This window comes from Grammomys surdaster, unplaced genomic scaffold, assembly GCF_004785775.1.
Source record: "Grammomys surdaster isolate TR1022 unplaced genomic scaffold, NIH_TR_1.0 229, whole genome shotgun sequence".
Classification (NCBI taxonomy): Eukaryota; Metazoa; Chordata; class Mammalia; order Rodentia; family Muridae; genus Grammomys; species Grammomys surdaster.
Window position 1 is genome coordinate 4,230,639 of NW_021604674.1, and position 59,639 is coordinate 4,290,277.

Here is a 59,639-nt window from a genome sequence, read left to right on the forward strand (position 1 = left end):
GGTGACTTGTGGACATTTTTTTTTTTTTTTTTTTTTGGGAACCCGAAGAAGGACATGGGCAGAGTCCATCAGTATGGTCAGGATTTAGTTAAAGCTTGCTTCAGTGTTGGCCCAAAGATTGTGGTGGTGGTCTTATTGTCGACCAGTGGGCTGAGCACTTTGTGTGCTGTGGATGGCAGAGCGGGAGAGGTGGGGCTGCCTACGTCCTTTGAAGCTTAGCAATTACCTTGAGTTAGTCGCAGATGTTGGGCATTGGTCTATAGGATTTGGTTTTACACGCCTGTGGTTGGGTTTGTTTTGATGTGATTATTCCTTATGATGTCCTGATTCTTTCTTTTTGTGATAATACATTTATAGCTATGGTTCAGCTACTTTTCCATAGATCCCAGGTTCGATTCCTAGCACCCATATGGTGGCTCACAATCATCTGTAATTCCGTTCCCAAGAGACACCCTCTTCTGGCCTGTGAGGGCACTGTATAACACTCATACACTTATATAAAAAGAAATAAAAGACAGAAAAATTATAACTTATTGTGTGTCTTGATATTGTTTTATTTTTGAAACAGGGTCTTATGTAGTCCTGGCTGGCCTGGAACTCATAGATCTGCCACTTCTGCTTCCTGATTGCTGGGATTAAAGGTGCGTGACTATGGGACTTTTAATGTTGGATTATGTTTTATTTTTTTTTATATTAACCTCAGGCTTTGGGAGCAAGGATGAGATTTACAGATTAAAGTGATGTGTTTTTTTCAGATTTAGGTTGTGTTTTTGGGATTAGCTCACTCAAGTCAGTTTTTCTCACTATATCTCCTGCATATTTATAGAAAAGTAAGGGGATTCAGAACACTGGATGGTCACTCCTTACTTATGTATTCTCTTATGAGCCAGTAGTGTTCCTTCCAATATAGGAATGCGATGTATTGTTTTGGTCTTTCCTTGGTCACTGTTGTACATTCTAGGAGTTTGTGTGACATCTCCACTCTATTGAGTTGTGGGGAACAAGTGCCTCTTGTCTGTTTGACACTCAGTCAGTCTCTCTCTCTCTCTCTCTCTCTCTCTCTCTCTCTCTCTCTCAGTCTCATGTAGCTGAGGCCTGAGTACTTGAAGATCTTGAACCTTGTAATCCACCTGTCTTCCAGGTGCTGGAGTCAGGGGCACGTGATAACACACTTTGGTTTTAGATGCTTCCAGAATTTCCATTTAAAAGGGCCAGAATTACAGAAGTGAGCAGATAGGAAAAACACATTAGCCATTGGAGAAAAGGCTAAATGCTAACAGAAGTTCTCAAGTGCTTTTATACAAATGCTTCAGTTCCTGCTGGAAGTGAGCAAGAGGACCTGCAGCGCCAGCCCACACCACCAGCCCTAGCAAAAGGGAAGTTTGAGCAGCAGGAAGAACTCACCAGCACACACAAGGAGGGAACATAGACAATTGGGCACAAAAGACCTCTACTGGCATCTGGCACATTGCTTTTGGGCTCCCATGGTCAGTCATTAAACTGACATAAAACACACCTTTCACCTCAAGGTTACAAAAAAAGGTTATTCTGAATCTTATATGAGTGACTATGGCCCAAGAACAGATTCAAGTTGCCTGAAATGACATGTTCCTCCATGATAGTTAGATACATAACCATTCTGAAGAAAGAGTCATAAATCAAGGGCATTAACCAAACATATTAGTGAGAACATCAGTTAAGTAGATTATAGCAAAATTGGGAACGTAGCCGGGCAGTGGTGGCACACGCCTTTTAATCCAGCACTTGGGAGGCAGAGGCAGGCGGATTTCTGAGTTCGAGGCCAGCCTGGTCTACAGAGTGAATTCCCGGACAGCCAGGGCTACACAGAGAAACCCTGTCTCGAAAAACCAAAAAAAAAAAAAAAAAAAAATTGGGAATGTTGTGGCACTCACGATAGCTCATGGCATGGGGGTATAGAGTGTAGACAATATGAACAGCAGCAGAGCAGGCAAAGAGAAGAGGAAGGGGAGAGAGAAGGCAGAAGAATGAGGTATAGAGACAGAAATTGTGCCACATCCCTCAGAGGGAATGGGGTCCTTTGGAGCAATCTAAAGAAGTTACCTGGGCTGGTTTTGGAGGTGCATGCTTTAATCTCAATACTTGGAGCAAGTGGCATGCCAGCCTGGTCTCTACAGCAAATTCCAGACTAACCAGGGATACACCATGAGAAGGGTATTTGTGTCTGGCCTTGCTGTCTGCACCATTTGACAGTTCAATGGGGTCTTATTTGAGTAGATTTTAGTAAGCAAATCTTAAAATTCCATTTGTTCTCTCTGAGACTTATACCTTGTTGCAGTGTCATCAGGAGTTAGTCTTTAATTAAATAACGGTTCACAAGACTGGGTCAGGTTACAGTGTCTGCTAGGAAGTGGGAGTTTTGCTTATGTTTGACCTCCCCCCTTTCTCTTTTTGTATCTCTAATAGAGAAATATTTCCCATAAGTTTTAAAAGATTTTTTTTTAAAGTTTTTATTTTTAAAGGTAAGAATTCTACATCGTGGCTCAGGTTGCCTTCAAACTGTTGGTCCTCCCCTGGCTCCAGCTGTCTTCCAGCTGTGCTGGCATTACCTGCATGTGTCAGCACACTTGTCTACATTTTTATCTTTTACGACATGGGTCTCTCACACTTTCTGTGTAGACTGTTTGTATGTGGATTATGAGGCTGCTAGTGAATGCTGTTTCTCTGTCTGCATTTCCTTGGTATGTGTTGCCACACTAGGAGCTCCGCTGTAGGTTTTGGGGCAAGCAGAGGACATTCTTTGCTTTTGGGTTGAGGGAAGCTATGATCTGCTTAGAAAACATCCCAAAGGTTTTCCCTGATAGAGGAGCTTAGATAGAGATGGGACGATTAGCTGTCAGGGACTAAAGACTGATAATTCTGGCTCTGTACCTGCGTCTTTCTTTCCATTTCACTGTTGGTTTGTTTGTATTTTGTTTTAAATTTGGTCCTGGAAGTGGTGTGTGTTCGTGGGTTATGACTGGTCTTGTTAGCCAGATCACCCTAGGGATCTGGTTTCCACCCTCTGAGTTTGAAATTGCACATGGGCCACTATCCTCATGTAACATGTAACATGGGTTTCTGGGGATCTGAATTGCTGTGTTCATGCTTGCTTAGTAAGCACTTTAACCATTGATCCATCTCCCGAGATCCTTTTGTAGAGTTAATAATTAGCTAATCAGCCTCTTAGAATCTTCCCACAGGTGAGTGAGGCTTTTCCCCCCTGGAACTTCAGTTCCCTTGTGCAATGAGATCAAGATAGGAACTGAAATATATCCAATAAGTTTTGCAACACAGAGGGCTGTAGGCAACTTGTTATATTAGTAAGTACTTTAGTGTGTATTGAGTATGACAACCAGATTGCTGAAGAATCAGTAGGAGATACCAGTTTTTAAATGCTAGTATAGATATTTGTTTCTATGTTTAGTGGGTTTTGTTATATACAAGGGTCAGTCTGTAACCGACAAGCATAGAAGATAGTTTAGCATCTTGAGATTTTACTTGGTTTGGGCTATAAACTCACACTCCTCTTCTAATAATGCATCTGACAGCTTGAGACGCTTACCTGCACATATTATACACACATACATACCCCTTTCTGAACAATGCATCTAGGAACCTGTTAGTAACCTAGGGCGCCCACCTGCTCCATCTGTACACACCCCACTTCAAACAAGCAAATCAGTTTCTTCTCCCACTAATGACCATCTATTTGAACATGTTCCCAATGCATCCAGGTAGGACGGAAGGAAAATCTAGTTGCCTAGTTGATTTTGGAGCTATGAGTAATACAGCAACCCGTGTTCTCAAACTTTAAAAAGAATCTCCTGTCATCCTATGTCTGTACACAGTTGGGTGTGTCTGTAATTAAAGTAGATGCACTAGGGTTAGGGCATGGTCAGTAACAAATGCCTATGTTATTTAAGGGTGTTAATCAAAGTGGAGAAACAACCCAAACTGTACCCCTTAGCAACCAAACTCCTCCTCCCTCTCAAACCCCACAGAAGGAAGCCTCAAAAAATAATCAGGACCCTCGGGTACCCTCTCTCATGTGGCCCACTCTCTATCTTGGTAATTCTTTCTTTCTGTTCTTTACTATTACTTTGAGTAAAGTCTCCTTACTACATTACAACATTTATTTCAGTTCTCTGAATAAAAGGTCAAAACTCTGGAAGCAGCTAGGCCAGACTCTCTCCCTCTCTTTTTTTTTGCTTTTGCTTTTGTTTTTGGAGACAGGGTTTCTCTGTGTAGCCCTGGCTGTCCTGGAACTCACTCTGTAAACCAGGCCGGCCTCGAACTCAGAAATCCACTTGCCTCTGCCTCCCAAGTGCTGGGATTAAAGGTGTGTGCCACCACTGCCCGGCTAGGCCAGACTCTTAACTGCTAGTAACAATTGCTTTGCCTTTTCTGGCCCCAAACTCCTTAATGTTAACCAGGATAGCCTCAAGATTTACAGGGGTCCTCCTGTCTTTGGTTCCAGGAAGTTGGAGTTACAGGTGTGAGCCACTTTGTACCTTAGGCTGATTTGAAAACCACTTTGTGGCCGGCCGAGGCTAACCTCAAATCTTACCTCAGACTCTTCTGAGTGCTAGTTAACTGTAAATATTTCCTTTTGTTATTGTTCTGCTTTTTAGAGAAAGTTTCACTAAGTATTCCTGGCTGTTTTGGAACTTATTATGTAGACCATTGGCTTCGAACACTCAAAGAGATCCACTTGCCTCACCTCCAGAACACCAGAATCAAAGGTGTGCGTCACAGTGCCTGGCTAAGTGTAAACCATTCTAGAATAAGGCATAAAGGGGAGAACTGATGTTGCCCAAAAGGTAATTGCTCCTCTTCCTCCCCCAGCCTCTGCAGTCTTCCTCTTCCAATAGAGATTTAAATATTTGAATAATAATGGAAAGACTTCACTGAATGTTTAGGATCCTGGGAGAATGGAATGTTAATCTAAGATTCCTGGAGTAGACTTCCTGAAGAGAAGAATAAGAAAAGGTAATTCAGATGCCAGATTTGCAAATATTACTAGGAGAATGGCGGAATTATTTTTTAAGCCGTTCCTAGTATTTGGTCTGCATAGCAGCAAAGATGAGTCAGGAAATTAATGTAGCAGTGTGGCAGATGTCTCTTCTTTGAGAACCAAATGAATTTGCACTGGGCTCCAACTCTTTTTCTGGACAGCTCAACCTACTCTTTCTGAAGATGTAGAAGGGAAGTTGATCATCAAGGCATGATTGCATAAATTGGCACTTGGGAGGCAGAGGCAGGTGGGGTCCTATGGGTTCAAGGCCAGCATAATCTACATAGCAAGTTCTAGACCAGGTCGGGCAGCATAGTGAAACCCTGTCTCAAAGAAAATCTTTTTTTTTTTTTTTTTTTTTTTTGGTTTTTCGAGACAGGGTTTCTCTGTGTAGCCCTGGCTGTCCTGGAACTCACTCTGTAGACCAGGCTGGCCTCGAACTCAGAAATCCACCTGCCTCTGCCTCCCAAGTGCTGGGATTAAAGGCGTGCGCCACCACCGCCCGGCTATTTTTTTTTTTTTTTTTAAATAGAGAATCCTGAAGGTGGTTATGGTAAATTGTAAACTCATGTCTTTTTTCTTAAAATTTTCTTTACATTTTTATTTAGCGTACATGTTTAGAGGTGTGGGGGTAGGCTTACAAATGCCACTCATAGAGATTAAAAGACCACTTGCAGGACTTTTCTTCTCTGTGCGAAAGGCATTGCAGAAAAGGAATTGAAACCTAAGCAAAACAGCCAAGAGAAAAACCCTTCAGCACCCACCTTTATTAGTGCTCTATTTGGTTTATGAATGTTTTTCAAAAAAATTTTCATGTACTCCAGGGTGTCTCTAAGTTAGCTAGTAACCAAGGATGACCTTCTAGAAGTCCTAATCCTGTGCCTGCACCCACACTGCACGGGAGGACAGCCTTTCCCTCCTACGCCTGGTTTTTGCAGCCCTGAGGCTAGTTCAGTGCTACTTGCGTGCTAGGCAAGCATTACATCAACCCCGCTACACCTTCAGACCTTGTTTCTGAGTCTCGTCTCTGCCTCTCAGTTTATCACTCATTATTTTATCCTAAATAATTTTTCCCTGAACAAGCCATAATCTTAGTTTCTTATCTCTTCTTACTCATAAACCACTCCTCAGAGTTATTTGGAAAGGAATTTTACGAAAAACGTGAACTGCAACTGGGCAGGGTCCAGCGAGTTTGGCAGTTTTTGACATCCTAACATCGACCTTCATGATCGTTCTGTTACCGAAAGGACAAGGTAATGGGGGTGTTCAAACAATCCAGTGTGTGAAAGGTCTTGCACCCCGCCAAGCAACTTGGAACCATCATTAAATAAAAAAGGGACAATCTGGGCCACTACGGTCTGCGGAGTCTCTATGATCACGGGGGATGTTCGAGGCTGGAGCTAGCAACACCCATTTGCCCGAGATTCGAGTCCAGGTAAAGGCTTAAAGCATCCCTACTGTGTAGAGGCGGAAGGCAAAGACAAGCTGGTCCAAATCTCGTGAGCCGAGGTCTGTAGCGGGAGGGGAGCCGGAAGTCTCGCGAGATGACCGGGTTTTCCCGCGAAAGAGAAGCGCGCGAATTTCTTGCGCCGTGGGGCGAGCGAGCCGGTCTGGAGTGCTGCACTGTGAGGAATTCGCTCGCAGCGCTTGAGGCAGCTGGGTTCCCGGCCGGTGTCCAGCCTTGCCTGCGGAGCCGCCGGCGAGCAGCAGCGGTGAGCAGGCAGCGTGGAGGCTGCATCCCGGGGCGGGAGCTCGCCGAGGTCCGGGCTGAGGGGCAAAGAGGCGTGAGGAGCCGCGGCCGGGTACCTCGTCCGCTGGGTGGCACGGAAGGGTTCCCCCAAGTCTCCCTTGCACCTCTCTTCACGAGCTGGGTCCAGGCAGATGGGCTTCGTCACCCAGTCGCTGTCTGTGGCTTTTGCTTCTAATGCAACCGGGAAGGGAGGAGGAGGGCCGTGGCTTTCGCTAAGTTGGAACTTGGTGGTTGTAACTTGGTTCACATTCTGAAAGCCCCCCATCCTCCCTTACGGCCCTTGGTTCCAGAAATGGCTGAGCAGACGGAGCCTGCAGTGATTACTCCAGCCATGCTGGAGGAGGAGGAACAGCTCGAGGCTGCGGGACTTGAAAAAGAGCGGAAGATGTTAGAAGAGGTAATGTTACCCCCATGACCGGAGGCTCTCCCCGGCTTCCCCAGCCCCCAGCGTTCCTTCGCCACTTGCTTGGCTTTTCCTTGAACTTGAAAGCAGCCCTGGTCACTTGGCTTTTCCGTACTTGTAAAGATGAGATCTTGGCTTGTGGTTTGAACGATAGGTTTCTGAAGGGTGGTCTTGGCGGGGTAGGTTGCAACGTTTCTTGAGTGAACGTTTCAGATTGCTTTTTTGACTATTGAGATTTAGCTAAAGTCACTGATGAGTGCTTGCTTTTGCCATCTGTATTTGCTTTTTAAATATGTACCCTCACTGTATGCCTAATGGCCAACATTATTAATCGTTAACGTCTAGAGTCATAATGTATGTACTACTAGACAGGTAGTAGAAATTGGCCTCAATCAAAGGCTGGACTGTAATCCAGATCTACTGATTATTCCCTTCCCCTCTATCTTCCTGTCAGGTTTGTTTGTTTTTTAAGACAGTGTTAAGCTGGCTTTCATACCCCAGGCTCCCCCTGCCTAGCTTCCCGGTGCTGGGATAGCTGGAGTGTGCAATCATTCCCTGCTCCTAAGGATTTCTTAGCAATTTATTACTGTTTGCTGCCTAGGTGATCAACTTGTTTTAGTTTTCTATAAGTAAGATTCTTTAGCTAAAATTGAGGTGTACGTTTGTTTTCCTGACAAATTACATTATTTGTAGTTTCTTTAAACAGAATCTTTTAAAACTTAGTAAAAGCAGCTTTTTAACATTTGTCAAGTTTAGTTCTTGATTAGTACTGTGAAGTCCCACCCTGCTGCTTAATTGTTGCATATGCAAGAAAAGGTGATATAATCATGGGAAGTTCTAAAGTCCTTCTGTTCTTCCCTTGCATTTATTTCATCCTGTCAATATAATATCAATTCTCTTTGAGATTTTTATTTAATCTTAATTTTGTAGCCCAGGCTGGACAGGAACTCACAGTAGTCCTCCATTCTGAGCCTCCTTAGTGTTGGGATTATAGGCCTGTGCCATTTTTTTCTGGCTTAAATTATTTTTAAAAAAGTTTTCCCCGTTATTATTTTGAAGTGTGTGTATGTGTGTGATATGTTCATTTGAGTTTGGAGTAGCTGCAGGTGAGGTTGGAGCTAGACTAAACAGGTTGTGAGCCATCTGACATAGCAGGAGTGCTGGGAAACAAACCTGGCACGTCTGCAAGAGCAATTGCACCTTTACCTGCTGAGCCATCTTTCCAGCTCATTTTATTTTCACAAATGAACAAAGTGAGCCGGTTGGTTATAAAGTAAATGAAATGTGCCAGACTCCAGCTCCAGTTGGGTTCAGGTCCTAAAGAGGTGTAGAGTCAGCAAGGGAAGGAAACGGACACTATCTAAGGAGAAATCAGGCAAGATAGCTGGTTTATTGAAGGCATCACACCTTTTGTACTCTATGTTTGCATAGTAGCTTAATCACAGGTAATGTTGAAAGTGGACTTAATGATTCCAAGAGTGTATGATCTTCTCACAGACTGTTAGGTTCAATATTAGGTTCAATAAGATTTTCTTTCTTTCTTTTTTTTTTTTTTTTGGCTTTTCGTTTTTGGCTTTTCGAGACAGGATTTCTCTTGTATAGCCCTGGCTGTCCTGGAACTCACTCTGCAGACCAGGCTGGCCTCGAACTCAGAAATCCAGCCTGCCTCTGCCTCCCAAGTGCTGGATTAAAAGGCATGCGCCAGCTTCAGTAAGATTTTCTAAGTCCCTATTGTTCTCTGAGGTTCAGCAGCCCTTTGCGTTTCCACCTGCAGGCTCTCAGCCTCTGTAGTCAGGAGGAACAAACCCATTGAGTCCTGAGAAACAAACCCATATGAGAAATTTTCATTCCATGGAGCACACCAAGCATTGAGCTGTTTCCTACTTGCATTTCTATGTGCCTTAGTTTTACAATATGGGCCTGTTCTCCTCATTCTCTCCCCAAAGGGAAGTTCCTGATAGCTTACTCTTCTTTTATTACGCAGTACCATCCTACTTCCTTCAGTGGATGCTCCTGTATATGGTAGAGGGGGATCAAGCCAGTCTAACTTCTTAACAGAATCTGCCATTCATCCCTATAAGTCACACACAGGAGAATCGGTTGTGCCCACTCTCCTATACTCAGAAACTGAACTCTTGCCCTCAGCTGCCGAGGCCTCAGACTCTGGATCTCCATTGTTTCTCTCAATTGTGTGCGTTCATCCTTGGGAGTTGGTGTCAGTGCCTAGGAGTTCCTGGAACCATCTTTCAGTTAATAAATCTTTAACATCTCTGCTCTTGGTGGCCGACTCTTGGGGACTCTTGTGTGGGAGTAGGCAGAGTGGTTTCACAGTACAGAGACTTTCCCCCAAAGAATTATTTTGTTTAGAGAGATTGCCATTGTATAGTTTTATACCTTCTACCAAAGCTCATACAAAATTCTGCAAAGGAAAAAAGCATAAGGAGAATAACACACAGTAACAGTCATCAAAGATGAAGGTAAAAGGATGCTGGAGAATTGTGGTCCGCAGTCTTGGTCTGCTGGAATCTTGATATGCAGCAGTGGTTTCCAAGTGGTCCACGCTGTCTATATTGAAGTCAAATTTCAACTCAAGCTGTATCCAAGTTCCCTTTCCTTGAAATGAGATTTACTGTAATGAAATATTGAACTAACTAACCATAAATAGAAAATCACTTAATTTAGGAAATGATCCATCTTGAAACAAGTGATGAGTCACATGGTTCACTTTACGTATTTTGTATGTCAGTGTTCATATTTATTTGTGTTTGTGTTGCACATGAAGGATGGATAGAAATTGATGTTAAATGTCTTCCATTCTCCATTTAGTTAAAAATTATTAATGTGAGTGGGCCTGTATATACTGTGGCACATTTGTGTACGTCAAAGGACAGCTTTATGGGGTCTGTTCTCCTTCCACCTGCCTTCATGTGGGTTCCAGGGATTGCAGACAGGTTGTCAGGCTTGATGGCAAGGAGTTTTTTTTTTTTTTTTTAATTGACCCACTAATCCATCTCCCTGCATACTGCTTTTTTTCTTTTTAAGACATAACCTCTCATTGATCATTCATCTTACCCATTCATCTAGATAGGACAGCAAGCCCCGGGAATCCTTCTGTTTCTACCTCTTCAGTGTTGAAATTACTAACATCATCATACTTAAACTTTTATGGGGTTCTGGGAGTCCTAACTGAGTCCTCATGGTTTCATGGTAAGCACTTTATCAACTAAACCTACTCCCTAGCCTCCTGCCAGTCAGCATTCTTAATTCTGCTTGTTTTTTCCCCTCTGGATAGGGAATGGGGCATAATATATAATCCAGTTAGCCTCAAATTATCAAGGCTCTAGCATTGGTAAACCTTCGTGGTGGTGTATTAAGAGTAGGGCCACACTAGGCCTCATACCTGTAATCTCAGCATCTGGGATGTCCTGGCTTGAGGATCAGATGTTCCTACTATGAGTCACCCTCAGCTGTGTAGCTAAATAGGGAATTTGAAGAAAGCTTTAGAAATATGATAGCCTGTCTTTAAAAAAAACAGTGGTGGTTATGGTACTTCACATCTAAAAATTAAGGACAACACTGGGGAGACTGAGGCTAGAGAGTTGCTGCAAGTTTGAGACTATCCTAGGCTGTAAAACAAAAACCCTTTATCAAAAATAGTTATTGGGCTATAGAGACATGCTATCCAGGATTGATTCTTAGTACTCACATAGTGGCTTACAACCATCTCCAGTTCCTAGATGACCCAACATCCTTGTCAGAACTCCATAGGTAGAAGGAACCTGTGTGGTGCACGCGCGCGCACACACACACACACACACACACACACACACACACACAGTCAAATACATAAAATAAATTTCCCCAACTCTAAAATAAATCTTAAAATAAAATCATGCTAGACTGGTGGTGTATGCATGCCTTTAATCTAAGCACTGGGACAGGGGTGTGGGGGTAGGGGGTGAGGAGGCAGAAGGCAGGTTTGAGTTAGAGGCCAGCCAGGTCTATTTAGCAAGTTCCAGACAAGTCGCATAGAAAGATCTCAAAATAGAAGACAGAAAAGGTCAGATTTTATTTCCAATGTTTTATTCATTGAGTCTTCATGTACTTTTTTTTTTTTAAAAGATTTATTTATTTATTATATATAAATACACTGTAGCTGTCTTCAGACACACCAGAAGAGGGCATCAGATCTCATTACAGATGGTTGTGAGCCACCATGTGGTTGCTGGGATTTGAACTCGGGACCTCTGGAAGTGCAGTCAGTGCTCTTAACCACTGAGCCATCTCTCCAGCCCGAGTCTTCATGTACTTAATGTATTAGATAGAGTAATTACATTTTAAAAATTGTAGAGCTGGGGAAGTGGATTAGTGATTAAGTGTTAATTGCTCTTGCAAAGATTTTGAGTTTGCGTCCAGAATCCATGTTGGGTGGCTCACAAAACTACAGCTCTGGGGAATCTGACCTCCGGCACCCGTGCACACTTTCAGTCTTCTCAAAGACACAACTTTAATTCCCAGCACCCACTCGGTGCCTTACAATTTTCTGTAACTCCAGTTCCAGGCTTCTAGATAACAGGCACACAAGTGGTTCACAGACATGATACATGTAGATAAAACATATATACCCATAAAAAAAAAATAAATTGCTCAATAAACAAATGATATATAAAAGTAATATAAAATGTAGAGGTATGTGACGTGAAACCAATAATCTAGCTGGGTGTCGTGGCCTATGTGTAATTTCAGTATCTGGGAGGTAGATGGCAGGAGAATCAATTCAAGGTCATCTCTCTGGGGAACACAAAATGCTGGCAAGGGATATAATAAGACACGAGCAGTACAGTATGCATATTGAACTTTGAAGAGAGGTTTGTGTTGATCAAATTGCTCAGCTGGTAGATTCTTGGGTGTACAAGACTGGCAACCTGAACTGGATTCCCAGGACCCGTGTAAAGATAGGAGAGAATTGACTTCAAAGTTTTCTTTTGCTCTTCACTAATAGGTATGCAGACCTGCAAAATGTCCACACATGTTGCCTGCATACAGACAGACAAATAAAAAAAGGTTTATTTAGGTGTCACTGTTCTGATCCAAGTTTGAGGGACTGAATTTGGTGATGACATTCTTGAAGGCTGAATCTCCAAGTGCCAGAGGGCATCTATAGCACAGTTTTTTGTTTTTTTGTTTTTTTGTTTTTTTCTGCAGTTTTTTTGAGATAGGATCTTATGTAACCCAGATTGCCTTGGAATTTCCTATATAACAGTGACTGTCCTTGAACCCTTGATTCTCCTTCCTCTATCTCCTGAGTACTGGGATTAAAGGTATAGATAGGCCACTGTGTCTGGGTAACAACAATTTTAAAGTTATAAAAAGATGTGGTAACCACTGGCCAATGAGACTTTTGTTTGTTTTGATTAGCCTAAAAGTTAAGATTTCATCTGGTGTTTTTCATACATGGCATTATACTTTGTTAATTCCTTCCCTCCAGTTCTCCCTCATCCTCCTTTTAGTGGTTTGTGTTTTGGGGGTTTTGTTTTTGTTTTTATTTTCATTGTTTTGTTTAATGTATTTTGAGACAGGGTTTTGTATATTTAGGCTGGCACCTAACTTGCTGTGTAGAAGGATGGTCTTGAATGATATTTGTGCCTCTTTAATTTAGAATCATGGAATATTTTTCTTTGCATAGGCTCGAAAGTCTTGGGACAGAGAGTCCACTGAAATTCGATACCGCAGACTTCAGCATTTGCTTGAAAAAAGCAATATCTACTCAAAATTTTTGTTGACTAAAATGGAACAACAGCAATTGGAGGTATGTTTGCATGATTAACTAGAAAATAGGTTAGAAACATTTCAGAAACAGCTTTTTGAAGTATAAATTAGTACAGTTAAATGTAGAGATTTCAAGTTTATTCTTTGAGTTTTTAATTTTTTTTTTTTATTTTATGTTAGTGATTTTTTTTTTTTGTCTGCATATTTGTATGTGTATGGGCATGCCGGGATGAGTTACAGATGCTTGTGGGCAACCATCTGGGTGCTGGGAATTGGACCTGGGTCCTGGAAGAACAGCTGGAGCTCTTCATAGCTGAACCATGTCTCCAGATCTTCTTTTGACCAGTGAATGTATAGGCTTGTGTAATCACCAACACAATTGAAATAATATGCATTTGCATTCCAAAACATACTCTTGTGACATCAGCAAACTTAATGATAACTCTCACTGTTGATTAGTAGTGCTTTACCAGGATATTATATTAGTAGAACCACTGAATTATAGTATTATAGATCTTTGGTTTCATTTTGTTTTCTATCATATAATTTCCACAGTGGTATCTTTTTGTATGCTGCTGTGTTAACATGTTGTTGGGGCTAGAATCGGGGGTTAGTCACTCAGAAGCTGAAACAGGATTAGAGGTGTACACCAACTTCAAAGAAAGTTGTTAGTTGATCACTTGTGGTCAATACTTTTAATCACTCATACCTGCGTAATAAAGCCCCAAAGAGGCATGAGAGCGTCCATTTATGGATCAATTGGAAGAATTGTGTTCTGGAGAGAGCACTGAAGCTCTAGGCCTCTTTTGCCATGCCGTCCTTACCTGTGTCTTTATGAGGTGTTCATTGGTATCTTTTGTAATAGACCTCATTTCATGGTCAAAACAAAGGTTGAACAACTTTAACATTTCATTTGGCAGTGGGATTGAGGAGGACTGGAAGCCTAAGCATTTAGTCTATAAGATCTGGTACTCTAGGGCAAAGAGATTATGTAATGTCAGAACTGAATTGAGTTGAATTTTGGTGACGTTCAGCAGCTGTATAATAACTAATTGCTTTATGTCAACAAGAAGAGTTAAGTTTTACCAATTAAGGTAAAAAGTTTGAGCAGTTAATTGTTAATGAGAGAAGAGGAAAAACCCAGTTTTTTTCCTCAATATATGGGTTAACTAGGTGTGCACTCTTTTTCTTCTTTTATTTTTCAGACTTATTATGTAATATATTTATCAGTTAAGTTTTTTAAATTTTTTAAAAAATAAATTTTTTTAAATTTTATTAAAATAAATATCTCATTTTTAAAAATAGCATTATTTTAGATGCTTTGATAAACACCGATTTGCACATTTTGGTTTTTTTGTTTGTTTGTTTGTTTGTTCATTTCTTGAGATATGTCTCAATGTTTTGTAGACTGGTTTTGAACTCAGGATCCTTCTGTTTTTGCTTCCTAAATGCTGTGATTATAGTCATACACCATCATGTGCAACTGTTTCCTCTCCCCTCCTTTCTCCTCCCCTCCTCTCCCCTTCCCTCCCCTCCCCTCCCCTCCTCTCCCCTCCCCCCCTCTCCCCTCCCCTCCCCTCCCCTCTCCTCCCCTCTCCTCTGTTGTCTTTCCTTAGCAGTACTAGGGGTTTAATCCAGTGTTAGGGTCATCTCAGTTGCTAGGTAAACACTCTGAGTAGTCTGAATACACTGAACCCTACATGTACAGTTTCTATTTTAGGATACAGATATGCCTGGGAAGGCTACCACAATTGTATGAATTTTCCCTTCAAGTTTTTTTGTTTTTTGTTTTTTGTTTTTGTTTTTCAAGACAGAGTTTCTCTGTGTAGCCCCTGGTTGTCCTGGAACTCACTCTGTAGACCAGCCTGGCCTCAAACTCAGAAATCCCCTTGCCTCTGTCTCCCAAGTGCTGGGATTAAAGGGGTGCGCCATTACTGCCTGCCCATCAAGTTTTTTTATCCTGTCCATCTTCATCAATTTCTCCACTGCTGCTATGTGTTGCTGTGTTTTCTAGTATGAATTTATTTGCATTTTCTCTTGGTGATCTTATAGTATATCTGAATATCTTTTTCATGTTTGAAAATCTTTCTTCAAACTTTTGAAATATACTTGTGGGGCTGGAGAGATGGCTCAGTGGTTAAGAGCACTTGCTATTCTTGCAGAGGACCTGTGTTTGGTTCCCAGTGTACATAGTGGCTCGCAACCATCTATAGTCATGAATATGGTGTACATATATATGGGATTAAAGGTATGTGCCAGTTCATCCTGCTAATAATAAGTTAAAAAACAATTAAGATATTGCTTCTGAAGAATTCTTTTCTGGTCAGTGAGTTGGCTCAGTAGGTAAAGTCACTAAGCCTAAAGACCTGAATTTGATCCATGACACTCACATGGTGGAATAATGTTCCTCCTGAAAGCTGTCTGACTATATGCATATCATGGCACATGTACCTTCCCAAATAAGCAAATAAAAGTTAATATAATGATTTCTTTCTTTAGTATTTTAGTCTCCTGTGATTTTTCAAGCTTCATTTTTGGCTTCTAGCTTTTGTTTCTCACAAAATTTAATGCAAAATTTAAAGAAAGTTAGCTACCTACTTCAACCTCATTACCTTTCAAACCATTTTCCAGAGTGTGCTTGTCTATCACAGTGACCAACTAAGACTTTACTACATTTGCCAAAGGTCTTTTAATACCTTGTTCAAATCTTTGTGGTAAAATAATAAACACAAAATAAGTCTTTAACTTAATGAGTTACAAGACAACTTCTATTTTAGCCATCTCTTAGACTGATATGTACATGTCTTTCTTAAAATCTAAGATACAGGGCCAGCGACATGGCTGAGCAGGTAAAGGTGTTTGATCTTCAGCCCCATGTAATCAGAGTGCCATTGAAATCAGAGTGCCATGGATGTGTTCACATACACACAATAAAATGAAATTTTGTTCAGATAAATATAAGGTAAATATGGCATAGCTTTTAGTTTAGGAATACCTTTATCTTCCACACACTGCTTTGTAAGACTTCCTTTTTAGCCTTGGGAATAAACTTATTTCTTTTCTTGAATTTTTTTTTTTAATGGACAGATTGTTTACCAACTTGTTCTTTCTGTTGGTTGTCTTATAGCTTTGCCCACAAACTTAGAAGTACTTAGTCTGAAGTCTGAGAGACCAACTTTGTCTGTGTGTCATAGTTCTCTCTCGTACTTGACCTTGGAGATGTTATAAATTTTTAGTTTTGAATTTTATCTCATCCCAAAGACTTGATTTCTTTTTGTTTGCCCTTGAGATTGAACTCAGCCTGTGAGATAAGCAGTCAAGGTTTTCTTCTCAGAGTTCACTGTCCTTTTGAAAACTATTTATTGTCTAATATACTGGATCTGTATTTAGTTCTTTGTTCCAGAAGAAAGTAAATGTTTCCTATAATCCCATAAAGCCTAGAAGTAAAAGCTCATGTTTTTAATTGTTAGGTAATTTTTTAAAAATTTTGATTACATAATGATGCAATTGTAATGTATATTTTTTTTGTCACATGTCCTAAGGAAAAAAATTATCTTACAGGAACAGAAGAAGAAAGAGAAGTTGGAGAAAAAAAAGCGGTCATTAAAAGTTACAGAGGTAATATAATATGCCAGGATTTTCCCCTCTAGTGCTGTGGATTGGTCTTAAATGTTAAATATATGATCTACCACTGAAAAAGATTCAGTCCTTTTGAGAAAATTGTTACTTATTTCATCATTTCTTAATTTCAGATTTATTCTTCCATTGTCTTTTTTAAGAAATATTAATTTATGTGTATGTTTTTTGTTTTGCCTGGATGTGTGTAAGTACATCGTGTGTGTAGAATGCCCCTGGGAGCCAGAAGTGGGTATTATATTCACCTTATTCATCTGTTCGGTGCTTGTTTGCTGTAAATTTCAATTGTTTAAATGTTTTCTTAATGAGTAGTGTATCTTTTTCAAAGATGCATATATATATATGTACATATATATATGTACAAATATATATGTGTGTGTATATATATATGTATGTACCACATGTGTGCCTGGTACCTGGAGAGGCCAGAAGAGGGCATTGGATTCCCTATAATTGGAGTTACAAATGTTTGTGAGATGCTAGGTGGGTACTGGGACTTGAACCTGGAACTTCTGGGAGAGGACCAGTACTCCTAAACACTTAGCCATTGTTCTTGCTCCCTCTTCATATTAAAAAAATTTTTTTTACTTTTCTTTTTGACTATCTTTTCATTTTTATGTGTATTTGTGGTGTGTCTGAAGGCTTCCTCGGTTATTCTTCTATGTTCATGAGGCAGAGTCTCAAGTTGAACCTGTAGCTTACCAGTATGTTCTAACTAGGTAACCTGCTTTCTCCGGGGAACAATAGAATTCAGTGGTGACACTATGCTCACTCAGCGTTTACATGGGTTCTAGATCCAAACTAGTTTTTACACTTAAAACTGTCGAGACATCTCCCTGGCTCTTTTTTCCTTTTCTTTTAAATTATTGATAGTGTTTTGGTTTTAGTTATTCCATTATCCTATTTACCCATTCCATTGACTCCCTTCTTTTTTCTTCCTATCCGCATATCTATTTGTTTTTGAGACTCAGTGAGTTTCCAGGGTTTTTTGTGTGAGCATGATGAATAAATAGGAGGTTATATTACTGGTCTCCAAGTCACAAGAGATCTGCCTGCCTTTACCTCCTGAATGCTGGGATTATGTGGCACTACCACAACAGGAAGAGTTTTATGTTGATATTTTTATGATGTGTGTGTGTGTGTGTGTGTGTGTGAGATTTTTGTGATGTTGAAGTGGTCATGGAGTATTAGAATAGGACATTGGATCTCCTAAAGCAGTTGTGACCTGCCCAATGTGGCTGATCAAACCGTAATTTTTACTTTTTTACACACGAGTTATATAGACAAAAAGGCAGGATGTGGGGAAAGGGATGATGCAGGAGCTTAGGTGTTCAGGGGAGTACAGGTATCTTCCAGAACAGAGTGTCAGCTGGGTGAAGGTTCAAGGGACAGATCACGTTGACTCCGCCTATGATTCACTTATCCTTATCTAAGTTGGTACTATCCACCAAAGTTACCTATCTACAAGGTCTGACCATTTAGCCTGGCTGTTTTCCACCAAAGCTGCTTGTTTACAATAGATTCTAGTCATCTGTTTCAGTGTTTTTCCATAGAGACCCAAGACTTTGTGTTAGCAGGCATGTATGTCAGGCTTATTGCTGATTTTAGGCCTATGGCTGATTTTAGGCCTTCAGTGTATCATCAGCAGGGCTGCCCCTGACAGACCAGGATGTACCTGTCTCTTTTTTTTTTTTTGGTTTTTCGAGACAGGGTTTCTCTATGTAGCCCTGGCTGTCCTGGAACTCACTCTGTAGACCAGGCTGGCCTAGAACTCAGAAATCCGCCTGCCTCTGCCTCCCCGGCTTCCTGCCTCTGTTTCTTAAGTGCTGGGATTAAAAGGCATGTGCCCCTACCACCTGGCTCACATTCATTGTTCTTAACTGTCTCCAGTTCTAGGGAAATCTGAGACCCTCTTCTGTTAATGGCATCGGGTGTGCACAGGGTGCACAGATGGACATGTAGGGAAAATATAACATTAATACACAATAGTAACATTCTAAATCTTTTGTTTTGTAGGGTAAAAATTTAGTTGATAGAAATGAAGAGAATCCAGGTAAATTGACTTTGTTCCAGCTTGAAGGATGTATGTTCGCACTTCTGTTTTTAGCTGTTATTAAAAAGTTAAATGGTTTTGTTTTATAGTCATGAAAAAGAAAAGAGGAAGAGAAGATGAATCTTACAATATTTCAGAGGTCATGTCAAAAGAGGTAATAATATAAGATTACATAATATTTGATGTTGGCTAAAATCTACTGTTGGTTTTACTTTAAAAATGTATTTATATTTACTTGCTGGGTGGTGGAGTACATGCCTTTAATTCCACCATTTTGGTGCCACAGACAGGCAGAGTTCTATAAATATAAGGTCACTCTGGTCTACAGAGTAAGTTCTAGGATAGCCAAGGCTACACAGAGAAACCCTGTCTTGAAAAATATAACAAAAATGTATTAACTTAACTGGACTTGGTGATGGTTTTTAATTCCAGCAACTGGAAGGCAGAGGCAGGTGGATATCTAGTTTCCAGGACAGCCTGGTCCACATTGTTTCAGGCTAGATAGGGCCGGTTGTAAGTAAAAGATATTTATTTGAAAAAAAAAAATTTCTTTCATTTGTATGTTTTTGCCTACTTATGTATGTACTTATATATAAACCTCAATCCAGAAGAGAACATCAGATCCCCAGGAACCAGAATTACAGAAAAGACAGATTGTGAATTACCTTAACCACTGAGCCATCTCTCTGACCCTAATATTAGGGATTTATTTATTTATTTATTTTTGTAGTTGTTAGTACAGACTCTTGTGTATAAATCAGGCTGGCCTCTAACTTGGGATTCTGCAGCCCTAGCCTCCTGAGTGCTGGGTTTACAGTAGTAGTATGCAGTTATGCCAACTTTCATCATATGTTTATTAAGTATCAAGTGGATTTTAATAAAATTATAACATTCTTGGTAGAGAAAGAGTAGAGCTTTCTGGTTTATAGGAACAATGTGTGGAGGCACATAGACTACTTTGTGTGGGGCTACAGCAAAGATGCTAAGAATTGCTCATGCAGGGGGATGGCACCAGCCGTTTGTTGAAGCAATCCTTGAATCTGTGGTTTATAGATGCACACACCTTTGTGCTTAAAGACCTGAGGGCCTGAGGTTCCGTGGAGCTGTACTTAAAGACATTTGTGAGATGCTGTGATTATTATATGTATACAGGAATCTGAATTCTGGTACTTAGGATTGTATAGTAATCGAATCGTCCTTAGTTTCTGAGTCATTTTCCCAATTCTTTTCTTTTTATCTTTTTTTTTTTCCCTTTGAGGCAGGATCTTACTGTTTAGCTTTAACTAGCTTAGAATTAGCTGTGTAATAAAGCTAACCTTGAACTCACAGAGATGGACATGTCTCTCTGCCTTTTCAATTCTGGCGTTAAAGTCATACACTACTCCCAGCGCGTGCTTTAAATCATTTCATCCCAGTTCTTGTCTCTGAGCTCTTGTTTCTTCACAACATCCCCCATCCCCCTTCCCCCCTCCCAAAGCTGGCTGCTAAACCTAGGGTCTATCTCGGTCTGCCATAGACTTGTACCACTCACTATTCACTATAAAAAGACACATCTTTAATTAAGGATGAGAGTAATTTACCTGGATATGCTGGTGGGGTCGTGGAAGTGGTAGTCCTTTTTTTGTTTTGTTTTATTCTTTCAAGACAGAATTTTTCTCTCTAACAGTCTTGGCTATCCTGAAACTTGATTTGTAGACCAAGGTTATTCGAACTCAGAGAGATCCTCCTGTCTTTGCCTCCTTGGTGCTGGGATTGAAGGCGTGCACCACTAGATAGAGCATGGTAGAAGTGGTAGTCTTATACATTAATTTTTATTTTTTCAATCTTACAGGAAATTTTGTCGGTAGCTAAAAAACATAAGGATAATGAGGTAAGATTTATACATTTTATTGTTGTTTGTATCTCTGTGCATGATACATATGCCTGCCATGGCATATGTTACGGAGCTCAGAAGACTAGGTTGATGGCAGGGTCCTTTACCTGCTATACCATCTTGCTGGCCCTTTTGGCATTTTTTGTTTGTTTGTTTTATATTAATTTAGTTACGGGATGTACAGCATACAGGTGTCAGGACAACTTGTAGAAATTATTTTTTTATCTTGTGAGTCCCCAGGATTGAACAAAGACAATTCATCATCATGGTTACTAGCAAATGTTGAGCCATTTTGCTTCTTCTAACATTCTAAACAGGAGTTAATGGCATTTTGAATCTGATAATGGTATGACCAGTTATCTTAGGTGAACCTGGAGGATTATGAGTTTGAGTCCTGACTCACATACGTAGTGAGTTCAAGGCCGGCCTGAGATGCATAGCAGGTAGTTACAAAGAAGCCTTTTCTAACTGGTAAAAATATATAATTGATTAAGTTTTTATTAAGTTTCAAAAACAGGTATACGTTGGCATTCCTTTTTTAAAGATTGTTTTTATTTATGTGTCCATACAATACACATGCATTTGAGTACGTGAAGAGGCCATGAAAGGGATCTCCCAGAGCTAGAGTAGAAGAAGTTGTTGGCAAGATTTCCTAACTATGAAGAGCCAATCTATCTCTCCAGCCCCATTACCTTTTTTTTAATGACTTCACATTTTATGGGAAAAGGAAGGTCTTGGAGATTGACTCTGCATACATATTTTATTCTCTAGAACTAGTAACTACAGTATTGTAGTTTTTGTTACATTTTCTTTGGGAAAAAAAATGATGCATGATGTGTGTGTGTTCCTCAGTGTATATGTAGAAGTTAGGACAACTTGAGAATCAGTGGTTCTCTCATTCTAACTCAAGTCTACAAGCTTGTACAGCAAGTGTTTTTACCTACTGAACTATGCCAGTTGCATTTTCTGATAGATAACTAGTGAACATAGTAGCTTTTAATGTCAAGAGTTTAATTAAATATTTCTCATTACAGGATGAAAGCTCTTCCACTACTAATCTTTGTGTAGAAGATCTTCAGAAAAATAAGGATTCAAATAGTATGATTAAAGATAGATTATCTCAAACCGTTAGGCAGAATTCTAAATTCTTTTTTGACCCAGTTCGGAAATGTAATGGACAGCCCGTACCCTTTCAACAGCCAAAGCATTTCACAGGAGGAGTGATGAGGTGGTACCAAGTAGAAGGCATGGAATGGCTTAGGGTAATGAATTGTCTTCTCTTCTTCTTTTTTAGTTCTATTACTTTTTTGTTGCTGGGGGTTAGGATATGCGCCACAGCACATGTTTATATATCAGAAGATGATTTTGTAGATCTGATCTCTTCTACTTTTATGTGGATATTTTACATTGGAACTTAGCAGGCTTGCATACCAAACACTTTTATCTGCTAAGCTATCTTGCCATTCCAAATTTTATTATTATCGTCATCATCATTTTTATTTGGTGTGTGTGTATGTGTATGTATGTGTGCGTGGGTGCGAGCATGTGATATGTGTGTATTGACTCATGTGCTGCCATGGTGTATGGTTTGAGGGTGTTAGGGTAACCTTGCATTTTGTTTCTACCTTGAGGATCCTGGGGATTGAATACAGTGTAGCCTGTGCAGTAGGGCTTTTATCTGCTGAGCACTTCACACCATTTTTTGTTTTTAAGACATTTTTTGTTTTAAGGCATTTTTGGTTTTGTTTGAAAGAAAAGCAAGTTTCATATAACTGAGGCTGGTTTGGAAATAGTGAGCCAGGGAAGAATGTGAACTCATGGCCCTGTCTCGAATTGTCATTGTATATATGCGTGCATGAGTAAAATGCTCTGCTAGCTGGCTCAGGAGCTTGTGGAGATTCTCTTTTCTGTGCAGGAGTGCAGGGATCACAGGTGTATGTGCATTACTGTGTCCAGCTTTTATGTGTGGTTTTTTTCCAAACTTGGTTCCTTAGACTTACTCAGTTCACTTTTCCTACTGAGCCATTTTCCCAACCCTTGTGTTACCTGCTTTTTGTTTTTAGAGGCACAGTTTCACTTTGTAGCTTTGATTGGCCAAGGTTTCACTACATCCTTAGGCTACGGTAGTCTTGGATTCAGACGTTCACCTTCCTCTGCTTCCTGAATGCTGGGATCCAAAAAATATATGGTGCCATACTTGATCTGAATTTTTTTTTTTTTCTAGATAGGGTTTCACTGTGCAGCCCTGGCTGTCCTGGAACTCACTCTGTAGACCAGGCTGACCTTGAACTCAGAAATCTGCCTGCCTCTGCCTCCCAAGTGTCCCAAGTGCTGGGATTAAAGGCATGTGCCACTACTGCCTGGCCTGATCTGGATTTTTAATTTTTGATACTGCATATGGATACTTTTCTCTAATAACTAAGTAGCATGATACACTACTATTCAAATTCTTCTGTTTTAGTATAAAAGAAACATTTGCATTTTTCAACATACATTTATTTATTTATTTATTTATTTATTTATTTTTTTGGGTTTTTCGAGACAGCATTTCTCTGTGTAGCCCTGGCTGTCCTGGAACTCACTCTGTAGACCAGGCTGGCCTCGAACTCAGAAATCCGCCTGCCTCTTCAACATTTATTATTTGTGTTGGGTGGTGCATGTGCACCTTGTACTTGTATGTTTTGCAGTGGTTATCTGCATAAGCCTTAAGAGTGCATTGGATCCTTTGTGGCTGGAGTTGCAGGTGATGGTGGAATACCCAGTGTAGGTGCTGGGATCTTAACTTGGATCCTTTGGAAGAAAAAGCGAGTGCTCCTAACTGCTGAGTCATCTCTCTAGTCCCTTGTGTGTATTTTCTGAGTGTTTTAAAGTGGAAATTTTAAGATGAATGTTAGACCTTCAACACTTTCTATGTCCTAGATAAAGGACTTCTCATAACTTAGAGTTCATTTTATTATGTTAGATTCATAACTTTGTTTATGCTTTTAAAATGAAGCCTTTGTTAATTCAGGAAATGTTTGTATTAACATTTATATGTAATGTATTCTTTTGTACAGATGCTTTGGGAAAATGGAATTAATGGAATTTTAGCAGACGAAATGGGTTTGGGAAAGACTGTTCAGTGCATTGCTACCATTGCATTAATGATTCAGAGGGGAGTACCTGGACCTTTTCTTGTTTGTGGCCCTTTGTCTACTCTTCCTAACTGGATGGCTGAATTCAAAAGATTTACTCCAGAAGTAAGATATATATTTTTTTACATAGAATATGTTGCATATATTTATTACATGAAATATAGACCACTCACAGTAACTGAAATGATTTTTATATACATTGCATCTGATTTGACTTACTCAATTTGAGTAGGACCATTCTTTGATTAAAGAGTTTGGATTGGTAGTCTGATATATTTTGTTGAAATTTTCCTTAAATTGTTTTTGGGATTTCATAAATTATTTCATCTGAGTCAGATCTATATTAAAATTTTTTGGTTATCTATTTTTCTGCTTGTTTTTGAAACACAATTTCACTCTGTATAGCCCAGCTGTCCTCAGATAAGTTTACCCTAGTCTGTCCTTATATTTTCTAGTCTGCTTCCTCATCTAATTGACTGCTTATCATCCCATGTTTATTCTTCTTATTTTTAAACTCATTTTTAAATGTATACCACATGAGTGCCAGGTACCAGTGTAGGCCATCAAATCCTCTGGTACTGGAGTTACAGACAGTTAATGAACCATAATGTGAGAATTGAGGATGGAAGCAGGTCCTTCCTCATTCTTAACTTTTTTATTTATGTACTTTGGAGTTTTTTCTGCATGTATGTCTGTGTAAGTGTGTTAGATCTTGGAGTTACAGACAGTTGTCAGCTGCCGTGTAGTTGCTGGGATTTGAACCTGGGTTCTCTGGAAGAAGAATAAGTGCTAATGCTCTTAATAGCTGAGCCATCTTTCCATTCCCCCCCCCCATGTGTATTGTTATATTTTTCTCCCCCTAATACATACTATTACCTTTATAATATTTCTTGTATGTGTCAGCTTATCAAATAATAAGTTCTGAATTACTAAAGAATTACTGTTTGGACTTATTTATAAGTTTTTGTTTTCAGCTTAAACACATACAAGTACTGTATATACATGCTATCTTACCTACGTCCTTGCCTTGTGAGAATATTTTCCTGAAGTAACTTACCCATTTGCTTCATAAACCTCCTCTTTGTTTTGTTTTTGTGGGTTTGGGGGCGCTTTTTTTTTCTTCATTGTTTTCCTTAGGTTAGTCATGATTTATTTAGTTAACTTAGTAATAGGGAAATAGAACTAAAATATTCTTTGAGAAAGTGACTTGTTCTGTATTTTCTAAATCCTTTATATTTTGCTTTGAATGAATATACTCTTAGATTCCTACTCTGCTGTATCATGGAACCCGGGAGGAACGTCGAAAATTGGTAAAGAATATCCACAAAAGACAAGGGACATTGCAGATTCATCCTGTGGTAATCACATCATTTGAAATAGCTATGAGAGACCAGAATGCGTTACAGGTACAGATGGTTGCTTTGTAGATCATTAGTCAGATTTTTAACTCATATTATTACCATCCAATAACATTTGTTTTATCGTGGTTTAAGTAGTAGATACACTTTGTATTTCCTTTAGAAACTGGAGACTTGTCCATAGAAAGATTGTGATTAATGTTGATGTCTGTTAGTAGAATTATTGGCATTTTAAGCTATGGCCATATTGAAAGTATTAGAATTGGTTACACATCAATGTAAATATGCTGTAGATAAATTTAAGATATATAGTTGGAACTTATTTACTGGTTTAGTTTTATTCAGGTATGAATAGATTTGCAGAAAAATCATTTTGTGTTGTCCTTTAGAACTGTGGGTGGTACTCTGTTCTTTTTCTTCATTGTTTTAGTCCCTTTTTTTGTTCATGTCCTTGCTTTACTATGCCATTAGTTGCCTTTCTCCCTCACCTACTCCATGTGAATTGTGTATAGTTCTCTGCATTTTCTTCTCTGATCATGTAATGTTCATTCTGATTAAGTTCATTCTTACCTTTTTCCTTTGTCCTTCTGGTTTTTCAAGACAGGATTTCTCTGTGCAGCCCTGCCTGCCCTGGAACTAGCTTTATAGACTAGGCTGGCCTTGAATTCAGAGATCTGCCTGCCTCTGCCTCCTGAGTGCTGCAATTACCATGTGGCTTTTTCTTTGTCTTTTTAAGACTAGGTCTGTACATAGCCCTGACTGTCCTGAAAGTCAGTGTGTTTAAAGGCATGCACCACCACTGCCCAGACCTTTTAAGTCTTCAGACACACCATAAGAGGGCATCAGATCTCATTACAGATGGTTATGAGCCATCATGTAGTTGCTGGGAATTGAACTTAGGACCTCTGGAGCCAGTGCTCTTAACTGCTGAGCCATTTTTCTACCCAGCTTTATAGTTTAATAAAAATGTGTATGACATGGGTGTAATCTCAGTTCTCAAAAGGCAGAGGCAGGAGGATTGGTGTGGTTTGGGGGTAGTCTAGACCACATAGGTATACCTTTTTTTCAACACACACACACACACACACACACACACACACACACACACACACACACACACAGAGGGAGAGAGACAGAGACAGAGACAGAGAGAGACAGAGAGAAAGAGAGAGAGCACGAGCGCAAAGTGGTTCCTTTACAGCAAGCGTATTTATAGAAGAAAATAATATGGGCATGGTGGCACATCTTTAACCCCAATACTTGGCAGGCAGGAATGGGCAGATCTCTGAGTTTGAGGCCAGCCTGGTCCACAAAACCAGCCAGCACTACATGGTGAGACCTTGCCTCAAGAAGTAATGTATGGAGTACTTGTAATTCTACATGAGAATTCTTTTGTGGTAAATAACTGCTGTTGAGATAACAGGTATAAATTATACATAACTCAGGCTACATCCTGTTTTGCAACTTGTTTCTTCCTTTTGTTTTATTTTACATTTATTTATTTATTTGTTTGTTTATTTATGAGTACACTGTCTCTGTCTTCAGACACATCAGAAAAGGACATCAGATCCCATTACAGATGGTTGTGAGCCACCATGTGGTTGCTGGGAATTGAACTCAGAACCTCTGAAAGAGCTGTCAGTGCTCTTAACCACTGAGCCATCTCTTTAGCCTGTAACTTGTTTCTTGTATAAATATGTAGTCTGAAGACTTATGTTTTATTTCAACTTTACCTTGCCTATATTGTCAGAAAAGCTTCCTTGTAGGTTTCTTTTACTTGTTTTGAAAATATTAGTTTTTCCCACTGAGCCATTGAATCATTGCCAGGATTTTAGTTTTAGTGGGCAATGGGCAAAAGTTTTGATGCTTGCTTACTTGTTATTTAAGTTTCATCTCATTCCCCTTCATTTTTCTCATGTCTTTCACTCATTCATTTACAAAGGCTGTTTTATATTATACTTTTCAATAGTTGTTTTATAGTAGGAGATTATTCAGATTAATTGGCTTTCTATTTTCCCAGAAAAGTAATCTCCTTTGTAGTTATTAACATTTTTAATTCTATTAGAAATTTACTATATAATTTTAAAATGTACTTCATTTCATATATGTCATCTAATCTGACATTACTTTTAGAAAAAGGAAATGTATAAAGTTTTTTATTTGACGTGTATGGGTGTTTTGTCTGAATATGTGTCTTCCCGATTTATGCGTGGTTCCCCGAGGTCAGAAGAGAGCATTGAATGCTCTGGGTTTGGGGTGACAGAGCCTGCATATATGTGCTTGGAACCTTACCCAGATCTTTTGCCAGAGCAAGTCCTCTTAACCATTAAACCCTCTCTGGCCAGCTTTTTTTTTCCTTTTAGATATATTTTTAGCTAGTCGTACGGTCAAAGATATCTTGGCTTGACAGTTCGATGTTTCTGATATTTCTGTATTGTTACAAAATAACTTAGATGGATTTTTTTACTTGCTTGATCAACATAAAAGAAGGGACTAGTAAGTGAGTGAGAGAACAGCTTTTGGGACTTTACAAATATAAGTATGTGGTGTTTTTTGAAAATGTTAATTGCTAAATATGGCTTCTTAAGATAGGAAACACCTAGTCTGTGAAGGAAGTTGAGGAAAACGATCAGATTAAAGTAATATCAATCTTATATGTGAGTCTCAAAATGAGAATTTCAAAAATGTTTTAAAATTTTGGAGCGAAGTTAGTCTTGGTGCTTCATGCCTTTAATTCTAGCCTAGTCAGTAGGCAAAGGCAGGTGGATCTGAGATCCAGGCCAGCCAGGAATATGTAGAGATACCCAGTCTAAACAAAATAAAGAAAAAGTAAAAAACGAGTAATAAAACCAAAGTTTGGAGTACATATAACTAATGGAAAATTTCTTTTATCCTTCATTATTTTGATACTGGTTTTTCAGGACTCTAATGGCATGTGGCAAAGGGGGAAAGCTAAAGATGATTTTGACTTTAGAATGAATGAAAATATTTACTCATGATGTCAGGGATTTCCAGTGAGCTGTATTTCAAGGATGTAATACCCACTGGGTTTTAAAATTTATTAACTTTATGACACCTAGAGAAAGGAATAATCCTAGTAGATAGTAAAATGACATTTAGCAATTATTAATGAAATTAAATAGATGTCCTCATAAAAACTTTTATGGGTATAAGAAATATTTATAGGAAAAAATTATGAGATTGATTCTTAAAATTTCTTTCCTCAATTCATTTTCTAGCATTGCTATTGGAAATACTTAATAGTAGATGAAGGACACAGGATTAAGAATATGAAGTGCCGGCTAATCAGGGAGTTAAAACGGTTCAATGCTGATAACAAACTTCTTTTGACTGGTACTCCCTTGCAAAACAATTTATCAGAACTTTGGTCATTGCTAAACTTTTTGTTGCCAGATGTATTTGATGACTTGAAAAGGTAGGTAAGGCAGTTACTTGTTTTATGTCTTCTTAAAACCTCAAAGATCTGTGTTGTAAGCTGAAACTAATTCCTTTCTATTTGGTAGCTGAACTTAAATGACATTTTAGCAATTTTTTTGTGCTATATATTATGTGTTCTACTTTTGACAGAATATATGAGAGAGAAGATAAAGATTTAAAACATTCAGATTGATTAAAAGAAAACAAAAATAATCCTCTAAGGGTCTGGGAAGATGGCACAGCACATGTAGACCCCCAAATCTGAAGGCCTGAATTCAGTACTGAAAGCCTGCACCAGTGGAAGGAGGCTGTGGCATCTGCAGTTTGCTTTTCTTCCTTCCTTCCTGTGTTGTGGCACATGTGTACACTCCTTCTCCAAATAAGTAAATGTACATAAACAACAAAAAAGAATAAAGAAAACCGGTCAAAGTAAAACATGAACTTTTAAATACTCATGAGATTATAGGACACTGATTTTTTGCTAAGATACTTTTATGTGGATAATTCCATTTCACAGAATAGCCTAGGCAGCTTCCATGTTCTTTATCTCATAGAAGTAAACCTGCATAGAAGTTTTTAAAGAATATGACTAGTTAGCACCAGAGAAAAGTTGTAAGATTCTCAATTTCAACCTAAAACTTTTATTGTTGGTATTACAATTTAAACTTAAAATTATATTTTTGAAACATTTTCTGAAAATAGTATCTTCAGGATGGAAAAAGATGTATACTAAAAATATGTTTTGGATTAGAGATGTAGCCCAGTGAAAAAGAGCTTCTGCTTAGCATATTTGAAGCCCTTGGTTCTATTCTTAGCAGGACAAAAACAAATGAGGGAAAAAAAAGTATAGTATCATTTGTATTTGACTTGTATAGTTTTTGACTTTTTTAGAAAAAATGTAACTGTTTCCTATTCATTTGAATGAAGTTTTAATTTTATTTAAAAATAAAATTGCCTCTTCATCCTTGGAAGAGTGTTCCTGTTTCATAATATATAAATTAATATGAAAATTATGCTGTGTATAATGGCATATGCCTGCAATATCAACACTTGGAGGTGGAAAAGGTCAGACTTGGATCTACAGTGAATTTGAGTCAGCCTGGCCTGAATGAGAACCTGTTTATCTTCACCCCCCTCCCCAAAAATGTATATGTATGAGATTGTAATTGTGTACCATGTTAGTATAATTGAATTCACATGATAGATTAACTTGTAATTTTCTTTTCCAGCTTTGAGTCTTGGTTTGATATCACTAATCTTTCTGAAACTGCTGAAGATATTATAGCTAAAGAAAGAGAACAGAACGTTTTACATATGCTGCACCAGGTACCAAATCTTATTCTGCTCACTTTATACTTAAAAGTAAATTAGGAATTCTAGAGATTTAAACTTTGTAGAAGAGACTTGAAAAATAATAATCCTTCTTTTCCAAGCCATCATCCTTTCTAATGTACTTGTATTGTTTGTCCTTACATTCACCTGTCACTATGTAAGCGTGTATTTATCTGTATTCTGTGAAGTAAATAAATTTTCATTAAAAAGATTATAAAGTTTTTCTGTGTCGGTACATTATGTTTTATTTATTTATTTTTTAAGACAGGGTTTCACTATGTAGCCATGGCAGTCCTCACTATATAGACAGGGTAGCCTTAAACTCAGATTTGCCTGCCTCTGTGGGATTAGTGCTAGGCAGGCGCATTGGATTTCAATTATACTTTAGTATCCTGTTGCTCTGCCCCACTATACTTAAGTTTTTTATATCATAAATAAATTTAAAATATCTATACTTTTTCCTTAGAAGAAAATTTTAGGTTAATAGTTTTCTTTTTTAAGTTTCCATTGCCTCTTTTATCTAAATTTTTAGACTCCCCTTCACCTATATTTTGGGAATATGTCCCAGACACTCTGCCACTGAGCCATTTCCTCAGCGAATTACATAAACTTTGAAAACACAGGCAAATGCTTTTCAGAATTTATATACTCACAAAAATTACATGGGACCAAAAACTATAAAAATAAAACTGGTTGAATCTGCACATACAAATTTTGAGGATTATAAATCTTTCAGAATCAGAATTGAAGAAATGTTGATAAACCCAGGCTTAATGTCATTAACACACCAAAGAATTGAGATACTCAAATGTCTCTGGATCTGTTGCAGGTGTTTTGTTTTTTTTTTTTTTACTGAATTACTTGTTCTAGTATCTTTCTCAGTGGTACATAAAGTGTGCAATGAGTAACTTACTGGTCTATATGTTATAAATGTTTTCTCTTTCTCCCTCTCCCTGAGACAAGGTTTCTTTGTAGACCAGGTTGGCTGCAAACTCATACCTACCTGCCCCTGCCACTGGAATACTAAAAGTAAAGGCCCACCCAGCTATTTGTGTAAACTTGTAATGACATTTTTGGGTGTGTATGTTTTTTTTAAGTTACCAAGTGCTGGTCTGGTCTCAAGGAGATATACGGTAGTCTTTTTAAACTTGATAGGAAGAAAGGGTAAAGAGTGTTTAGAGTGAGTGTTCCTAAGGAGAGAAGAAGATAACTAATGTTCATATTTATTTGTCCATGTTTAAATTTTAGATTTTAACGCCTTTCCTGCTGAGAAGACTGAAGTCTGATGTTGCTCTTGAAGTCCCTCCTAAGCGAGAAGTGGTTGTTTATGCACCACTTTGCAATAAACAAGAGATCTTCTATACGGCTATTGTGAACCGCACAATTGCAAACATGTTTGGATCTTGTGAGGTAATTGTGGGTTTTTTGAAGTAACTGTTGATTGATTGACATAGCATTTTGTCTTTTATTTTAATTTTTAGTCTTTTGTCTCTTCATCTATACTCAAGACTTTGTGAGTAAATAAGACCCAAAGCAGAAGGTCCTTTCTGTTACTTACAGTCCTCCTAAACTTTAAGTGATCATCTGTATATTAGTTGTTTTGTGGTCATTGGAAATACATGTTTAAAACTTACATACTGGACCAGAGAGATGGCTCAGTGGTTAAGAGCACTGACTGCTCTTCCAGAGGTCCTGAGTTCAATTCCCAATAACCACATGGCGGCTCACAACCAAATGTAATGGGATCTGATGCACTCTTGTGTGTGAATGAAGACAGCAACAGTGTACTCATATAAATAATAAATTTAAAAAAACTTACCTACCTATATGTTCAACAGCCTGGGTTTGATGATCCTTTACTACAAAACAAAAAGTCAGAGATAATCACTACATGTAGTAATGGGTTTCATAAGACATTTTCATTCAAGTGTATCATGTACTTACTTTGACCATATTTGTTATCCCATATCTTACCCACCCCACTACCTTCAGAAGTCCATGTTTACAGCCACAGAATCCTTGAGAGTCACTGTTCTAAAGACTTATCAACTAGTCTAACCCTCTGCAACTGTCTGTTTCCTTTATGGGAATGTCACAGTCACTGAGAATTCAAGAATATTTCAAAATTTCAAGTAATGTGAACTGTATTAAAAGAGTTGGTGGGATTGCTTTATTATCACATGTGCACAAAAGTATACTTCATTCATATTTAGAACTTCAGAGTTTTTGTTTTATTTTTACTGTTTTGATTTTAAAAGACACACTTCTCTATGTAGCCCTGCCTGTCCTGGAACTCACATTGTAAACTAGGCTGTCCTTGAACTCAGATTTGCCTGCCTCTGCTTCTTAGGCATGTACCTCCACTCCCTGGTTTCAGTAGTTTTTAAACAAATGTCTTTTTATGTATTCTCTCTAGAAGGAAACAGTTGAGCTAAGTCCTACTGGAAGACCAAAACGACGAAGTAGAAAGTCAATAAATTACAGTGAACTAGATCAGTTCCCTAGTGAGTTAGAAAAACTAATAAGTCAAATACAGCCAGAAGTAAACAGAGAAAGGTAAGAGTTTAAAGGTACCTTTAGATATTTAAATTGTGTTTTTTTTACATTTGTCATACTTAACATACTTACTATGCTTTTGTAGGACTGTTGTGGAAGGTAATATCCCTACAGAATCTGAAGTTAATCTGAAGCTGCAGAACATAATGATGCTTCTTCGAAAGTGCTGCAATCATCCATATATGATTGAATATCCTATAGACCCTGTCACACAGGAGTTTAAGGTAAAAGATTAGCTAGTAATTTGTTTTGTTTTGTGTAGCTTTTTTTAATATTGAGGCAAAATCTTTTTTTAATAGATTAAACACTAAGCCATTTCATTCATATACTTTTTTTTTTCTTTTGAGATAAGGTCTCCCTATGTATCCTGGAACTCACTCGGTACACTAGGCTGGTCTAAAATTCACAGAGATTTGCTTGTCTTTGGCCCTAATAACTGGGATTCAAAGCATGTGCCACTCCTCCTGGCTTATGTTTTGTTTTTAGTTATATGTGTATTCATGTGTATCTCTGTGTGTGTTTGTGCTTGTGTGAGTGCAGTGCCTGAGAAGGCCAGGAGAGACCAGAATCTCGAACTGGAATTTCCAGGTGGTTGTGAATAGTGTGACAGATGCTAGGAACTGAATGCTGGCCCTTTACAAGAGTACCAAATCACTGAATCACTAAACTATCTCTAGCTCCCAAATAGTCCTTACTATTATTATTACTTGTAGTGTGTACCTGTGTGTGTGTTTAGTGCATATGGAACAGTGTACATGTGGAAAATCAGGACAGTTTTGTGTGGTTCTCTTCCACTTTTATGTGTATTCCAGTGATCATATCAAATATTCAAGCTAAAAGTCAGTTTACTTAATGTTTGTTTAGCCTTAATCTTTATATTGTTCACAAGTTTATGTTCTCGTTAATTTTTATTAAGCGTTCTGATGGTAATTTTTGTACGTATTTTACTAAGTTGTATACAACAAACCTTAACACACATACACGTATGAACTGTTATGCAAAACTTTTCTAGTTGTTTTGGTGTTTTTTTTTTTTTTTTTTTTTGTTTGTTTGTTTTTTTGTTGATGTTTTTTGAGACAGGGTTTCTCTGTATAGCCCTGGCTGTCCTGGAACTCACTCTGTAGACTAGGCTGGCCTTGAACTCAGAAACCCACCTGCCTCTGTCTTCCAAGTGCTGGGATTAAAAGCGTGTGCCTCCACTGCCCGGCTTGTTTGCTGTTTTAATGTTGTGGGGGGCTTTAGGGAGAGCTGCCTTGGAACTCACTGTATAGACCAGGGTGGCCTTTTCCTCCTGATTATTAGAATTAAAGATGTGTGCCACCATCATCTGTCTAAAATAGATTCTTTTTGTTGTTGTTTTTGTTTTGTTTGTAATTTTTTGTTTTCAAGACAAGGTTTCTCTGTTTAGCCCTGGCTGTCTTCGAACTGGCTGTGGATCAGGCTGACCTCTTACACAAGAGGCCTGCTTCTACCTCCTACGTGCTAGGATTAAAAGCATGTGTCATTACCACTTTGGCTTGTTTTTATTTTATGTGTATGAATGTTTGCCTGTGTGCATATATATATATATATATATATATATATATATATATATATGCATTAAATGTGTGTACATCATGCTTGTTTAGGTCAAAAGAATGGTTCTGATATTGGCAACTGGAATTCTGGCTTATGAGCTGCCATGTGGGTGCTGGGACATAAACCTGCCTTTTCTGCAAGAACAGCAAGAGTTCTCAACCAATGAGACATTGCTTCAGCCTCCAATTTTAATTTTTTAAGCACAGGCTGGCCACAAGCATTTCATATAAATGAAGCTGGCCTTGGACTTCAGATCCTTCTGCTTCTGCCATCTCTGTGCTTACGTTGCAGACATTATCACCACACCTGTTAAGTTCATGATTAAGTTCATCGTTATACTTGCACTTAATTTTTTTTGTCTTTTTCTTGAAAAGTAATTATGTTAGTTTAGAAAGATTGAATAATGACTTGTCATTGAAAATTGAACTGTTAAGGTTGGGTGTGATAACACATACCTTTTATACTAGCACTCCTATTGGGAGATAGAGGCAGGCAGATCTCTGAGATTAAAAACCAGAAAAAAAAATTGATCTATTAAAATGGCACATGGCCAGGCGGTGGTGGCACACGCCTTTAATCCCAGCACTTGGGAGGCAAAGGCAGGTGGATTTCTGAGTTCGAGGCCAGCCTGGTCTACAGAGTGAGTTCTAGGACAGCCTGGGCTATACTGAGAAACCATGTCTCAAAAAACAAAAACAACAACAACAACAAAAACAAAAAAAACAAAAAATGGTGCATGATTGGAAATTACATTAACAGTTTTCTTCCTTTTTCTTGTCTACTTTTAAGATTGATGAAGAATTGGTAACAAATTCTGGGAAGTTCTTAATTTTGGATCGAATGCTGCCCGAACTTAAAAAAAGAGGTCACAAGGTAGTACTTCTGAGTAGAATTTTAGCCATTTAGTTTCTTATGAATCAGAATAGTTATTAACATGGATGTGTTTAAATTCTAGGTTCTGGTGTTTTCACAAATGACAAGCATGTTGGACATCTTGATGGATTATTGCCATCTTAGAAACTTCACCTTTAGCAGGCTTGATGGGTCCATGTCTTATTCGGAAAGAGAAAAAAATGTAAGACCTCACATGAATTTCTTTTTTTGTGACTATCTTTGAAATAAAATGTGACCAAAAATTTTGTAGGATTGTTCAAGGATAAACACTTTGATTGAATACTAACAAGATCTTAGTTTTGAGTCTCCTACCCATGTATGCACATGCAACCTTCTGGTACAGTCTTAGATAGATATAACTGTATCCTACTTACTTAACCACTGCTGTAAGAATAAAGGGACAGTAGGGGATGCTTTCCTGCTTTTTATCCTAGTTTTCAACTTTTCATTATGAAAATTTTAAGCATGTGGCAATTAGAAGAGTTTCCTAGTTGGCTACTATCTTTCCACCCAGAACCTGCCATTAACATCCCTTTGTTACTTTATATCACACTTGTGATGCAGCAATAGGCCATTACATCTACTCAGCATTCCCTTGTTTATGTTTTTATATTTATAAATAAGTAAATATTAATATAAACATATATGTTTATATTATGTGCATGAGTGTTTACCTGTATTTTGTACCACATGAATGAATACCTGACACCTAGGTAGGCTATAAGAGGATATACAATCTCTAGGAACTGAATCCCAGACACTGAGCAATAAGCACTCATACCCACCACACTATCCCAGGTTTATTCTTTTAAACATTTCTTTATTTGTATATTTTTGTGTGTATGAAGATATACATGGTCTGCAGCTTACATGAAAGTCAAAGGACAACTTGGTGGAGTTATTCTCTTTCCATCATGTGGATTACAGGGATTGAACTCAGGTTGTCAATCATAGAGACACAACTATTTTTATGGGCAGTGTTTTGGTTTTGTCAGACACATTTGCATTATATTGTCCTTGGTAGCTTTGAACCAGAGTGTATCTCAGACTTGGGATAATTTTTATTTGACCTCCAGTGTTAAGATTATAAGTGTGTGCCAGGCAGTGGTGGTACATGCCTTTAATCCCAGCACTTGGGAGGCAGAGGCAGGTGGATCTCTGAGTTTGAGGCCAGCCTGGTCTACAGAGTGAGTTCCAGGACAGCCAGGCAGGGCTACACAGAAAAACCCTGTCTCGAAAAACCAAAAAAAAAGATTACAAGTGTGAACCACCACACATAACTATCTGTTTTCTGGATGCGTTTAGAGTATGTTTGTCATTGACTTTTAGGTAAGAGTTACTATGGAGCAAATAAATGTATTATTCTTTTGACAAGCATGTGCAAACTTTGTTACATACAACTACTGTGATTAAAATTACCACCTGCCCAGAAAGTATGTGCTGCCTAGTTAAGCTACCCATCTCATTTTTTAATTCTGTTTCTGGTGTGTGTGTTTCTGTCTGTCTGTCTGTCTGTCTGTCTGCCGGCCTTGTATGTATTTGTTGTGTGGATGTGTATATGTGCATGTACTAAGGTAAGGAAGACATTCAATGTCGTATTCCTTTGTTCTCCATCATGTCTTAGAGACAGGGTGTCTGACTGAACCTAGAACTCATTAATTAGACTGGCTGGCTAGTGAGCTCCAGGGATCAGGCTGTCTCTGCTATTTCAATTTCTCATACCAGCTCTGCATTAATGACCAGGGCCACCACTTAGTCTTTTCATAGGTGCTAGGGATCTGTGAACTGTGATTCTCTTGCTTGTATGGCAGAAGCTTTACTGATAGAGCCATCAATTAAAGTAGTTTTATCTGTTTTTTTGATACTGGATATGATACACAACTTTAACAAAATAAAAATATCTTGTATAATGTCAATGTTTGAAAAGCAATGTTTATATAAGCAGAGGTTTTATTAGCTAATATAGTTGTTTCCTAGCTCTGTTGGAGAAGATTCTAAACAGTGATATTTAAAAATAATGCCCTCTACCCATGTTTGAAATTAGTTTCTTGTTAAATTTTTTTATGTTTATGTTTTATTGCATTTAGATACACAGTTTCAACACGGAACCAGATGTTTTTCTTTTCTTAGTGAGTACACGAGCTGGTGGCTTAGGCATTAATTTGACTGCAGCAGATACAGTGATCATTTATGACAGTGATTGGGTAAGAAGTACAGCAATATGCTGACTATATTTCTGTTCTGAAAACATTATCCTTTATTTTACACATATTGATGTTTTATCTATCTGTTTTGAAAAGTGCCTGTCTGCAGGTAGGAATTTTTCAAGCTTTCTGTGGATAAAAACTTAAAAGACATTTTCAGAGTCTTTAAATCATTTAAGTTACTTTCATTTATTTAGTGGGTGTATGTGTGTATGTGAATGACACGTAGAGGTCAGAAGACAGTATGCAGGAATTAGTTCTTTCTATTGTGTGGATCTTGGCTATTAAATGCAAGTGGTCAAGCTTTCTAGCTGGTACTTTTACCCTCTGAGCCATCTGAGTGGCCCCTGTGGGAGCATTTAAGTAGAAAACTTTACAACTGTTATGTGAGTTATAATTTATACAGCCGTACTGGAAGTTAAAATGAATCTTAGAACCATTAAAAAGTTTCTCTCTAGATAATGTACATGATTTTTTTTTCACCTTTTTTTTTCTTTTTTTAGGTTTAACAATTCTACTAACTGTACATTTCTTTTCTTTTCAACTTTAAGAATCCTCAGTCTGATCTTCAGGCCCAAGATAGATGTCATAGAATTGGTCAGACAAAGCCAGTTGTTGTATATCGTCTTGTAACAGCAAATACTATTGACCAGAAAATTGTGGAAAGAGCAGCTGCTAAAAGAAAATTGGAGAAGCTGATAATCCATAAAAGTAAATGATTTTTAACTTACTTCAAATGGTGTATTTATTATTCTTTATGTATGAATGTGTTGCTTGCATGTCTGTCTGTCTTCCATATGCAAGCTTAGTGGTCAGGGAGGCTCACCAGGACCTCAAGTAACTATTATGAGCCTCCATGTGGCTGCTGGGAATTGACTCTAGTTCTCTGTAAAAGCATCCAATGCTCCAAATCTGAGTCATCTCTATAGCTCTGTAATGATTATTATGAGGTAATTTTGTGCTTCAGTTATCCATGTTTTAAAAATTTCCAGTGTTGTTACATCCATCCATCCATCCATCCATCCATCCATCCATCCATCCTTTCAGTCAGTCATTCATTCATTTTGATTTTTTCAAGACAGATTCTCTGTGGAGCTCTAGCTGCTATCTGCCTTCAGACACACCAGAAGAGGTCTCATTACAGATGGTTGTCAGCCATCTGTAATGTGGTTGCTGGGAATTGAACTCAGGACCTTTGGAAGAGCAATCAGTGCTCTTAACATCGGAACCATTTCTCCAGCCCTGCCTGTCTGTCTGTCTGTCTGTCTGTCTGTCTGTCTGTCTGTCTTCTCTGTATAGCTCTGGCTGTCCTGGCACTAATTAGTAGACCAAGCTTGCTTCAAACTCTTAATTTCCCCTTCCTCCCAAGTGCAGGAATTAGATGCATGAGCCACCACCTCTGGTCCTTAGAACAATGTTTTCAAAAGTTTTAAAACTTAAGTGTTCTCCATATACTAGATATTAAATGCTAATAGTATATCATAGTATCAAATTCTTATACTGTTGAATAGATTTTTGAAGGATGAAAATGAATGAGGAACTTCATGTCTTGCTTACCCAGATTTTGTTTTACTCATTTAACATGATATTTTATTTGGTTAAATAGCTCATTGGTTACCTGAAGAAAAGTTGAAATTGTTTTTCTAAGTCTAGAGAAATAAGAGGAACATGATCTTAAAAATAATGTGTAAAATCACTTTTTTTCTATTTATTGTTTATTATTTAAATTCCATCTGTTATTCCCCCTCCTGGCTCCCCCTCCCACGGTTTCTCATCCCATTCTTCCTCCTTGCCTCTGAGAGAGTGCTCTCCCCTATACCAGGCCTCCCCGTTCCCTGGGACCTTAAGTCTCTTGAGGATTAGGAGCTTCTTCTTCTTCCACCGAAGCCAGACCAGACAGTCCTCTGCGACATATGTGCTGGGGACCTCGTACCAGCCCATGTGTGCTGCCTGGTTGGTGGCTCAGTCTCTGGGATAGTTGAGATCCAGTAGTCTGGGTTAGTTGAGGCTGCTGGTCTTCCTATGGAGTCGCCCTCCCCTTCAGCTTCTTTAATCTGTCCCCTAATTCAATCATAAGGGTCCCTGACTTCGTTCCAATGATTGGGTGTAATTTTTTGTGCCTGTCTCAGTCAGCTGCTGGTAGGGCCTCTCAGGACAGCTCCTGTCTTTAAGCACATCATAATATCAGTAATAGTTTCAGGCCTTAGTACCTGTGCCTCCCATTGAGATGGATCCCAAGTTGGGCTGATCACTGGACTGCCTTCAATCTCTTCTCCATTTTTGTCCCTGCAGTTCTTTTAGACAGGAAGAAAATTCTGGGTCAGAAATTTTGACTGGGTTAGTAACCCCATACCTCCACTTGAGGGCTTGTCTATCTACTGGAGTTGGAATCTTCAAGTTCCCTCTCCTTATTGTTGGGAATTTTGGTCACCCGAATTGAGTCCTGAGAGTTCTAACCTTCCAGGCCTCTAGTACTGTCTAGAGGGTACTCCCACCTCCACTCCCCCCTGAGGCTGGATATTTTCATTCTCCTGGCCCTCTGGGCTTTTCTCCTGTACCCACCTTACCCCTTACCTGATCCTGTTCCTTTTCTTCCCTTCCTCTCTCACCCAGGTCCCTCCCCGCCTCTAGCTCCCATGATTATTTTCTAACCCCTTCTAAGTGGGATTAAAGCATCCTCATTTGGGCTTTTCTGCTTGTTATACTTCTTATGGTCTGTGGGTTGTATCTTAGGTATTCTGTATTTTTTGTGTAATATCCACCTGTCAGTGAGTACATACCATGCATGTTCTTTTGGGTCTGGATTACCTCAGGATGATATTTTCTAGTTCCATCCATTTGCCTACAAAATTCATGATGTCCTTGTTTTTGATAGCTGAATAGTATTTCATTGTGTAAATGAACTACATTTTCTGTATCGATTCTTTGGTTAAGGGACATCTTTGTGTCTCGTAAGTTTGGGTATGTTTTGTCTTCATTCTCATTGAATTCTATAAAGTCTTTGATTTCTTTATTTCTTCCCAGACCAAGTTATTATTGAGCAGAGAGTTGTTCAGTATGTGGGCTTTCTATTATTTTTGTTATTGAAGTCCATCCTTATTATGTGGTGATGTGATAGAATGCATGGGATTATTTCAGTCTTATATCTGTTGGGTCTTGTTTTGTGTCTGATTATATGGTTAATTTTGGAGAAGGTTACATTAGGTGCCGAGAAGAAGATATATTCTCTTGTTTTAGGGTGAAATGTTCTCTCATTATCTGTTAAATCCATTTAGTTCATAATTTCTGTTAGTTTTACTGTGTCTTTGTTTAGTTTCTGTTTCCATGATTGCTGAGAGTAGGGTATTGAAATCTCTCACTATTATTGTGTGAGGTGGAATGTGTGCTTTGAGTTTCTTTTAACGAATGTGGGTGCCCATGCATTTGGGGCATAGATGTTCAGAATTGAGACTTTCTCCTGGTAGATTTTTCCTTTGAATATGAAGCTTCCTTCCCATCTTGCTTGATAATTTTTGGTTGAACGTTTATTTTATTGGATATTTTGTTGGATAAGTCCCACTTGTCTCTTGGGACCAATTCTTGGAAGACTTTTCTAGCATTTTTCTCTGAGATAGTGTCTGTCTTTGTCATTGAGGTGTGTTTCTTGTATGCAGCAAAATGCTGGATACTGCTTGTATATCCAGTCTGTTTAGCTTATGTCTTATTATTGGGGTATTAAGACAGATTAAAGACAGATGATTGTTAGTTCCTGTTATGTTTGTTGTAGGTATGTATGTGATTCTCTCCTTTTGGTTTTGTTGTGAGATGATTGATTACTTGTTTTTCCTTTGGTGTAGGTACCCTCCTTGTGTTGGAGTTTTCCTTTTAGAATCTTCTGTAGGGCTGGATTGGTAGATATTGTTTAGATTTAATTTTATTTTACATTATTTTGGTGTCACCTGTGTCTCTGGTTACTTTGGATCTCATGGGCAAACAGGCTGTTGGGTATAGGAGGGTTATGTGGATCGCCAATCTGGCCAGCATGGAGAAGCAGACCAGAAGGGTAAAATCACTTAATGATTTTTTTTTTTTTAATAATCCTCTTCAGCCTGCACATCTTTCCTTCCTTCCTTCCTTCCTTCCTTCCTTCCTTCCTTCCTTCCTTCCTTCCTTCTGTCCTTCCTTCCTTCCTTCCTTCCTTCCTTCCTTCCTTCCTTCCTTCCTTCCTTCCATCCTGTAGCTTTCTTCAGACACACCAGAAGAGGGCATCAGATCCCATTACAGATGGCTGTGAGCCACCATGTGGTTGCTGGGAATTGAACTCAGGATCTCTGGAAGAACAGTCGATGCTCTTAACCACTGAGCCATCTCTAGCCCTGCACATACTTCTTTATGGGGGTCTGGCTTATTTTTATTTTTTAACTTATAGTTATCATTATTTTGTGAATTATATCTCTCTGGCCTTTACATGGGTTTGAGGCACTGAATTCAGATCTTTAGCCTTTCATTGGCCCTCATACCTGGTTTTGAGGGTGAAAAATGGCTTAAATGTAAGACACAATTAATTGACTTGGTGGAAAATTTAAATTGTAGTTAAATTTTCAGAGTAAAATGAGCTTGTCTTTCTTAATTTTTTTTTACCAATGATGAATAAGAAATATAAAATTATAATTTGCTTAAATATTGACTATAGTTTTAGTTTATATAAATTTTATCCATGATTATGTATTCTGAAGTTGTTACCAGTATTTGTAGGTACTGATTTAACAAAATATTGAAGAATATAAAAATCCAGGCTTAAAGATATACGTATATACTAAAATACACAAATTTCTTTAAGTTATTGATTTTAATTCTCTTATAATTGTATCCTGACTGAAGTTTCTTAGTCCTTCTCCCTTCCCATGTCTGTCCCCCTCCTCCATCTATTCCTCTCATTCCTTAAACAAAAGTCAGACCTTCTAAGAATCGCAACCAAACAAGAATACATAAATGTTAAGTATACAGTTTATTGATTGTGACAGATGTATAACCTCAGGAAGTTTCTTTTCCATGTACCCCTTTTAGTCAATCCTCATGTTTTTCTGACAGACACTTTTTTGGGTTTTGTCAAAAATTATTCTTTTTCTTTAACTGTTAAGCCAGGAAATTCGTCTATATGTTTGTATTAGAGGAATTTTGTTTTATTCAGCTCATTAACATTTCTGTTGGTGGGCTTTAGAACTGTTACCAGATTATATTTGTTATGAATAAGCTAATTGCTTGAGTCATTGTTTATAAGTTGCCTCTTTTCTTAAGAGGGGCTATGTGTTTATCTGTCAGTAATTACCAACCCTTTGCCAAATGACCTTACAATTCTACATTTCCAGCAAGATCCAATAGTTTTCATTTAAAAGTTAAAGACCAATGAAATAGCACAATGGATCCCTACACAGAAAGTAAATCAGTAAATGTTAATTTTTTTTTCAAATTGTAATATATTGTAGTTTTCAAAGAAGTTTTATAATAAATTCGTTGATTTCTTTTGTTTTTCTTCACCTCCCCAGATCATTTCAAAGGTGGTCACTCTGGGTTAAGTCAATCTAAGAATTTCTTGGATGCAAAGGAATTAATGGAATTATTAAAATCTAGAGATTATGAAAGGTAAAATTAAAAAATTTTAACATTTAATGGTTTAAAAGCATGAGTGTGTGAATACTTCTGCTACTGTACCTGTATGGAGATCAGAGGACAACTTGCAAGAGTTGGTTTCTTTTTTGTACTATTGTAGGTCCTGGGGATTGAGCTCAGGCTATCAGGCTTGGTGGTGGAGACCTTTACCCATTGAGCGGTTTTGTTGGCCCAAAATTTATTTTTTTAAACTTTTTAATTTTTTATTTTATGTTTATGTTTTAGCTGTTTGTATTTCTGTATCATATGCATGCCTTACGCCTTCAGAAGCAAGATGGGGGTATTGGATTTTCCTGAGCTGGAGTTAAATGCTGATAGTTGTGAGCTGAGGTGCATGGTGGGATGTGAGAATGGAACTCAGGACCTCTAAGAGCAGTCAGTCCTATTAACCTTTATGCTATCTCACCTGTCTGCAAAATTACTTAATTTATAATGTAATATAGAATTCTTTGTAAATTCTCATATACTTGGATTTTTTTTAATAGGGAAGTAAAAGGATCTAGAGAGAAAGTCATTAGTGACGACGATCTAGAATTGCTGTTGGATCGAAGTGATCTCATTGGTGAGTATTTGCCCCCGCCCCCCCCCCTTTTTTTTTTTTTGGTTTTTCGAGACAGGGTTTCTCTGTATAGCCCTGGCTATACTGGAACTCACTCTGTAGACCAGGCTGGCCTCGAACTCAGAAATCCGCCTGCCTCTGCCTCCCAAGTGCTAGGATTAAAGGCATGTGCCACCACCGCCCGGCTGTATTTGCCCTTTTTTGTAATGAAAACTTTGAAACCTATTCAGAAAGTAGTGTAATGAAGCCCTGATATAGTTTATTCAGCCATAATTGTTCCCACCATTTAGTATTATTTTCTTACTGTTTTTATTTTGTTGAAGACTTAAAACATCATTTGAGACATTATAACTGAGTACTTCTCCATGGTGTTAAACTGAGCACTTAAGAGTCAATGTTGCACTTTAGAATATTGGCACTAAGAATGTAATTTCATCTATTACTTAGTTTAGTCATGTTTTTGCAGTTGTTTCACTTTTTTATTGCAGTTTTAAAACAGTATCCAACTTATGTTCATTATTTATCTTAAATTACTATTCATCTTTTGTATTTCTGTGTTAGTGCTTCCTGGAGGACCTCAGTGTCCTGCAAAATGGCCTATAACCTGAGATTACTCATTGTCTTAAACTTCCATATCTGAGCCATGAACAATGTGTTGTCATCTTTTCAGAAAGCACGTTGTATCTGACTTTTCATTTTCAATGAGATAAGATTAATCAGATTCAGGCATTTTTTTCTATTAATTTATCAGTTCTTAGAGAACTAATATATCAAAAGCCTGTTTTGACCATTCTTGTTCCCTTCCCCAACTCTTCGTAGATCAATCTTCCCTTCCCTACGTGTACCCTATTGTGTGTTCTTTTGTTTTTAAAACTTTCAGGATTAGTTTATGCTGCCTAAGTATTCTTGAATGTGTGGTTCTCTACTGTAACACGTTCAACTTAACCAGGGACTGTACTTTTAGAGAAATCTGTTTGTTCCTCTCTCAGCAACTGACATTTGTCATGCTCCATGGGTAGGAGTAGGATTGTGTGCCCAACTCAGCAGATCTGTGCTAGGATTTCATCTTTAGAATTCTAGTTTCTTTATTTTAGGTGTGTTACCTAATTTGAATTTGGTTGCTAATTTGTGTTTTAGAGAATGTGGGGGGCTCAATTGAAGGCATTACCAAGCTCTCCCCACTACCCAGATGGCAGGTCTTAAACACCCATCTGGGAAGTTATTTCTGAACTCAGGACTAACCAAGGATAGGAGCTGTCACTTTAACAGTATAGAAGGAAGTTCTAACTACCATAAAATAATAGACTATTGTGTGTGTCTGAGGACTAAGAAACAAGAATTGAAGTTGTGGAACCAGGTGGCGGTGGCTCTGTTGGTGGTGATTGTAGTGGTGATGGTGGAGCACACGCTTTACCCCAGCCTTAGGGAGGCAGAAGCAGGGAGTTCTCTTCGATTTCAAGGCCAGCCTGGTGTAGAGAGCTAGTTGTAGAACAGCATGGGCTATACAAAGAAACTCTGTCTTGAAAAAGAAAACAAAACAGAAAAAGAGTTGAAATTGCTCTCAAAAAATGGGATAACAGGTAGATGACACCTATGCCCAGCAGGAACAGAATTCTGAGATAAAATAGGCAGCTCACAAGGCTGGGGATATGATTTATATACCCAGAACTTATGAAATACTGGTCATGATTGCACATATGTCAGTAACCTTCATTGTGAGAGGTCAGGAGAGGATGGAGACAGGAAAATCTTGCAGGTTTGCTGGACTCCCAGTAGTTCTAGGTTCAGTGATAGACATTGTCTCAGGAATAAAGGGAAGAGTGATGGAGAAGACACCTGACATCCTCCTGACCTTTACTTATTCTCAGGTGTGTGCACACAGAGACACATATACTTGCTGTGTGTATAGATAGCATGTATATGAAGTACAGAGCCCACTTTGAAAAAAAATCAGATTTTGTTAAATTAATGGTAAAGAATTCTGTGAGATTCATGACACATAAAACAAATTTGCACTGGTTCTAAGCTGAAGTTTAGTTTTTCAGTGTCTTCTTTACTTTATGTGTGTCTGTAGCATGGGCATGCCTGTTCCTACAGAGGTCAGAAGAGGTTGTTATGCCCTGGAGCTGGATGGTTGTGAACTGTGTGTGCTAGAGCTCTGCAAGAGCAGCTGATGCTGTCACTGCTGACCCATCTCTCTAGCTGTTAGCGTCAAACTGAGCACGGTTGTCTTTTTGAAAAACAGCTCTGAGAAAATAGATTAGTTTTTTGTCTATACCTTTGTACACATAGATTTGGATCAGCAAAATAAGGCTTCATATTGTTTTCTCTGTTGTTTGGAACTGAAATAAAGGCAGAATTAAAGTGAGCTCTATGGGTATGAGAAAGAATATACCACAATTCTCTGGGTTTTTATAGTTTAGAGAGAGGACTTGTGACATCTCAACATCGTATCATCGTACCTTTTGATTTATTATGCCTTTAAAAATGTATTGCTCTTATATTTCTCTCTTAGATCAAATGAAGGCTTCAAGATCCATTAAAGAGAAAACAGGGATATTCAAAATACTAGAAAATTCTGAAGATTCCAGTGCTGAATGTTTGTTTTAAAGCGGAACTAAATGGCTTTTAAAAACTTTTGTCTATATCCATTCTAGTAATTTGCCTGTTGGCTTTGAAATCCATATTGTTCACTTTACTTTTATAATATATCAGTTTATATAATGTAAAACTAGTACTATTGCATACTTAAGATGCTAATTTTGTGGATTTTATTTAGTATAAAATTTCTATAAATTTAGATTTTCAGTTTTTGGGACTGGGTAGTACTTTTGAGTTTTGTTATTATGTACTTAACCATTGCCAAGTTTATCAATCTTCCTGTGGAAGTTTAGTAAGTGTCTCCCCCACCCCCTTTAGTAATGTAATTCATAGGATTCGGTCTTCATTTATGGAGCACGCTTTTGATAGGGGGAGATTGATTGAAACTGTACTTTCTGTTGCTGAAGTAAAGTTTTGATTTTTGAGTCAATAAGATGACTTACCAAATAAATGTTTATTATAATATGATCTGGTCACATTATTTTGTCAGGAAATACTTTAGTTAAAATAGTAAGACTGATTTAATACTAGGACTCGACAGTATTGTCTGAACTGACTTTGTTCTTTTGTAAGGATGTCATATTAAGATTTCAGCAGAAAAGTTCAAAGACAACACAAGATTGATTAAAAAACAATTTGGGAGTGATATATTGTACAAAGGAAGAATAGAAGTTGAATGGAGAAACTGAGAGAATTTATAGAAGGGATGCAGATACAACCAGAATGAAGTGTATAAGAAACTCAGGATACAAATTAAGGGAGCATACCAGCCACAAAGGGAACAATCTAGGCCCTGCGCAGGAGGTTATATGACAATGAAGAAGAAACACTGAGTAGACCCCAACTAGGTGAGGGGATATGTTCAATGACCCATTTATTTGTTTATTTCCTTTAATGTGTGTGTGTGTGTGTGTGTGTGTGTGTGTGTGTGTGTGTGTGTGTGTATTTTGATCCCCTGGAGCTGGAGTTACAATAGGTTATTAACTTCCTTTCATTGGTGCCGAGAAACACAAGTCCTTTGGAAGAACACTTTTAACCACTGAGGTATCATTTTAGCTCCTGAACCATGTATCTACTTACTGTTTGTCCTGTGGGAAATTGTTATGCTTTATGATTGGGGGTGAGTCAAGACAGGGTTTCTCTGTGTAGTCCTGGCTGTCCTGGAACTCATTCTGTAGACCAGGATGAGTTAGAACTTTTCAACATCTGTTTGCCTCTGCCTCCCAGGTGCTGACATTAAATGCATGCATCACCACCAGGCTAATCTTGAACAAAGGCATCCTTTCCTTTCTGAGCTAACAGGCCTTGGGAGCCTTCTATATCTAGTGCTAGGGAACCCAGAACCTTGTACCTGCTAGAAGAGCACTTGACTGTCCTTAGACTTCTTTAGCTCATTTTGAGAGAATGTTACCCAGGTTGTCCTTTGTTAATATTTCCTTGTCTTAGTCTAAGTAGCTAGGATCATGGTACGCACCATGCCCAGCTTGTTTAGTTTAATAGTTACTCTCTGGAGTCAGTAGAAGATTTGCAAGTCAGATAAGTATATCACAAGAACTAATATAATTTTGTGATTGTTAACATGGGCTCTATAGTCAGTTCTGGGATCAAATTTTAATGTGAGCTTAGGGAATTCAATGAGCTAGTAGCTATAGTTTCCTTACCTATACAGAAACTGTAGTCTTGGCATTGGTGTAAGGATTAAATTATATGCAATACAGCTCCAAGATACAATTTTCCTTCATCTCAGAAGGGAGTATTATAGCTACATCTCTTAGGATAGCGCCCTTTAACATGAGCTGGAGTCTTCTGAAGAGAATGTATGTTTAAAGGTGTTTAGTTATATCTTTTTATCACAGCCATACCGTGCAGTTTTATAGAGGATCCAAGTACAAGTAAGCCATGACTTTATGGAGAGTGGGTCTTGTAGATAGTCTTCTTAAGTATTAAACACTGTTGAAGGCAGTCAGAAAAATGGACTGGCATGGGGAGCTGGAGAATCGGCTCAGTGATTAGGAGTACTGGCTGTTCTTCCCGGGGATAGGGGTTGGATTCCCAGCACCCACATGATGACAGCTCACAACTGTAACTCCAGTTCCAAAGGATCTGATGGCCTCTCAGCTTAAACAGGAATACCCATCATACACAGAGGTACATGTAGGCATAGTACCCATACATGTAAGACATACTACATTATATGGGGCTTATTTATTTCTAATAATGTGAATGGTTATAGAGATCAGATGGTTGAAAACTGCTGATGTCAGACTGCCTCTGATACTGCATAGCTTATTTTTCCTTACTGTACTTTTACTGTGTTGCTGTCCACACATTTAGTTAGTGTGTATCCCACATTTTGCCTTCTGCAGTGTGGCTTTTTACCTACACTGGTGAATTTTCACCCTCAACCAGCAATACCTGTTTTCCACAGCTTTTTCAATTTTCTCCAACCTGTATAATTTTGGCCTCTCTGATTATTATAAAGTAGTATCTCATTTAAATTTTGTTTGTCCTGTTTTGCTTTGCATCTTCTTAGTTTTTGTTTTTAGGTTTTCTTTATTATGTACAGTCTTCTGCCTGTGTCTATGCTGTACATCAGAAGAGAGCACCAGATCTCATTATAGATGGTTGTCAGCCTCCATGTGGTTGCTGGGAATTGAACTCAGGTCCTCTGGAAGAGCAGTCAGTGCTCTGAACCTCTGAGCCATCTTTCTATCCCATCTTTAGTTTTGTCTGTATAATCTACATCAGAATCAGCTTCACGTTTTGTTGAGTATTTCTATGACCATATTCCATTGTATCATGTATTCATATTATTGTTTGTTTAAACTGTTAGATAATATAAATAACTGAGTTTTCAATGTTGATTGTTTACGTACTTAAAGATATTTTCTTTATTCTTTTAGACATAAACTTTGTTGGTTAAATTTCACGGCTATTTAATTATCTGTTTCCTAAATTTTTCTGTTAACCCAAGGATTCCTTAGGTATTTATCTTGCAGGTATATTACTTCTAAAAGTTAACTTCTTTGTTGCGACTTACCTACATTGCATTAGTGTGATGCTTATTACATTGTATTGCTTGTTTATTGCTTCTGTGACAGGGTCTCTTAGGCTGGCTTTACATTTGTTTCATAGCCAAGGAAGACCTTCAACTACTGTCTCTCCTGCCTTCACCCATCAAGTGCAGCCATTACTGGCTTGCTCTAGCACACATGTTTGCATGATGTTAAGTCTCTTTTTGGCTCAATACATGATTAATTTTGTGAATGTCTTCATTTATACTTGAAAAGAATATACATTTTTTGATTATTGCTTTACAAAATGTTTTATTCTTTAATAAATATAATTACTTTGTTAATTTTCTTTTTGAGAAGCTTATATGTTAAATATTTCTTAGTTCTTTATTATATTCTCTGTAGAACTACACTACTAGTTTATTTTTTTTATTATTTATTTATTTATTTTTTGGTTTGGTTTTTCGAGACAGGGTTTCTCTGACACTACTAGTTTAAATCCACCTGATGTAGTTGTAGGAACAGAATTGTGATCTTTTGCAAGAGTCACAAGCATTCTGAACCACATTTCTTCAGCTGAATTCTCTCCAATGATTGTCTTTACGTTGTTTGCTCTGAAGGACAGTTTTTTAGCAAACTTGTACACAGACACACACACATACGAAATCTGCAAGGGCATGTACACACACCATAGCCATGTTTACTCTTATTGCTATTCTTTTATTCCTTTACAATCATCTAATTTCTAACCTTCTAAAAAGAAGTACTTCGCCTTTTGGCTGGGGCAGACACAGAGTTGGTCTGCTCCTGTGGAGATACTGAATCCTGAGCCATCCTAGAGGAGCCACTGCACTCAGAGCATCTGGTAAGAACTCCATCTCACTCCCTAAGCCCCAGAGTTACATCTGGGAGCCAGGGAAGCTCAGGACCCACCAGCTACCCAAACCCTGCCCCTTTGGAATTCCACTTCCCTTCCGCCCCTGCCTGGTCCTTTTGGCTGGGGCAGACACAGAGCTGGTCTGCTCCTGTGGAGATACTGAATCCTGAGCCATCCTAGAGGAGCCACTGCACTCAGAGCAGCAGACACCAAGCTGGTTTGCACTTGGGAGATATTGTATCCTGGGCCATCCTAGAGGAACCACTGCACCCAGAGCAGAAGGATTTCCAGATCCAAGAGGTGGCCTGAGTCCCAGGAGTTCTTCCACCCAGGAGATTAGGATCATAAGACCACAGAGACATCTGGACTCTGAGGAGCTCTGCCACAAGCAAGATAACCGGAAATACAGACTCCAGTCTTATACAGTGAGGGCAGGTAACACTAGAGTTAAACAGATGGCGAAAGGCAAGAGCAAGAACATAAACAACAGAAACCAAAGTTTCTTGGCATCATCAGTACCCAGTTCTCCCAATATAGCAAGCCCTAGACACCTCATCACACCGGAAAAGCAGGATTCAGAATTTTAAAATCACTTCTCATGATGATGATAGAGGATTTTAAGGAGGACATAGTAACTCCCTTAAAGAAATACAGGAGAGTACAAGTAAACAGGTAGAAGCCCTTAAAGAGGAATCACAGAAATCCCTTAAAGAACTGCAAGAAAACACAAAGAAGGAATTAAACCAAAACATTCAGGATTTGAAAATGGAAATAGAAACAATAAAGAAGTCTCAAAGGGAGACAACCATGGAGATAGAAAACCTAAGAAAGAGATCAGGAGTCATAGACGCAAGCATCACCAACCAAATACAAGAGATAGAAGAGAGAATCTCAAGTGCAGAAGATACCATGGAAAATATTGACAACAGTTGTCAATGAAAATGCAAAATGCAAAAAACTCCTAACCCAAAACACCCAGGAAATCCAGGACACAATGAGAAGACCAAACCTAAGGATAATAGGTATAGATGAGAATGAAGATTCCCAACTTAAAGGGCCAGTAAATATCTTCAACAAAATTATTGAGGAAAACTTTCCTAACCTAAAGAACAAGATGCCTACAAACATACAAGAAGTCTACAGAACACCAAATAGACTAGACCAGAAAAGAAGTACCTCCCGTCACATAATAATCAAAACATCAAATGTACAAAACAAAGAAAAAATACTAAAAGCAGTAATGGAAAAAGGTCAAGTAACATATTAAGGCAGACCTATAAGAATTACACCAGACTTCTCACCAGAGACTATAAAAGCCAGAAGAGCCTGGACTGACATCATACAGACCCTAAGAGAACACAAATGCCAGCCCAGACTACTATACCCAGCAAAACTCTCAATCACTATACATGGTGAAACCAAGATATTCCATGACAAAACCAAATTTGCACAATATCTTCCCACAAACCCAGCACATCAAAGGATAATTGATGGAAAATGGCAACACAAGGAGGGAAACTACAACCTAGAAAAAGCAAGGAAGTAATCTTCCAACAACCACAAAAGAAGATAGCTATACAAACATAATTCTACCTCTAATAGCAAAAATAACAGGAAGCCACAATCATTTCTCCTTAATATCCCTTAACATCAATGGACTCAATACCCCAATAAAAAGATGTAGACTATCAGACTGGATGCACAAACAGGACCCAGAATTTTGCTGCATACAAGAAACGCACCTCAGTGACAAAGACAGACACTACCTCAGAATAAAAGGATGGAAAACAATTTTCCAAGCCAATGGTCCCAAGAAACAAGCTGGAGTAGCCATTCTAATATCAAATAAAATCAACTTTCATCCAAAATTAATCAAAAAAGATAAGGACACTTCATACTCATCAAAGGAAAAATCTACCAAGGTGAACTCTCAATTCTGAACATCTATGCTCCAAATGCAAGGGCACCTACATACATAAAAGAAACTTTACTAAAGCTCAAAACACACATTACACCTCACACAATAATAGTGGGAGATGTCAACACCCCACTCTCGGCAATGGACAGATCATGGAAACAGAAACTAAACTAAGACACTTTGAAATTAACAGAAGTTGTGAACCAAGTGGACTTAACAGACATCTATAGAACATTTCATCCTAAAACAAAAGAATATACCTTTTTCTCAGCGCCTCATGGTGCCTTCTCCAAAATAGACCATATAATTGGTCACAAAACAGGCCTCTACAGATACAAAAAGATTGAAATAATCCCATGCATCTTATCAGATCACCACGGACTAAGGCTGGTCTTTAATAATGATAAAACCAATGGAAAACCCACATGCACATGGAAACTGAACAACTCACTACTCAATGATGACTTAGTCAAGGAGGAAATAAAGAAAGAAATCAAAGACTTAGAATTCAATGAAAACGAGGACACATCATACCAGAACTTGTGGGACTCCATGAAGGCAGTGCTAAGAGGAAAACTCATAGCTCTAAGTGCCTACAAAAGAAACTGGAGAGAGCACACACTAACAACTTGACTGCACAACTAAAAGCTCTAGAACAAAAAGAAGCAAATACACCCAAGAGGAGTAGAAGGCAGGAAATAATCTCAGGGCTGAAATCAACCAAATAGAGACAGAAAGAACAATACAAAATATCAACAAGACCAGGAGCTGGTTCTTTGAGAAAATCAACAAGATAGATAAACCGTTAGCCAGATTAACCAGAGGGCACAGAGACAGTATCCAAATTAATAAAATCAGAACTGAATAGGGAGACAACAGAAACTGAAGAAATTCAAAAAATCATCAGATCTTACTACAAAGGCCTATACTCAACAAAACTGGAAAACCTGGATGAAATGGACAACTTCCTAGACAGATACCAGGTACCAAAGTTAAATCAGGAGCAGATAAATCGTCTAAACAGTCCCATAACCATTAAGGAAATAGCAGCAGTCATTAAAAGTCTCCCCACTAAAAAAAGCCCAGGACCAGATGGTTTTAGTGCAGAATTCTATCAGACCTTCAAGGAAGACCTAATACCAGTTCTCTTCAAACTATTCCACAAAATGGAAACAGAAGGAACACTACCCAATTCGTTCTATGAAGCTACAATTACAGTCATACCCAAACTCCACAAAGACACGACAAAGAGAACTTCAGACCAATCTCTCTTTTGAACATTGATGCAAAAATACTCAATAAAATTCTAGCAAACCGAATCCAAGAACACATCAAAACAATAATCCATCATGATCAAGTAGGTTTTATCCCAGGAATGCAGGGATGGTTCAATATACAGAAATCCATCAATGTAATCCACTATATAAACAAACTTAAAGAAAAAAACCACATGATCATCTCACTAGATGTTGAGAAAGCATTTGACAAAATTCAACATCCCTTCATGATAAAAGTCTTGGAAAGATCATGAATTCAAGGCCCCTACCTAAACATAGTAAAAGCAATTTACAGCAAAGCAGTAGCCAACATCAAACTAAATGGAAAGAAACTTGAAGCAATCCCACTAAGATCAGGGACTAGACAAGGCTGCCCACTCACTCCCTACCTATTCAATATAGTACTGGAAGTCCTAGCCAGAGCAATTAGACAACAAAAAGAAGTCAAAGGGATACAAATAGGAAAGGAAGAAGTCAAAATATCACTATTTGCAGATGATATGATAGTATACTTAAGTGACCCCAAAACTTCCACCAGAGAACTCCTAAACCTGATAAACAACTTCAGCAAAGTGGCTGGTTATAAAATCAACTCAAACAAATCAGTAGCCTTCCTCTACATGAAAGATAAATAGAATGAAATAGAAATTACACCCTTCACAGTAGTCACAAATAATATAAAATACCTTGGTGTAAATCTAACCAAGCAAGTGAAAGACCTGTATGACAAGAACTTCAAGTCCCTGAGGAAAGAAATTGAAGAAGATCTCAGAAGATGGAAAGATCTCCCATGCTCATGAATTGACAGGATTAATATAATAAAAATGGCCATCTTGCCAAAAGCAATCTACAGATTCAATGCAATTCCCATTAAAATTCCAACTCAGTTCTTCACAGAATTAGAAATGGAAATTCTCAAATTCATATGGAATAACAAAAAACCCAGGATAGTGAAAACTATTCTCAACAATTAAAGGACTTCTGGAGGAATCACCATCCCTGACCTCAAGCTGTACTACAGAGCAATAGTGATAAAAACTACATGGTATTGGTACAGAGAAAGGCAGGAAGATCAATGGAATAGAATTGAAGACCCAGAAATGAACCCACACACCTATGGTCACTTGATCTTTGACAAAGGAGCTAAAACTGTCCAGTGAAAAAAGGACAACATTTTCAACAAATGGTGCAGGTTCAACTGGAGGACAACATGTAGAAGAATGAAAATTGATCCATTCTTACCTCCTTGTACAAAGCTCAAGTCTAGTGGATAAAGGACCTCCACATAAAACCAGATACACTGAAACTAAAGAAGAGAAGGTGCGAAAGAGCCTCGAATATTTGGGCACAGGGGAAAAGTTCCTGAACAGAACACCAATGGCATATGCTCTAAGAACAAGAATTGACAAATGGGACTTCATAAAATTGCAAAGTTTCTGTAAGGCAAAGGACACTGTCAATAGGACAAAATGACAACCAACAAATTGGGAAAAAATCTTTACCAATCCTACATCTGATAGAGGGCTAATATCCAATATTTACAAAGAACTCAAGAAATTAGACTCCAGACAACCAAATAACCCTATTAAAACCGGGGTATAGAGCTTAGCAAAGAATTTTCAACGGAGGAAACTCGAATGGCCGAGAAGCACCTAAAGAAATGTTCAGTATCCTTAGTCGCAAATCAAAACAACCCTGAGATTCCATCTCACACCAGTCAGAATGGCTAAGATTAAAAACTCAGGTGATAGTAGATGCTGGCGAGGGTGTGGAGAAAGAGGAACACTCCTCCATTGTTGGTGGGACTGGAAGATGGTGCAACCACTTTGGAAATCAGTCTGGCGGTTCCTCAGAAAATTGGACCTAGCATTACCTGAGTATGCAGCTATACCACTCCTAGGCATATACCCAGAAGATGCTTCAACATATAACAAGGACATATGCTCAACTATGTTCATAGCAGCCTTATTTATATTAGCCAGAAGCTGGAAAGAACCCAGATGTCCTTCATCTGAGGAATGGATTCAAAAAATGTGGTATATTTACACAATGGAGTATTACTTAGCTATTAAAATAACGAATTCGAGAGTTTCCTAGGTAAATGGATGGAACTAGAAATTATCATCCTGAGTGAGGTAAGCCAATCACAAAAGAACACACATGGCATTCACTCACTGATTATTGGATATTAGCCCAGAACCTTGAAATGCCCAAGATTCAACTCACAGGCCACATGAAGCTCATGAAGAAGGAAGACCAAGTGGGGTTGATTCGGTCCTTCTTAGAAAGAGCAACAAAATACTCAAGGGAGCAAATAATCGAGACAAAGTGATGGACAGAAACTGAAGGAGGGGCCTTCTGGAGACCATTGCACCTGGGTATCCATCCCATGTGCAGTCACCAAAGATAGGTGCTGATGTGGAAGTCAGGAAGTGCATGCTGATAAGAGCCTGATATAGATATCTCCTCAGAGGTCTGCAAGAGTCTGACATATTCAGAGGCAGATGCTCACAACTATCCATTGAACTGATCATGTGGTTCCCAATGGAGGAGTTAGAGTGAAGACCATTGGAGCTGATAGGGTTTGTGGCCCCATGAGGAGAGCAACAATACCAACCAACCACAGCTCCCAGGGTCTAAACCACCATCCTGGGAGCACTTAGGGAGGGATCCATGGGTTCAGCTGTAAACGTAAGTGCAGAATGCCCTGCTAGGCATAGGTGGAAGAAGAGATCCTTGACCTCATGAAGGTTGGACGCCCCAGAGGGTGTGAATTTGAGGGTGGGGAGGTGGGAGTAGGGGGGTAGGTAGGGGTTACATCTGCATAGAAGAAGGAGGAATGGCGAGGGGATTTGGGGTTCCTGGGTAGGTCGGGGATGGGGTCAGGGGACAGCATATGAAATGTGAATATACATCCAATTAAAAAAAAAAAGGAAAAAAAGAAGTACTTCAACCTTAATGGTAGAGGCTATAGTGAGCATATCCTTAGGATATCCTAAGTTCATATTCCAGATGATCTCATCTTGCTTGCTACTGGAGATTACATCACCTCAGATGAGATCATCCCAGCCTAAAACATACCATTGGAGATAACTTCAATCCTGAATTAGAGATGACTTCATCCTTAGCCAGAAATGACCTTATTTGGATAGCCCTCTTGTTATTCCCCATAGGAAAGAAAAAAAATATGACTTCACCCCAGATACTGAAATCTCCACCCCAGACACACCGATGGACTATGCTAGGGTTCACAGGGCAATGGGCATTAATTGGCATTTGTGGCTTTATTTCTTCATAGGATATTAGGGATTCTGTTGTGTTTGTGAGCTTGCTGTGTACTTAGCACATGATAATGGTTGGCTTCTTGTACTCTAATAATACATCCCTACAATTATGCCTTAAAAATGATTTGCTATTGAAAGAATATGTCTTCCCCAACTCATGTTGAACCCTAATCTCAATGATGACATTTTGGAAATGCAGTATTTGCCAAGTGATTGGCCCTAACAAAAGAGGGTGTGTGAAACTCTACTACTTCCTTTATGTGAGGACACAATAAAAAAAATGAGTGTTTATAAACCAAAATGTAAGTAGATTGCCAAAATGCCTGACACCCTAATCTGTAAATTCTCAAGTCTCCAGTGCTGCATAAGTGAGTTTCTGGCACTTATAAAGCTATCCATAATTTTTTCCTATTGTAAGAGCACAAATGGACTAAGAAAAAAATGCTGCTGTGTCATTCTAAAGAGTCAGCGTTTATTATTGCTATTCCTAAGGTGCCCTTGGTTCATATTGACCTTTTGCATCCACTAAAACGAAGAACATCTACTCTTATTACCTCCTCTCAACCACATTTTATTACAACTTCCTAACTTGAATCTCTAACCATATTTTCTTTTACCTTAGTTATACAAAAGACACCATGTTTATATACCTCTGTAGGTAACTTCGATCCTGAATTAGAGATTCCTTCATTCCTAAATCACACATATCTATATGTTTTACTAATGAGTTCATTATTCCTTCAGCAATGTAACAATGTAGCTACTGGAGCTGGCAGTATGACATGAAATATTCTGAGGGGCAGGAGAGATGGCTCAGTTTTTAGACGTGCTGAGTGCTCTTGTTAAGGACCTGAATTTGTCCCAGTACTCATGTAAGGTGGTTTACACCTGCCTGTATGCCAGTTCCATGGAATCTGACATCTCTGGTCCCTCAAGTGCAAATGCACACACATAATTTAAGAATATTTCTAAAAAAGTAACATAGATATTAATGGTAAATTTCTATTTTAGTTTATATAATCTTGCCACGATGTTGCTTTTGATGCCCAGAAATTTCATGTCCATTTTATTTGTCGAGATATGCAAATAGGGAATTAGTTATGGACAAGTAGATTCTTTATAGTTTATTGTATTCCTACTCTTTAATCTTTTCTATATTGTTCAAAGCAACTTTATATTCTACTCTTGTTTCCGTTATTAACCCCCACAGATTCCTTTAAAAGATAACAACTGCTTCTCCTCCTCCCCACCCCCAGCTCCTCCAGTCCTTCTGCCAGCTTCCCTACCAGGGTCCCTGAGCTCAGTCTGATAGTTGACTCCATGCATCCACATCTTTATTGGTCAGTTGCTAGCTGAACCTCCCAAGGTGCAGTCATACTAGGTTCCTGTCAGCAAGTGCCTCTTGGCAACAGCAAAGGTGTTGGGTTTGGTGTCTGCAGACAGGATGGATCCCCGAGGTGGGGCAGTCCCCAGATGGCCCTTTCAGTCTCTGCTCCATTTTTTATCCTTGTTCTTCCTTTGGACAGGAACATTTCTGGGTTAAAAAACATTGAGATGGATGTGTGCCCCCATTCCATCACTGGGGGGCCATGCCTATCTACTGGAAGTGGTCTCTACAGGTTCTGTCTTCCCTTCTCTGCTAAAATCCAGGGACTAGAACACTAACCAAGGAGTGTACAGGGAGGGATCCATGGCTCCAGCTACATATGTAGCAGTGAATGGCCTTGTTTGACATCAATGGGCAGAAATGCCCTTGGTCCTTGTGGAGGCTTGATGTCCCAGTGTAGGGGGGTGGGGGGGGGGAGAGGGTGGGTAGGTGGGAGAGCACCCTTATAGAGGCAAAGGGGGGTAGGATAGGGAGGTTGTGGGATGGGGGCTATCATTTGACATGTAAACGAATGGAATGATTAATAAAAGAAGTAACACACCATTAAAGGATACGTGGATTTTCTATGTATTTTGTTTTTATGGTATCTTGACATAAGGCCTTGCTGACTAAGGAGAGACAGCTCTATGTTCTTTGCGTTAGATGACTTCTAGGTAGTATCTGAGTTATACCTGCATCTGCAGGCCAACCAGTCTTAAGTTCATATACCTACGTGCCTCTCACACTTCACAAGATAGTATTTCTCTGCTCTCCAGACTCTGAAGCTAGGTAGCAAGCAGTGGTGATCAATTCTATATCCCAGGTCCTATAGAAGTTATTCAAACTAGTAAATGCCAAATTTACTCAATGAGCTTACCCTCCACCACCATCATTTTGTCTATTCCTGTAGGACACACAGAAAGATGTTTGCTGTTCTCATCGCCTCTTCTGACTTGTGTATTTCCTGTGAGACCCATACTGTGTACTATGCCTGTGATTGTTAGAAACTGTTGTTTACAAGTACTTCCTCCATGTCAGTCATTTCTTTTTAAATGCATTTCTAAAGATTTTCACTTTTATGTATGTGCATGTGTCTATGTGAGTGTATGTCACATGGTTGTGTGGGTCCCCACAGAGGCCAGAAGGGGATGTCTGATCCTCTGGAGCTGAAGTTAGAGGTGGTTATGAGTCACCCTATGTGGATGTGGGTAACTGAACTCTGGGCCTTAAGAAGAGCAGTAGCATGTTAACCACACAGCCATCTCTCTAGCTGATAATCGTCATTTCTGTGTCTGCATATGTGACCATATGTGGCTAAAATAATTTCTGTATATACTGTAATACAAGTGGTTTAAAATAGATTGATTAGTTACTTAGATAATTTATAAAGGATGTTTTTTTCATTTCTTTTTTTTTTGAGACAAAATTTTGCTTTTTAGCATTGTTTGTCATGAACCCATTGTGTAAATCAAGCATGTCTTGAACTATGACAACCCTCCTGCCTCTGCTTCATGAGTGCTGAGGTGACAGCTGAATGCCAGGAGGCCTGGCAGAGGGAGGATATTTATTTGGCTTTTTTGTTACATTGTTCATATCTCTTTCTTTGCTTACTTTCTATATGTTCCGTCATGCTGAATAAAAGTGGTGAACATTTTTTTATTCTTAGTTTTATGGGGATTTAAAAATATGTTTTTACCAAAACTGTATTTGTTTTCTATTCCTATTTTAATATTGCTGTGAGATTTCCCCTCTAGAATGAATGGGATTTTTTTTTTCTCCAATGGTTTCCCTCTATGTATTATGCTGAATTTATGTGTTGTCTCTTTTTTTTCAGTAAATAAAGGTCAAGTTGGGATTTGGATTTTTATATACATATAAGAAAGGAATTTAAATGAAATCACCAAATAAGAGGGAAAGTAATATTACAATTAAGAAATCTTATGCTGGGCAGTGGTGGCACACACTTTGAATCCCAGCACTTGGGAGGCAGAGGCAGCCTGGGCTATACAGAGAAACCCTGTCTAGAAAAGCAAAAGAGAGAGAGAGAGAGAGAGAGAGAGAGAGAGAGAGAGAGAGAGAGA

The 59,639-nt window shown here is 38.6% G+C and overlaps 1 protein-coding gene across 2 annotated transcripts; it reads left to right on the forward strand.

Moving 5' to 3' along the window:
• Positions 1–6,630: 6,630 nt before the first annotated feature.
• On the forward strand, positions 6,631–46,290 carry Hells (helicase, lymphoid specific). Of its 2 annotated transcripts, none has more exons than XM_028773475.1 (22): positions 6,631–6,747; positions 7,076–7,182; positions 12,875–12,997; positions 16,519–16,575; positions 18,610–18,646; positions 18,736–18,800; positions 20,478–20,516; positions 21,554–21,781; positions 23,576–23,758; positions 24,916–25,059; positions 28,251–28,447; positions 29,679–29,775; positions 31,030–31,191; positions 32,198–32,337; positions 32,423–32,561; positions 34,705–34,788; positions 34,871–34,990; positions 36,897–37,013; positions 37,565–37,724; positions 42,539–42,635; positions 43,148–43,224; positions 45,737–46,290. In XM_028773475.1, the coding sequence occupies exons 2-22, from the start codon at positions 7,078–7,080 to the stop codon at positions 45,829–45,831; spliced, it is 2,466 nt and encodes an 821-aa protein (XP_028629308.1). In that variant the 5' UTR covers positions 6,631–6,747; positions 7,076–7,077; the 3' UTR covers positions 45,832–46,290. The 2 variants fall into 2 exon arrangements, with proteins under 2 accessions (XP_028629308.1, XP_028629309.1); XM_028773476.1 differs by having other exon boundaries at positions 24,916–25,011.
• Positions 46,291–59,639: the final 13,349 nt, after the last annotated feature.

Excerpts from the sequence above, each read along its gene's own strand:
- Hells (XM_028773475.1), top strand. The coding sequence starts at position 7,078 with ATGGCTGAGCAGACGGAGCCTGCAGTGATTACTCCAGCCATGCTGGAG. Across the intron at positions 16,576-18,609 it reads GGTCATTAAAAGTTACAGAG|GGTAAAAATTTAGTTGATAG; the intron begins GTAATATAATAT and ends TTTGTTTTGTAG. Across the intron at positions 25,060-28,250 it reads GAGACCAGAATGCGTTACAG|CATTGCTATTGGAAATACTT; the intron begins GTACAGATGGTT and ends TTCATTTTCTAG.